The following is a 66,171-nucleotide window of genomic DNA, read 5'->3' as shown; positions in this document are numbered from 1 at the left end:
AGAATTCAGATTCAGAATTCAGATTCAGAATTCAGATTCAGAATTCAGATTCAGAATTCAGATTCAGAATTCAGATTCAGAATTCAGATTAGAATTCAGATTCAGAATTCAGATTCAGAATTCAGATTCAGAATTCAGATTCAGAATTCAGATTCAGAATTCAGATTCAGAATTCAGATTCAGAATTCAGATTCAGAATTCAGATTCAGAATTCAGATTCAGAATTCAGATTCAGAATTCAGATTCAGAATTCAGATTCAGAATTCAGATTCAGAATTCAGATTCAGAATTCAGATTCAGATTCAGAATTCAGATTCAGATTCAGAATTCAGATTCTTTAAGATAAGTTAACCACCGTTAATTAAGTTTTGTAAATTATTTTTCGGCATATCGGTGAAATGTATATTCTTGGAGAAAGAATATCAGAAATGAAATTTTATGAAGATGGATAGAAAAGTGAGAAGAAAATTTGACAGATGTTGAAAAGAGCGAAAGAGCATTTTTGCGAGGAAAACTTATTAACGTACACCATACTTTACCCCGCAACATTTCATTATTTAGGAGAAGTAGTACCGGGATAGAGGTGGCACTACCTTAACCTATACAATGAAATCTGGTTGGTCCGAAGTCTACATGTGGTGAACACGTATACCCACTTCCCGGCAATGTTATTCAAACCGTGTGGAGCACATCTTTCAGATTTCCCCTTTTTTCCCCTCGTTTTGACAGATTTAAGCTTTTTTCCTCAGATTTAAGCTTTCGTCTCCTATGCTGTCAAGGCAAAAAAAGCTTAAATCTGAGGAAAAAAAAGCTTTAAAACGAGATTCACGAACACATATTTAAAAGATGTTGGTCACACGATACATAGATAAATCGTGTAACGTTGCAGGGATCTGACCCCGGACGGGGTATACGTGTTCACCACATGTAGACTTCGGACCAACCAGATTTCATTGTATAGGTTAAGGTAGTGCCACCTCTATCCCGGTACTACTTCTCCTAAATAATGAAATGTTGCGGGGTAAAGTATGGTGTACGTTAATAAGTTTTCCTCGCAAAAATGCTCTTTCGCTCTTTTCAACATCTGTCAAATTTTCTTCTCACTTTTCTATCCATCTTCATAAAATTTCATTTCTGATATTCTTTCTCCAAGAATATACATTTCACCGATATGCCGAAAAATAATTTACAAGAATTCAGATTCAGAATTCAGATTCAGATTCAGAATTCAGATTCAGAATTCAGATTCAGAATTCAGATTCAGAATTCAGATTCAGAATTCAGATTCAGAATTCAGATTCAGAATTCAGATTCAGAATTCAGATTCAGAATTCAGATTCAGAATTCAGATTCAGAATTCAGATTCAGAATTCAGATTCAGAATTCAGATTCAGAATTCAGATTCAGAATTCAGATTCAGAATTCAGATTCAGAATTCAGATTCAGAATTCAGATTCAGAATTCAGATTCAGAATTCAGATTCAGAATTCAGATTCAGAATTCAGATTAGAATTCAGATTCAGAATTCAGATTCAGAATTCAGATTCAGAATTGAGATTCAGAATTCAGATTCAGAATTCAGATTCAGAATTCAGATTCAGAATTCAGATTCAGATTCAGAATTCAGATTCAAAATTCAGATTCAGAATTCAGATTCAGAATTCAGGTTCAGAATTCAGATTCAGAATTCAGGTTGAGAATTCAGATTCAGAATTCAGATTCAGAATTCAGATTCAGAATTCAGATTCAGAATTTAGATTCAGAATTCAGATTCAGAATTCAGATTCAGAATTCAGATTCAGAATTCAGATTCAGAATTCAGATTCAGAATTCAGATTCAGAATTCAGATTCAGAATTCAGATTCAGAATTCAGATTCAGAATTCAGATTCAGAATTCAGATTCAGAATTCAGATTCAGAATTCAGATTCAGAATTCAGATTCAGAATTCAGATTCAGAATTCAGATTCAGAATTCAGATTTAGAATTCAGATTCAGAATTCAGATTCAGAATTCAGATTCAGAATTCAGATTCAGAATTCAGATTCAGAATTCAGATTCAGAATTCAGATTCAGAATTCAGATTCAGAATTCAGCTTCAGAATTCAGAATTCAGAATTCAGAATTCAGGATTCAGAATTCAGATTCAGATTCAGAATTCAGAATTCAGATTCAGAATTCAGATTCAGAATTGAGATTCAGAATACAGATTCAGATTCAAATGGTGTTTTAACGTCAGTTTTCGCGAGGTCCTGACATTCATTTGTATATGACTTATGATATAAATAGATAAACGGAAAAGTTTGTGGTAAGCATGATTTTTTTTTCTAATGAAAATATTCGTGTCATATTCTAAAATCAGGATTTGCGATCAAAGGCTTAAAAAAATCAAAAAAATGTTTTCTTTTTTAATCAAAAGTCTCTCTGTGAAACTTCAGCGAAATACGTTGGAATATTACAGTTTGATCCAGAGGAATTCAAGATGTAAAATTTACATTAATTTTCTGTACCTTTTACGAAAAATATGAATTGATCTTAGTGTTGAAACTCAAACTGGATTTACTTTAAGAGCGTTGCGACTCATTCGAGAAATGCGGGAAAAAGTCGACAATTTATCGGGAAAAAGTCAGAAAATCCTTTTAAAAAATCGGAATTTTTTTTGTTCAGTTGCTCTGTGCTTCATTTCAGTGCCTTTAAATGCCCAAGAATAACTGAAAAATTGTGAAATTTACCTCTCAAGAGTGTTCTGAAAAATTAAACTCAAAACTTCAAGCTCTCAAAAATGATTAAGTGAAAGAATCCAGTCCAATGGTTACCAAGAAATAAGCTGGTAGAAGGAAAAGAATTTTTCGTTAGAATTTAGTGGGGACCTTCCATATGTTATCTATCGTTTAGCTTACATCTTCTTTTTTGTTTAATTTATGGAATCTCTTAATAAAAGTTCGGATCATCAACTATTTTATAAGTTTTTTATAGATCATGGAATTTATGTACCAAATTTGATATGACCTGATTTCTTTGATCATGTTATACAATAGACTGAATCGATTTGGGATCATTTTTGAATTTCTCAAACCCTGGGGTCTAAAAGCTCTGTTTTGGTTCAAAACTCACCAATAATTTTTCGCCAAATTTTCTAGTAATCTTAACATTAGTAAATTTTAACTTTTGGTTTGTATAGGAAAATCTAATATTTTGTACTGGAAAATTAACATCATTTTTGTTTCTTCTGTGGAACCGAGTCACATTGGCACAAAAACCACAGTCTGATTCGGTTCCACAGACGAAACAAGACTGATGTTGTTTTTTTTCAATACAGAATATTCAATTTTCCCATACAAACCTCAAAGCTCAAATTTAATCATGTAAACGTTACTTATCATGGATGAGATTTGAACCAAAACGAAGCATTTTAGACCCCAAGGTTTGAGAAATTAAAAAATGATCCCAAATCGACTCAGTCTTATGTATCAATGTTTTAAAAAATGATTTATTTAGAATTGGTACAAGTTACAGAGTAATATCTGCATATTAAGTCAATTTAAAAAATTGTAATATTCTTTAGTATAAATTGAAAAAAAAAATTAACTTGTTTATATTTATTTTAGCACCAAAATGATGCCTAGCCGACTTTTGATCATAGAACTTTTTCCAATGTGGTAGATTCAGCTTCACAATTTTTTTAAAGGAAATTATTCTGTCGCGGATTACTTGAATCGTTGAATTCTCAAATAATAAAATGATAAATGTTCATAAGCACGGACTTCAATTGTAAAAACTTTTAATAAATGCGTAACATATTTACGTTTAATTTTGAGGCTTATATTCATCAATACTTCAATTTATATTAGAATATAACATGTTGTACCTTTAGTGAACTTTTTCTTAGAATAGTTCTTCTCCGGTATGAAATAGTAAATCAGGAACCATTTTCAGATGAATGATCAAGGAGCAAACAGTAAACATAATTGTTTTTGAATAGTAAAATCGACGAGAGAAACATACGTTACTTTACTTCAGACGTTAATTAAAACGATAAAATAAAACTAGGATTGTTCGATCTTCATGAAGAGATTGACCTCCAAGATCGATTCAGATATGAAAGGTCGCACGATTGAACCAACTTAAAAATCGAAGCTAGAGGATCGATCTCCAATAAATTGATCTTTCCATGTTGAAAAAGGAAGAGCTACTTTTCAAACATTTCGACTAAGGTACTTAATATATATAAAACCGCTGACAAAATTTCACAAAAGCCAGTCTAAATTTAAGTACCGATATTGACAAGGTTAAGCTTGCTTATATTTTCCCCGCGCGTATCCGGTCCGTTCGAATCCGGAATTGATACTTTCAAGTTCCAAAACAAGTCTTAATGACCTTCTATACAGATTCCAGCGGCCTTTTTATTCAGCTACTAAAAATGTAAAATGTGCAAAACAATTCTCTCTCTCTCAATTGCATTCTTGGCATTGGCCCATATCACCTTCTCTTGATTATTTACTATGTTCAGTACATGGTGCCGCCATGCTGCCACGCTCCGGTTCCAAACTCGATAAACTGCGGTTTGCCAATATTGTTCAATTTGCTGTTCCATTTCCTACATTTCCTACATATGTATATCGCATCAGGATGGTCGCTCAAAAGATCGAGGGGTGAATCATCCTTCAGGATGAAAATCTCGAGAAAAAGAAAAAAAAAAAAGCTCAAAAGATCAAATTACTTATTGAAAAAAAAAAAGTTGCCCACCTTCGTGGTCAGAATCGAACACGCTACCACAATACCACGCCTAGATGTTGTTCTAACTGAATCTCATCTGTCATATCTGCAGGCGTCATCCAGACAGCCAGCCAGTCGGGAAGAAAGCACCTCAACTCACTTTTTGTTACTTAGTGGATCCTGTTTTAAGTACTTTTGTGCCCTTTATGTGACTTAAGTCCCTTACAACGTAAATATAAATCACTTTGGCAACTTTCAAGTTCATTAATGAGTCCATATAGTTCACTCATGGGAATTGGGCAAAATAATTCACATACAACGTACATGATAATCGCTTTTGAAACTTTCAAGTTGAATAATGAGTACATAAAGTTCACTCAATGGAATTGGGCAGTTGAATCTTTTTGTCAGCCAATATGTAACTTTGCGTGATCGTGGCCTAGAGGGTAGCATACTTGTCTTCTAAGCCAACGTTCATGAGATCGAATCCCGGTCGTTACATAACCTGGCACACATAGTATGATGAAGGTTGGCGGTTTTAGCATTAGTGAAATGCTAGCCGTGTATATCTTGGAATTGTACGCCTCAATGATGCAGCACATGCATGTGGATGGATCTTTTCAAGGGAACTTAGATTGCACTTGGAGATCCTACCTAGTTATGTGTGTGCTCGTAGTGCTACCGGTAAACAACTGCAACTTCAACCAATAGTGCAGGTGTGTCAAGTAGCATAGCAAAGTAAAAATAATAACGCGGGTAAATACCACAATAGATCAACTTAATGGTCGCAGTGGAAAAAAAATGTAACTTTCAAAACCTTCATTCAAGTAAATATATGTGACTTTGGTTGCTTGGGATTGTATCTAAAAACCTATCAAAATCCGGGCATGTGAGTTAAAAAATTCAACTAAAAGCAAGACAATTTTGGGCAAACGAAGCAATCAAAAAGAAAAAAAAATTAATAAAAAACTTTCACAGTTTGTTCGGTAAAAATTACTGGTTGTCGGGTAAATATATGCAGTTTATCGGCTTAAAACAGTTATCGAACGTACTTGTTAATAAAAACGACGTATTGATAACCGATTAACAGTTTGCTCTGTTATTATAGCGGTATTTAGGTAATAACTATCTAGCACCTTCACAGATTTTTTTAGTAAATCTTTCTTGTCACATGGGCAATTGCCACTTTGCATAATAACTGCCACTCAGTCAAATGCGAAATAACCCAACTAAGTAACGTACTCCATATGTTAGAAAATCGATAAAAACTACCGGCGATTCTCGTTAATAGTATAAGGGTAAAACTCTCATGTTAGTTGAATTGAAAAACCTGGATGCCATTTGTTCTCAATTATACTATACATATAAATTTTAGAATAAATATAATTTATTTCTAACAAATTGCTTATTGTTTGGAAGGTTTCTTGAGATCCAAAGCTACGGGTTTCCATTGGTGTTTTATTGATAAATTCGTGCTAATAAAATGTAGCAAACTTGTTTTAACTAGTTTATCAAACTGTCAGCTGCCAAGGAAAAACATAACAAAACTGTATTCTATAACATTCAGTTTGTGCTTGTATGTTTCATCATGTGTTTACAAACTTTTTGTTCCATGTCCATAATGTTTACAATGTTAATAGTTCTACAAATTGTTGTCTTTGGCATTACATTGGTTCTCATTACGCTAAGTACGCTAGTATTACCGGTCCTGATTATTTTTTTAATCCATCTAAGCGTTTCTGTTGATTTCTTATCTCTATCTATAGGTTTTTTTACAAACCTTAATGGCACATCCTTTGAGATCACAAATCGGTTCCAAAAATTCAAATGAAAGCTCGCCGAGTTCTTTTTCAAACCTGTCCTAACTCGTAATCTTTTCGGTAAAGTTTAACTAGAACCGGATAATGGACATCTTCATCGTAGCCATCGGTTTTAACGAGTTCCAGGTGTTTCTTCCAAATTGACGGATCGTAACAATGCAACAGATCATAGTAGAAACCTCGAGCTACACATTCATTGAGAAAGTGTGACAGAGTTTGACCCCGTCGCGGCGCCGTGACCAATGCGACGCCTTCATTTGCCAAACAAATCCAAATCGTTTCAATCAAATGAGATCGTGACTCGTCGAAAAAGAGACAATCTGCCGAAAGGATAAACTGATATCGGGACCTTTCGGGATGGTTGGCGTTCTGATCGTTACTGATGGTTTCCCACTTGAGGACTGACGTTTTGATTGTACAGTTGAATTTGTTCAGCGCAAGAGACTTTCTGACATTTTCCATGGAAAGTTCGTTTCCATCAGTCACGTGCACGAAAGCAGGGCTACCGTACTTGGCCAGAACCAACCCAGCCAAACAGGTCATTCCTCCTCCCAGCTCCAGCACGTTGCTGTTCTCAAAAATATCCAACCGTGACAGGATATAGTACGCTAACGCTTCCTCCGAAGGCCACACGCAAATGTTTCCAGTATTATTGAACCCTATTAATTCACTGGCAGTCCACGGCCGTTCGCCAATTAGTCTTATTTTCAACCGGTACCTATCCGCAAGTCTGTATACGTAAATATTTTCATCTTTTTCGTCATACGCTCGATCAAATTCGATCAAGTTGAACTTTACAAACTGATCATCCTCGCTAGAGTCATGCCTCAGTGCCTTGGCCAAGAGTTTCCACCGACGGCGTGCATTGATCATCTTGTTCTGGCCCCCATTTGGCGCTCCACCGTCGCTACTAATATGGTAGCTATTTTTATTTTCCCCACCGACGACGTCCTGATCTTCGTCGCTAGCGCCATACCGATCAACGGCTGAAATAGTCAGCAGATCAATCGTCGATCCCGAAGTAATATCGCTGTACTGGGATTCGTTTAAATCACTCCGCCCGTCTGTTGACGTTGACATCACCTGTTGCTTACTCGTCCCAAACGCACGATCCAAAAGTTCCGCTGAGAATATCGCGAACCTGTCGCCTCCTCATACGCGGTCCAACAACATAAAATGTCAGCAACCAGATTCAGTTGATTTACCTGCTTAGGTATACACGATCACCGCGTGAACTTTTCTTCTTATGTTTGGGATTCAATTAAAATCTAAATCATGTACGATGATCCGGGACAACTCGGCAGCCCATCGGATGCTCGTTGATGTACTATGTACCAAACATCCAGATAGCGGATCCCTGCAATGGGAAAAAAGAGAACACAACAAAATATTTCCATCAGTTATTTATATCGGAAACCTTTTAACGGTACATCAGCGGTGGGTTGAATAAGTGCACTACACATCTTGTCTCTAGAGAGAAGCTGGCCCAAATTGAAACACCATTTAGAGGTACTTGAGCGGCAGTAAGCGGACCACCCGAAAGGGAAAACCTTTTTCCACCCCCCTATGACCGGGGCCAGCGAAACCACTCGAAAAATTTCCCGGCCGTCACTCGAAAATGCATTCACGTGCGTGAAATCGAACCCGATTCATCAAACGTAGTAAAGTATCAATCGCTGAAACTCGATAAACTCATCGCAGCAGAAATCACCCTACAAGCTCATCGTATCTTTCGAACTGATATCACAGCAAATAAAAAAAAAGTTATTTATTTTACGCTTGTGTCCATTTTTCCAAGGAAGTTTGATTAATGCTTCACAATTGACTTAGCATATCGGGGCAAATATATTCAAATTGATAGGCTTCGATTTGTTATCAATCACATTGTCGGTCAACTCTTATCGGTTGAAACGGTACGCAACCATTCCTCATCTCAAATTGTTTTTTCAGTCGAAATTAGAATACGATATCAAGAGATGGAAATAGAGGCAGCAAATAACTGAAAACCATATGGAATTTCTTATGTATAAAAAAATGAGAAATAAGCTCCTGTATTTACCTGTTAGATTGAGAATTTCCATTCCAAAACTTAATACTTAGTTTCGAATATTTTGTTACCAGATTTTGGAAGTCCGCATACCGAGTTAAAAACTCTCCACAACAAATAAAGTAATTCAAAATTAAAAATATTCTGTTGAATCCAAAGTAAAACATTATTGTGTAACTCGAGATTTGATTTGATTCTGATAATTTTATGTACTTTTTCTGCATATAAACAAAAAACAGAATTTAAAGTTTATTAATTTGAATTTGAAGTTTTTCAATTCTAAATCTTGAGTTTGAATTTCAAATTGATCCTTTGAGGGTACTTTTCAGTTTACATTTCAAATGTTGATTATCGGTTAAAAAACTTAAGATCTTCAATGAAATGATTTGGTTTAGGTAGGGGAGATGAAGGCATGATGGCCACCATAAGGAAAATGAATATTTAACCATAGAGAACAGCTGTAATATGTGAATTACATCATTGTTTCGTGTTCAGGCACTCAAATAGTCTATTGCCTAATTGGATGAAACTTGAAAAAGTAGATAAAAACGTTTAAAAATGCATTTTAAAATTTTTTGCCGAAAGCTGAAAACCAGTCACTGTAGAGGCATAATGAGAAACCCCCCGAGGCAGTATGAGCGCCATTAATGAAGGCATGATGAGCGTTTTCTGCCGGGGATTCTAGCAGCGAATTCGACTCGATGAAGTCAACTTACTAATAGAGCTGCAGCTTAACTTGTATCGTCTGACGATTTGGCCTATTGGTTAGATGTCGGAGAGGTAATCAGTAGGCTCGAGTTCGATTCCTGGTCAAGGTGATTTTTTTTTCATTTATCATTCATGATCATGATTGCACTAAACGGTGAGGCGTAGATTCATCAAACAAAGCAAAAACAAAATAATCTAGGCATGTTTGTAGAATTCAAAGAATTAACACATGCTCATACATTATGTTTCTGGTGTTTTGTTTGACGGATGATGCTTTGATGCTATTAGCCGTATAATGTAACAATAAAAAAAATCACCTATGAATGGTATGTGAAAAAAAATCCCTCCGAACATATAATATATATCTATATACATATATATATATATATATATATATATATATATATATATATATATATATATATATATATATATATATATATATATATATATATATATATATATATATATATATATATATATATATATATATATATATATATATATAGATATATATATATAGATATATATATATATATATATATATATATATATATATATATATATATATATATATATATATATATATATATATATATTTTTGATTTAATTCTTTCATGTCAGAAACATTTTAAAGTGATAAAAAAAGATCTTCAAGTCGCATTTTGTGAAATTTTTCAAACACACTTCAATTACTCAAAAAATTACCTCGTTACAATTTTTTGAGCTTATAGCATAGTTGTTTTGCTCCATTTAGCAAATTTTTTCTAGAATATTTGATCCTTGTAAGTCATTCCAGTTTCGAGATAACGCTAAGGAATCAAGTCTCCCCAGGGATCAAGTATCCTCATTCTCCCCTTTCTATAGATAAACAAATGGATTTCTATCTCTGGCTCTGTCTGTGTCCTATAGACTCAAAAACTATCGAACCAAAAAAACCCAAAAACTAAATAATCAAGCAAATGGAACCAAATTTAGCATGGGATGGTATAAGAGTACGAGAAATGTCGTCGCTTTGCGTAAGCATATTTTTCTATATGTTGTTGACTTGTATACGCATCGTATACTTCTTTTATTTATCAAGCTTAATAAAAATAAAAAAAAATACTTACATAATTAAACAAGAACCCGCTAATTGTATCGATGGGGAACCTAAATTTCATAACAAAAACATGCTCATACGCCTAGGATCTTAGTTTTGTCATGTTCTTTCACGTGGAAAAGGGATGTTTTGATGAAACATCGATAAGTCACTCAAACGCAACCAATTTGCAAATCATAGATTGTGGGGAATCGTGGGCCACATTTTGTGGGGTATCTTGGGCCACCTATATTTTTATGTTTCTATACACATTCAAAACCTAAAATACGTTTTTCCTATCTGTAAAGTTTTCTTACGCCAAATGAAGAGTTATGAAAAATATTTCGTCCACCTATATAAGGAATTTTGCCGAAACGTTCGCGAGCCAGGTTTTAGGAATTATTCGATCATACACAACTCTCGTTTTTATTTCCTCATCTGAAATTACTTTAAAATAACTAAATGATCTATGAAATTTCTGTTTGGGGTCAACTCATAACTTTCCACGTTATCTAGTCAATTTGGATTTGGTTGCCCACGATTCACCACCAGTTTTTAAAATCCAAAAAAAAATTGTTTTAAAACAGACAGAACTATGGGAAAACAGTAAATTTAAAAATATATATTGTTATAATAAAAAAGTTATGAAGCAAAGAAAAAAGTGGCCAATGACATTCCACACTCCCCTACTACTCCCTCCTTCTAGTGGGGAGATATGAAAGGGACTCGTTTACAATTTTTTGCATAACTTGAGAATTGATCAAGCAAATGGACCAAATTTGGCATGGGAGAGCATATGATACGAGAATTGGTTATATGATTATTTGAAACCCCTCCATTATTTCATTGGGGATATATTCTTTTTTCCAATGACTTTAGAGGTAGGGGGAGGGTCTCGTATACAGCTTTTTTGGCATAAATCGGCCACTTATCAATCAAAAGGGATCATCTTTATTTCAAATGTATGATGGTCCCTTTTGATTGATTAGTGGCCGATTTATGCCAAAAAAGCTGTATATGAGACTTCCCCCGTTTTTCCTCTACAACCACCACTACTTGAAAGAGGTTGGAGTTCTGGATTCGAGATAGAGAACATCATTCTGATTCCAATTTATAAAGTTTCAATTCTGATTTCGAGATTAAATGACAGTGTGTACCCCGAATATTCAATTGAAAATGAACAAATAAGAATTCAATGTTCAAAACTAAGAATTCAACACACAGATTATAAAATTCATGATAAGAAACTCCGAATAAGTGGTTTAGAAATCGGAGTTCGAATGCAGAACTCGTTAGTTACAAACCGTACATCTATTATAAAAAAATGGATTTCTGTCTGTCTGTCTGTCTGTCTGTTCCCTATAGACTCGAGAACTACTGAACCGATTTGCTTGAAACTTCGCAGATGGGGGTATTGGAGGTCGGGCAAGGTTCCTATAATAGTTTGAGACTCCTCCCTTTTCCTGGAAGGGGCGGGGGTCTGTCATATAAAAGTAATAAGCCGTAACACGAGAACTGTTCATGCAAATGGAATCAAATTTGGCATGCGAGTGCATTTCGGTACGGTACGAGGAATGTTTCTATGATGGTTTGGTACCCCTACTTTTCTCCAGTGGGGAGATAGGATGAGGGAAGGGGGGCTCTCTTACAATTTTTTTTGCATAACTCTAAAACTATTCAAGCAAATGGAACCAAATTTGGCACGTAAGAGTTTTTCATTGCGAGAAATGTGTCTATGGTTATTTGAGACACCTCCCTTCTCCCAACAGGGAGAATGGAAAAGGAGAGGGAGGGGGGAAGCTTCCATAAATTTTTTAAATACAACTCGAGAACTTATCGAGCAAGTGGAACCAAATTTGGTATGGGAGGGTATTTGAATACGAGAAATGATTGTATGATGAATTGAGGCCCCTCCTTACTTTTAGCGGGGATATATAAAAGGGAAAGAGGCATCCATACAAATTTAGGATAGCTTGAAAATGATTCGAGCAAATAAAACAAAATTTGGCATAAAAGTATTTGAGTACAAGAAATATTAACATGAATATTAGGTACTCACCTCTCCATCCACTGAACAGTGGTGCAGAACATCAATCTAGCTGTACGAAATTAATAGCGGCCAGGAATGAAGAGATTGACATTTGATGTCTTCAGCAACATTGCTCAGTTTTACATGGAGCGTATTCCCATATCAGATTTTTTGCCGAGGGGTCCACCGATAGCGAGATAAAAATGCTAACTTTTTTGTTCTTCAAATTAGGGCTTTGATGTCTTGGACAAAGTTGTTTATCTGATCAAAATACATAAGTTTGTTGAATATGTCAAAGTCCTATCACATCATCCTCAGGAGTTACAGTCAAAGTAAAAAAAAATCTCTTTAAAAAACAGTTTTTTGAACCTGACACGTTGTGGATTGGATAATGGCATTCCTGGCCGCTATTAATTTCGTACAGCTAGATTGATGTTCTGCACCACTGTGCACTGGAGGGATAGAAAGCGTAAATGGGACTCTTTAACATGTTTTTACATAACTCGGCTGACTAGCTAATCAAGCTAATGGAACCAAATTTGGCATGGGATCATAGGTATTTCAAAACGAGAAATATTTCTATAATTATTTGAAACCATTCCTTTCTTGCAGTAGGAGCATAGGATTGACGATATAGGAAAGGAGGGGGGGGGGGATTCCAATTGATGTTGACAAAGCCAGCAAATGGAATCAAGTATGGCATGGAAAGGTCTTTGAGTACGAGCTCTGTCCATACGATTGTTATAGATCCTTACGTCTTGAAGTGTGAAGAGGGTAGGAAAGGAAGAGGTTCCATATAAATTTTGTCGTAAACCTTAAAACTTATCAACCAAGGTGATTAAATTTGATATAAGAGGGTTTTCGGGTACGAAAAAATGGGTATGGTTATTAGAGACCCCGACTACATTCAAGCAGTGGAGGCAGTTTTTTTTGGCATAAATCGAGATCATGTCAAGATTAGGGACCATATTTTATAAAAGTGATTGTTTGCGTATGAATAATTTCAGACCATCCAGGGCGGAGTCGAGAAGAAAGAGGCAGGTTTTATTCAAATTTTATTTGACATATCTAACTCTTATCAAACAAATGGAGCCAAATGTTGCTGGTGACATTTTTCAGATACTCAAGATATTTCTATGGTATAGTTTGTGAGCGCTTTCCGCATTGGATGGGTGAGGAATTTATCTCAATTAATTAATTAATTAATTTTGTTCTTTCGGCTTATGTTCTTTCGTTCTTTGATAGTTCATGTTTCTCTAATTTCTTTCATCACATATGAAAATGTGATCATTTTCAGGTACAAAGATGTACCAAGCGATTTCATAACATCAGTATTGAAATATCCTTTTCATCTTTACAGAAATATTAAATATTAACCAGTTAGGTTCTCAAGTGACGAAAATATTATAATTTTTGAGCACCACCAAATAAGCTTTTATGACCCGTAAATCATCTTGATCTGAAATGTACGCACTGCAATATGATCCACACATTGTTTCTCAATTTTCAACATCATAAATTTTTTGATTTTTCTCTTTAATCAATTTTTAAACGCTTTTTTACTTTAATTTATTCACTAGAGGCGAACAGAGCACTATCAATGAAGGCATAATGAGCATTTTCTGTCGGGGAATCTAGCAGCGAATTCAACTCGATGAAGTCAACTGAATAATAGAGCTACAGCTTGACTAGGTTTGTCTGTCGATTTGGCCTATTGGTAAGGTGTCGGAGAGGTAATCTGTAGACTCGAGTTTCGATTCCTGTTCGGAGGGATTTTTTTTTTCACATACCATTCATAGTTGATTTTTTTTATTGTTACATTATCCGGCTAATAGCATCAAAGCATCATCCGTCAAACAAAACACCAGAAACATAATATATATATATATATATATATATATATATATATATATATATATATATATATATATATATATATATATATATATATATATATATATATATATATATATATATATATATATATATATATATATATATATATATATATATATATATATATATATATATATATATATATATATATATATATATATATATATATATATATATATATAGATATATATATATATATATATCTATATATATACATATATATATATATATATATATATATATATATATATATATATATATATATATATATATATATATATATATACATATATATATATATATATATATATACAGTTGCGTTCAAAAAAGAATGAAATCGCATGAAGCTGCGCACCCTCTTCTAACTTTGACTAAGCTACCATTTCTCTATCGGTTGATATTTTTTCATGAAAATTTCACACAATCTAGTTCAACTATTCAACTAACACTCTACGAAATTTGAAGTCTTTACAATGACGGAAAACAAAGATAGAGCTATTTCCGTAAAAAAGGGAAATTTGGAGTTGCTTCACTAAACTTGCTGTACCTTCGACAATTTTCATTGAAAAACCTTGGAATTTGGTTCAAAGATGTACCTAATAATGTTTGATCTAATACCTGGCCAAGTTTCGTCAAAATCGATGAACGTGATCAAAAATGGTGCCGGGTAGAAAATCAGGTTCGTTTTTGCCCAGCAGACGATTTCATTCTTTTTTGGACGGATATTTATATGGAAAACAACGTAATCCATGTATTCTTGGTTTTTTTCTTTAACAAAATCAAAATTTACTACAAAGAAGGTTGTAAATTGATAGAAACTTCATTCCTGCTTTGTTTAGAAATAGAAATTTTTCCAACAGAGCTGGTATTGGAAAACAAGAGCGAATTGAATATTCGCTTTAATTGTGTATCAAATTTGTTTATCGTAATAATTAACAGGTCATTTCTGAATCTCTGTTCTTCTTATTTCGAACTCTGTTGAAACATTTTCTTTTTCGAAACAAAGCACGAATGAAGTTTTCATCAATTAACAGCATCATTTGTGATAAATTTTGATTTTGTTAAAGAAAAAACCAAGAATACATGGATTACGTTGTTTTCCATATAAATATCCGTCCAAAAAAGAATGAAATCGTCTGCTGGGCAAAAATGAACCTGATTTTCTACCCGGCACCATTTTTGATCACGTTCATCGATTTTGACGAAGCTTGGCCAGGTATTAGATCAAACATTATTACATCTTTGGACCAAATTTCTAGATTTTTCAATGAAAATTGTCGAAGGTACAGCAAGTTTAGTGAAGCAACTCCAAACTTCCCTTTTTACGGAAATAGCTCTATCTTTGTTTTCCGTTATTGTAAAGACTTCAGATTTCGTAGAGTGTTAGTTGAATAGTTGAACTAGATTGTGTGAAATTTTCATGAAAAAATATCAACCGAGAAAGAAATGGCAGCTTTTCAAATTTGGAAGTGGGGTGCGTAGCTTCACGCGATTTCATTCTTTTTTGAACGCAACTGTATATATATATATATATATATATATATATATATATATATATATATATATATATATATATATATATATATATATATATATATATATATATATATATATATATATATATATATATATATATATATATATATATATATATATATATATATATATATATATATATATATATATATATATATATATATATATATATATATATATATATATATATATATATATATATATATATATATATATTCCAATACATAAATCGTTAGCATGTAATATTAACTTCATAATACCAACAAAACAATGGCAAACTCTCAACATTTTCCAGCTAAAGTATTCTAAAATGTTCATTATGGGTTCAATTGATTCCTAGAGTTCAAAAAGGTTTTTTTTTCTTCTCAATAGATCGTGATCATTGCTGATTACATGATTACGATTATTTATCCAATAACTGATATTTATTCAATAATTGTCTTGCAAGAAGGGCTAAGAAAGTTTATTTTCTCTTAAATTCAGAAAAAGGCGACTTAAAGTATGGGTTTGGAAAAGTTTTGGAATTTTCTTCTTTTGACATTTATCAATTGTGAAATGAGAAGAAACATTACCAAAACAGTCAATTAACGTACTTTTTTGAAATTTTGTTTGATTTTTTTTCCAAGGACTAGGGCCCCCGGAATAAAGGATCAAGTCTCCTTCAATAAAGGGTCAAATCTCCCTTAACTTCAAAAATATCGCAATTTTTTTACTTCCATGAAAATATTTCTAGTTCATCTATGGGTTCATGTATTGTACCAACTTTTTGAGCATATAAACTTGAAATTACACGTTGTCAGAAAATGCAAAAGACGGCGAGTTGCTAAAGTTTTCCAATAAGATATGATAAAAATAAGAAAAGAGGATCAAGTATCCCCATCCTCCCCTACTGTGTACAACACATTGCTTTTTTATTTTGTGTTTGTTTTACCACCCACTAGACTTTTTTCAACAAGACACACATCACACTATCCGGAAACGGTGAATTTTTGTATTTTCCTTGTGGGCAGCTGTCAAAACTATATTTTGGATCTCAAGAGGATGAATTTAGTGAAAATTTTCCCGAAAATTTAATACAAACTTTAACAAAGCGCGTTGGTTTATGATGATTCTTGGAAAACAACATCAGTCCTCCGAATCCAATTAGAGAGAAAACTTTTTTTTTTACTTAATTCAACGTTTAACTATCAAATTTTACCCCTTTTTATGCGACCGAAACGGCGAAAGTGTTCGTTTTCGGTTGTTAGGAACCAACATCACCCATCACTAAATGCTTCAAAAACATCAATTATGTATAATGAAAATTTAAAAATAAAATCAATGCAAATCTATTTAACGAAAGTAAAATTATCGTTTCAAGTCGATTTTGAAATAAATATGTACATTTTAGTAAATGAAAACCCTTTGTACACTAGAAGTGCATTCATATAAAAATTACTAACAGGTGTCGAATTTTATAAAACCAAAATCTCATCACTGTGAAACATATCATCATCGATTGTCCCTGCTACGACGAGGCCCGATCATCAAACAAAATCGACCACAGCCTACGAGTTTCACTGTCTAACGACCCAACTGAAGAAACCAAAATAATAATGTTTCTAAAATCAACATAACTGAAAACTGTAAATTAAGAAAAGGGATGAATGACTTGAAGAAGTTAAAATCCAACCAAATAAAAAAAAAATAAATAAAACCAAAAACAGAAACAATATATGTATGTTATTTCTGGCTATTGTTAAAACAAATATGTGATGTTGTTTTTAAATGAAATGGTAAAATGAAGATGCTAACACGAAATTGTCGACATATTTTAAGTGAAAACATCATATCATTTTCAAAATATTTACACGGTTTGAAGAGTGATTTGTGGGTGTAAATGGCGACTTTTTGTTATTTGAAATCAACTTGTACTTTATGTTTCAATTTTAAATGAGATTTCTTAATTATATATGCATGATAGGTTTTACGATAACCTGCTTTTCTTTTTTAAACCGGTACCAGTTCACTGAACTATGCATTAGGATAAAGCATTGACAGCTGAATGATAGGAAGATAAAAAGTCGTCCCTGTTTTCGCATATCTTTTTGTGGTTCATTTTTGCCTCTTCAAACCACAATTGTTTATAGAGGCTAAAATTAAATGCACCCCCAAACAAATACACTCATAGTGCCGAAAAAAAGCGGCCCGTGATATCACGGAACCGCGCTTTCCCGCTGGCTGTGACGGATTCGAAAATAAATTCATTCATAAATTTCGCTACACACACAAATCCGACAACACGGGGGAGTTCACTCACTACGTTAAAACAACCCATTACTGCCCAAACATCCCACATTGGCGAGCAAAATTTACAATCTTCCTACTTACTTTTCCCCCCAAATCCCGAAACACGCTCGCGAACCAAGAAGTGTAAACATAACAGAGAGAGACATGGTAATTCCTATTAAATAGTGGGCGTCGTAAGGGAAAAGAGGATTGAGGCCGATGATGATCCCCCGGGTTATGGTCGAACGTCGAATTCTGATGGAGAGAGATGTTCGTTTGAAATTTTCACACCTCGTAATCATCACCGACTAAGAATCACCAGCACCTGATACTGGCACCTACAGGCTGCTGTTTTCTTACAGATCCGGATTCCGGCAGAGCACGGCAGGTGGGCGCGACCTCAGAAGGCCAGAATGTGGACCATCATCGCTCCGAGAAAAAGGGTGTCAAGGGTTCCCGGTTCGTTGCCGGCCAGTCTGCCGAGCTGGATGGAATCGAATGGAAATTTAACAAGAAACACGTGTTTTCACTTTCAATCATCTGCTGACACAACCGATCCTTCCCATTGTCATGGAGCTCGTTTATAGGCAGTTGGAAAATGTTACGGCTAGCCATAAATATATCGATTATCGCGGCTGGGAAATCATATGTAGAAAGTCTAGAAAAGCCATCTGCTTTCCACAAATCACGAACTACGTTTTATTATCTGAGACGGAGAACAAAAAAAAACAAAAGACCCATTTGTGAAAGCGTTACACAAACTTATCGTCAATCAGAATCTCCATAGCTGAAGAATGGAAATGTGAATATAACGCAATGAGGGAGGAAAATAAGCTTTAACCAATGGCAGAAGTCGTAATGATTAGTTATCAAAGTGATCCAATTTGCATGAACATTGTCAATTTATAATGAATTTAATATTGGGTTAAACCACGAAATGTTTAAACTAGTGGAGTGCATTTGGTTAGTGTCAAAGTTCTCTTCAAAATAGAAATAAAAATCCCAAAATCATACAGTAGGAGAGAAGGGAGAGACTTGAGCCCATTTTCTTGCTTTCATTTTTTGAAGACCTTGTCTTGATCAAAAGATGAACCACATCTTTTAAAGCAATAACGTCTTGCATTCTTTCCTAAAATATCACATGGGAACCAAACAATTATAAAAAATCAATTGTTGAGTGGTCTATTGCTCACCAAGTTCTTGCAACAGGTAATCCTTATAAATCTTAATTCATTTAGAAATGGGTCACTTTCTTTTAATGATAGCTTATTTCCTAGTTATTGGACTTACAATATTTTGGCAGCTTTTAGTTGCCTGTAAAATGTACTATACGACCTGTTTTTTTTTTTTTCAAATTTAAAAATTAACGCGTTTTTCACATGTTTGCGATGCGAAAGAAAAAGGAAAAAATAATTTTGCACAGTTCCCTTCAAAATCCATCAGTTCTAAATCGATGGCTGATAAAACCGTTGATTATTTGAAAAATGTCTGTGCGTGAGTGGTGGAAAAGTATGCAAACACTGTAAAAAATGTCCACAAAGTTCGAATCATGCGTTGGAGTGAAGCACATGATCGGCAACTACGTTTAAGAGTCATCATTGAAGTCAAGACGAATACCAGAATTTCAAATCTTGAAAAGGGGAGAGGCGGGCTATATGCGCATACTAAGGAGAATACTCATTTTCTGCCATATTCCAATAGATAGGAGTCTTAAAACTATGTGCACATGAGCGGACATCTGTTTTATATACGTTAGAGCAATTTTCATGTTAATGTTTTTCCAAATTTTTCAACCCATAGTCCTTTATTCCAGGATGAGAAACCATTCGGAAATAACGGAAAAACGGGTAAAAATTAGGAATTTCTTAAAAATAGAAATTTTTTAGCTCAGCGCATACATTTCAGGGCTCTGAGTTGTTCCAGTTCATGTTCAAAACTATTTTAAATGTATGTGTTTAAATTAACGAAATAGAAGAAAAATATCTCGAGCATAAACTGTTTTTGTAAATTTTTTTTTTTATGTTGTTCAATATGGAAAAAATAATCATTGAAATCAATTGACATTTAATTACTGCAAAGCTTAAATAAGTTAAGTTTTGGTTAATAAAAGACCTAAAATATGGATAAAGAAATAAGTCATTTTTATTTTTTTACAAATAATTTTATTTAAGTCATTTAACTCTTACTATTTTTGTGTGCCATGTATTCACTTCACTTGTATTGAGTTAGTAAGAAAGAGAGCCGTAATTGTCGCGATGTCTCAACAGCTATAAAAATAAGTGAATACATTTTAAATTCATACGTTTAAATCAGAAAGTTTTTTGACATAATTCACATCTCGAAAACTTTGATGTTCGAAACTCAATCATTTTTTAAGAAAAAGATTGTGCTGAATCGAAACTTGAAAAAATGAGTAGCCACGAATAAAAAACATATCTATTTGAGATGGGGGAACAATTTTGAGAAGTTCGAACAAAAACCGATGAATTCGATTGAACAAATAAAGATAAAATGTTAAAAGAACGGGAAAAGATTGATATGAATTCATAAAATCCTTACTCACTTGTTAATAAACCAATTTTCTTGAAAAGTAAAATTTTACAAATGTCTTACTATCAAGTGTTGTTTTTTTACATAATTTTTCCAATGAGAATTTTTTACGATTCTTGCTTTTGGCTGTTTTGAATTTATTTCACGGTACTTTTATAAAAAAATCGCAATATTCAGTAAGTACTCGTTTCCATTAAAACTAAACTCAAATATAAAAAAATGCGGGAATTTTGGCTGTGTGGTGGCGGCTTATAGAATATTATCATTGGGATACTGGTCCACGTCGTAAAGCCGACTTATCCAGTACTTCCCATATGCGTTAGTCATTCTTCAAATGCGACTATCACATTGGGAGGGGGGAAACCTTGGCTTGGTTCAAAGCCAAGTTTCTTCAGGGAGGATTCACCAATTGTGCTTATTGCTATTAATGCGCATGCACGAGTTGTATTCTCCTAAATTTTGTAAACACCCGCTTCAAGGTGGTTCTGTGCCTGCGGGCCCCAAAGTGGGGGTAGGTTGGTGTATAATCCTATCTTAAGCAGAACGTTGTTAAGGTCTGCACTATAGCCAGGCACTGGTGCAAAGGGCCGTATTTTTCCTGGCAACTCGTGGGATTCAGATTATACACACGATTTTAAAATTTTCATCCTGTATGGGATACCCCGCTTCATGCGTCGATATGAAGGTGCAGAGGTTCTTGTGTGTGATGGAAATATGTGTGGAATTCTTTGATAGAAATGCTTTCTATTAAGGTTGCACAGATAAATCTGCAGCACAAAAGAACCGCTACACTGAACTTATGTCGTTTAATCCTTAATGGAACTGCATCAATCGCCTTGGTCCAAGAACCCTATTGAAATGGAACTTTTTACTTAGGGAATTTGCTCAAACCAAACTTTACTGTGTTCAGTGTAATTGGAATGACTAAGCAGCACTGATTTAGAAATTCTAAATGTAGGAAATAAACCAACTTTTGTTAGGTGTGACAGAGAAGAGGTGATTGACATCACACTTTGTTCTAGAACAATTTCTCAGGAAATTTCAAATTGGCATGTGCCTAACGAAGAATCGATTTCTGACCACAGATTTATCTATTTTGAACACTCAGGTGAGTTTTTAGAAACAATTACATTCAGAAACCCAAGAACAACTAATTGGGACCTATATTTGGAGCATATTGCTATTAAATTTCATGGATATACACCTGAAATTACTACTCCTTCTGAGTTGGATGAAGTGGTTGCAAAAACTACCGAAATTATTTTAAATTCTTATGAAGAAGCGTGTCCCTTACGAACGTTGAAATTCAACAAAAACAGTACACCATGGCAAGAATGCCTTGTCATCAGGCAAGAATGCCTTGTCCAACATCCGCTTAATGCGACACAACATGCTTACCAAACAGGAAAATCAACATTAACTCTTCTGCACAACATAGCACATAATATTGAAAATAGTTTTTCACAGAAAGAATCATGTCTAGGAGCATTTCTAGACATAGAAGGAGCATTTGATAATGTCTCGTTTACATCAATAATGGATGCGGCACTACTTCATGGAATGCCTAGTGTTATAACTAACTGGATTAGCGCAATGCTGAGTAACAGGAATCTTCATTCGTCTTTAAGACAGGCTTCAATAACAAAAGTTAGCACACGTGGTTGCCCACAGGGAGGTGTACTATCACCTCTTTTGTGGAACCTAGTTGCAGACGGCTTGTTGAGAAAACTCAATGACCGTGGAATACCAACCTATGGATTCGCAGATGATTATCTTCTGCTGGTAAGAGATTTGTGCATAAGCACATTATTTGATATAATGCAACAAGCTCTGCGCTCTGTTGAACGATGGTGTTCTCATGCAGAACTTTCAGTTAATCCTCTAAAAACTAATATTGTTTTATTTACTAAAAAACGTATCACCCGCGGGGTGCGCCCTCTGCTGTTTTATGGTTCCGAAATCACCGTGTCTAATCAAGTTAAATATTTGGGTGTCATTCTTGACTCCAAATTAAACTGGTCTGATCACATCGAATTCAGAATCAAAAAAGCATGCATGGCCTTCAGACAATGCCGACGTGCAATCGGAAAAAACTGGGGACTCAAACCCAAACATATTCACTGGATTTACTCCACAATAGTAAGACCAATTCTGGCCTATGGATGTCTAGTGTGGTGGCAGAAAGGAGAAGTTGCAACAGTTCGGACAAAACTAAATCACCTTCAAAGAATGTGTCTCTCAGGGATGTACGGATCGTTCACTACAACTCCTACTGCAGCACTAGAGGCTCTGTTTTCTATCAAACCTCCCCAGCTAACATGAAATCGTAATAGAAATGATAATCCAAATCGATTAGTAACACATTTTCGATAACCGTCGTAAATAAGTTGGTATTGAGTGAATTTCCATCATTCATTTACGACAAGCTTTGCTCAAAAATAGTTGAATCGGATAGCAGTTTAGTCAATTCGTAAATATGTCTCCAAAAAGTTGAGAATATGCTAATTCGACATCAACGATTTGAGTGAACTGATTTACGATAAATGGGCGGTCCTTCAATTGACACTCTCTCCTGTCTCTTCCTTTGACCGGTTCGTAAAAAGAAAATCTCACCTATAGAGCTATAGCGTGTATCATATCAACTGATGAGTTGGCATCGTGGTAGGATATCGGGCAGCGAACTTGGAGGACTGGAGTTCAAGTCTCGGTCGGGGATATTTTTTTTCTTTTATTTTGCTTTTCGTGGGAAAATCGAATCGTTGGAATCTTGTCATTGTAGATATATCGCCTCCACTTTTGTAGCTATATGCTATTTTGGTAAGTTTAATACAATCTTTTCATCTGGTATATTTGTTTGAATAATTCTAATGTTCCTGCGTTATACCTTCATAAATGTTTGCTGGGTCTACACTTGTTCCTAAAACAGGAAGCCTTCTCATGTGCTTTTCGTCTACAGGCAGTTGGTCTCTGGCTGTCAGGAAATATCGAAAGATCATCGAGTCATACAAATGTGTGGCCTGAATTAGTTAGATTAAACAAGTTTAATCTAGCGCCAAACGATTTAACACTCTCGAGTAGTTTTCCCTACATGGGGTTTAAAGTCAAATTTCCTTCTCCTCAAGAATGTTTATCAGGTTTCGTAAAGGACCAAATGTCCTCTCATATTGTGTTCTATACTGACGGTTCATTATCAAACGGCCGTGCAGGTGCAGGAATTTACTGTCACGAGTTGAACATAAAATATGCTCAACCTCTAGGAAAATATTGTACAGTCTTTCAGGCTGAGCTATATGCTATTATGTATGGAGTGCAAATTGCACTTCAAAAGAAGATTATGTTCAGAACAATTTATTTCTGTTCAGATAGCCAAGCAGCTATCAAATCACTCAGTGCTTCCAGTTCTAGATCAAAACTGGTAATCGCATGCCGGAAAGCAATCGAAGAACTTGTTGAAGGCAATGGATTAAACCTTCTATGGGTACCCGGACATAAGGGAATTTTTGGAAACGAATGCGCCGACGAACTCGCTAGAGCTGGATCGGGAAAGGAATTTTACGGACCAGAGCCGGCTGTCCCAATATCGTCATGTTGGTTCAGAAATCAAATTCAAACTTGGTCCTCTAACCAGCATAAACGATACTGGGAAGAGTTGGACACTTGTCGCCAAACTAAATTATTTTTAGAAAACCATCTCCAATCATATCGAGTTACTTGTTAACTTTAAGTAAATCTCATTGCAGCATCCTGACCAGAGCACTCTCCGGTCATTGTAAACTCAACTATCACATGCACAACATTCAGCGTGCTGAATCTCCAGTATGTGGTAGTTGTGAATCAGATGTGGAAGATCCCTTCCATCTTATATGTAACTGTCCCTCATTTGCCAGACTACGTTTTCGTACTCTGGGATCTTACGTTTTAAGCGAATCTGAGTTTAAGAAATCAAACTTAAAAAACATTCTATCATTCCTTACCGAATGTAGAAAAGAGCTTTAATGCTAGTTATCCCTAGTGTAAAGGCTTTATGCCATCTTAAATAGATTGAATTTATTTCTTCCTTTTATAGGTTTTTCAGGTTTCTCAGGTAAATGATGAAATCTTGGATAAAAAAAGGCTAGGCACAATTTTCCCGTATGTTTGGATATCGTGCCGCTATTAAGCATAGCTATGAGTTGTTACATCAAACCTAACCAACAACATTTTTTGTAAGCTGTAGAGCCTGTACCAAGACAATGAGACAGGTGATTTCTGATGGACAAAACTTATGAAAAACCCTATTTCAAACAAATTCCAAATAAAATAAGAGTTTCTTTTATAAATTCTGTAAATAAAATAAAAGTTTTAACCTACAAAACGATTAAACTTTTGATTTAATAATACCTTAATTTTTTTTTGTCGGGCCCCTACCACTGCGACCAGTTGTTAGATCTTTTGTGGTTTATCCCCTATTTACTGTAGCTTATCAAGATAGATCACTCTGATTGATTACAGTAGTGTCACTTTCTTGTTGATCAGCATTTTCCCAATTTGGAAGAAATTTAATTTGGTTTGAAACTTATTTAAAAATGGAGAAAAGTAAACAAATAGAATACCTCTATAACTTTTCTTGCAGAACTCAAAATTATTTGAAGTCTTAGAGAAAAAATGATTTTAAACTTTTATTTTAAAATTTAATATTTTTGTTTCAAAGTTTAAAAAAAATGCAAAAATTTCTTAAATGATTTTAAAATATTTTCAAAAAAAATTTTTTGATGAAAACATTGCATATTTGGATCCAGGGCACCCTTTATTAGTCTAAATAAGCTTTTAAATTCTTTGCACCTCGGAAGCATGTAAATTTTGTGGCCGTGTGTAATTTATCAAATTGTTTTCAAATGTGATATTGAGCATATAGAAGAACCAGAAACACAAAATAAATTGAGGCTGAAATTGGTTTCTTGAAGAATATTTCATAGAGTAGAGGGTACTAGGTTTCAGATTTTGTTTTGTTAATTCTGGTGGCCATCGTGAGTGGTAAAAACCTGATACATGGCTTCCAAACTATTGATCTTTAAAATAAGTATCGTCAACTGGGGTACATGCAACACTGAGTCGATTTGGGGTCATTTTTGAATTTCTCAAACCCTGGAGTCTAAAAAGCTTTGTCTTGGTCCAAAACTCATCCATGATTTTTTGCAGAATTTTTAAGTAACGTTAACATGAGTAAATTTGAACTTTTAGGTTTGTATGGGAAAATTGAATATTTTGTACTGAAAAATCAACATAATTTTTGTTTCTTCTGTGGAACCCAGCCAGCTTATGGTTTTTGTGCCAATTTATAAATTTTTAAACATTTTTCTCAAGACCGATAGCTACCTTTTTATGTCATACTGTGTTGTTAGTGTGTATTATGAAACAAGTATGCAATCATTACCGGTGCAGTTTACTCAAAAATCCTTCTTTGAATGACCAGGAACACTCAGCGATTCTTACAAATGGATGCAATATTACATCGCATCGAGAATCCTACGAGGCCTTCAAGTGCCTTAACCGTTAAACTACCGACGGCGTGCTTCCAGAAGTTCACATTCCACAAATAAGATTTACTCCTAATGAGGCGATAAAATCAACTGATTCGGAAAATCGTATGCCACTTTTCTGCCACCATATCAAATCAAAAGAATCGGTTCATGTTTCCCTCGAATGACCAACACCACCCCTCCAGAATCAGCAGCAACCAAGGGAAAAATAGTAATACAATCGCTTTCCACTAACCGACCGGTGAGTAAGATAGGAATCGCTAATTTCAATGTTTTTTTTACTCTCTACCACTTCCGAACTCTGTCTAGCTGCACTTGTTATTGCGTTCCGATGTAAACTAACTGACCGGCAAATCCCGACTGACGTTCTGAATCAGCTAAAGACGGACGTGCCGGACGGTTTTGCCAAAACTCTTTCGATTGGATGGATACTTTTTCCGTCTACTTCCCACCAGACAGCGTTGAGCTTTCCTATGTTGCTGTGTCATCGAAGTTCAACCTTTTTTTTTTTTCTACTGTTGTCCAAAAAAAAACGCTGGGCGACAGTTTTCTCGTATTATTAGAAAATTGAACAGGGCCTATAAATTTCCTTACTTTTTTAGAATAACCGTTGAATAAAAACCATCAAAATGGGGCTCACGTTTAGCATGGCATTTCATTTCAACTAGCAAAAGCTTTTATATGTCGAATCGTGTCTGATATTTATGGATCATGTCTTTGTCGGGTTAAAAAAATAATCAGAGCCTCTGAAGGTTTAAGAAGGAAATGTTGTTTTATAAAAGTACATGTGGGTATGTAGGAACCGTTAGAAGAACCTTATAAGAATCACATTGAAGACTGGTAGAAAAACTCTCTAGAACTCTTCCTTAATTTTTCTTTTTAATTTTGCTTTAATGAATATCTAAGAGATGAAATATACAGCTACAATAGCTGACCGGAAAAACTTCGTTCTGCCACAAATTCAATGGATAATTTTATTGATGTTTTACTTTGAAATACCTTAAATTCTATGCATAACAGCGCAAAATTTCAATAAACAGTTGCTTTCTGGATCTTTTCCACATAAGAAGATTTTTAAAAAAAATTGTCGATTTCGTAGACAGTGGATTTTCAGATATTCTATCAGCATTTTTTATAAAAGACTTAAGTTTTTATAAAGAAAGAAAGCTTAAAGCTGGTTATGAGCTAATAACTTTTTTGTCTAAAAAGATACGAAGTTATGATATTCGACAAAGTTGTTCAGCGGAAAATTTCCTTGAAGGAATTTATAAATTGGCACAAAAACCATTAGCAGGCTCGGTTCCACAGAAGAAACACAAATGATGTTGATTTTTCAGTACAAAATATTCAATTTTCCCATACAAACCTTAAAGTTCAAATTTACTCATGTAAACGTTACTTAAAAATTCTGCAAAAAATCATGGATGAGTTTTGGACCAAAACGAAGCTTTTAAGACCCCAGGGTTTGGGAAATTCAAAAATGACCCCAAATCGACTCAGTCTAATGCGTAACTCAGTTTATCAAAACATTTCGAACAAGCCGTTGCCAAGGCAAACTCCACGTACGGTATGGTAAGTAGGATTTGTCCCGAACCGGACAATCTTTGTACCATCGTTTCGATTTATGTTGGTCTCAACTAAACTGCAATCGAATACGCCAGTATTGTGTGGCAGCCATACTGCAATGTACATAAAAACAGAGTAGAACGAGTTCAAAATAGATTTCGGAGATATTTATTTATTTATTTATTTATTTAATCCAAGAAATATGTAGAGTAAGGTAATTCAATTCCTTTTAAATTACTACATTTAGTTCTGCTAGGTTTGCTTAGAAGCTTCGATTATACTATACTAACTAAATTCTCTTGGTGCTTTCTGATACTATTACTTACTGGTCCCCCCCATTGAAAAAGCTATGACACTCTTTGCGGAATAATTTTAAAGATCTACTGGTTTTAATACTGTTCGGAAGGTCATTCCAAACAGCTATGCCCCTGACAAAAATGGTTTTTCCGTAGCTTTCAGAGAAGTGACGTGGAATTAAAAAATTAGACAAACGATTGCTTCTTAGCCGAATAAATTTGTTCACTAAATAAGATGGATTCCTTGAGTTAATTATTTTATAAATGAAAATAGAAGATCTTATTTTATAAAAATTTTCAAAGGATGTTCCTAAAATTTGCGATTGATGGTGACTAACTCTATGGTAACGAGATAGATTGAAGACGTAGCGGATGCAGCTATGCAATGCAACTTTAACCCGATTCATGATAATCAAAGACGCGCCTACTAAAAATTCGGCACCGAACATTAAATGCGGCAGAATGAGAGCTTTCACAAGTTTTAGCTTTATTTTCACGGGTAAAAAATATGAAGTGATTTTAAGCATACGCAACGTTTTGTAAATTTTTGAACATTGAGAATTAACGAATGAGGTCCATTGCAGGTTGTTTTGAATAATTACGCCAAGATTAGTTAGGCTTTCTACGTATTGAATAACGTCATTACCAACGCTTAGCAGTGGTAAATTTGAAATATTGTACGATGCGGGGAAAAACATAGCCTTAGTTTTATCGCTGTTGATGGGCAATCGATTCGTTTGAGACCAAATATAAACATTTTCTAAGTCGGTATTCATGACATCTATTATATTTCCTGGTAAATTACGAGCAGCACAAAAATAAATTTGGACATCATCGGCAAACATATGAATATTACTACTTCTACAAGATGCAGGCAAATCATTTATAAATAAAGAGAAAAGTATTGGTCCCAGAATTGAGCCTTGAGGAACCCCTGATATAACCGGAGCAGTGCATGAGCGAGATTCATTACACGAAACAAATTGTATTCGATTCTTCAAATAGGAATCTAAAAGCGAAACCGAACTTCTTGAAAACAGAAATTGGTGCGACAGTTTTTTAAGAAGTTTTACATGCGAAACTCTATCAAATGCTTTCGAAAAATCTATGGTCAACAACACTGACAGTTGCTTTTTGTCAACGGCACTGTGAATATCATCGAGAACTTTGGCTAAAACTGTAGTTGTACTGTGTTTAGATCTAAATCCTGATTGAAAATCACTGAGAAGATTCATGGTGTTTAAAAATGATTGAATTTGCAATTTTATTATACGCTCGAAAACCTTAGAAAGAACGCATAGGATGCTTATTGGACGAAGGTTAGAGAGGTCTTTGCTATTAGATTTCTTCTTTATAGGTAGGATTTTCGTTATTTTCCAAGATGTTGGAAATTTACTAGACCTTATGATGGTATTAAAAAGCTTACATAAAGGATATAACAAAGATGGTAGAAGAAACTTCAAAAACTTAAGTGGAATTCCATCTGGACCAACGGCATTCGATTTTATTGAATTAATTGCTACTATTATATCATTGGTGTCAATTAAGGTGAAACAAAAACCACTATCGTTTAAAGGCAGAAGGGGTAAATTTTCATCGTCAGAAGTGAAATTAGAGGCAAAGTATTCATTGATCTGGTCGCTGGAATGGTTGAAGACTTCGTTATTCGTGGATTTAGAATTTTGGATCAGTTTTAATTTTCTCCATAGTTCTTGGTTTGAATTGGCTTGTGACAGACGATTAGAAACGGTATCTATTTTGGCACGTTTTATTTTGTTCGTCACCAAATTTCGTAATCTTTTATATCGAGCAAAGTCGTCTTGCAGTTTAGATCTAACCCAACAACGATAAGCAACATCTCGAATTCTTATAGTGTTTTGAATATCTTGATTAAACCAAGGATTACGCCTCGGAGAAACTTTTTTTAAAGGGACGAATGCATCAAAAAGTTCAAGAATACGCGTGTTTAAAATGTGAAGAACAAGGTCAGGATCATCTATCTGGTCGCAAAAAGTCCAATCATAGGAATTAAATGTAGAATTTAAAAGATTTACGTTTATATTTGCGTAATCTCGATAAAAAGAAGAACTAGTTTGGGGTATTCGACTAACATTCAACGATCCATAAATTATGTCATGTTTAGAAAACCCAGGAGCAGACACTTGATCGTGTTTCATTATAAGGTCATTTTTATTTGTAATCAACAGATCTATTAAAGAACTTCCATTTGAGTGGAAGTGAGTTGGATTAGTATTAATGCAAGAAAATCCTAGGTTATCCAAAGTGTCTTTAAAATTATTTGTTGACTCGCAAATGTTTAACAAATTAGTATTGAAGTCTCCCACTAGAATAATGCTTTCGTACATCAAAGAGATATCGGTAAAAAGATCATAAAGTTTATCAGAGCAAACATTTCTAGGAGGGTTGTAAAAAACAGCTAAAAGAAAAGTACAACTGCCAACAGCAACCTCTGTGCACAAGTATTCGGTTTTGTCCTGATGGTCTGAAATGATTCTCGAGGAAGCAACAGGGGTACATTTGATATCATTTCTGAAGTAGATTGAGATACCTCCCCCTCGGGCATAAGATCTATCATTACGCAAAAGTTGGTAGCCATCAATCGCGATATTATTATCAGTAATTGTACTATTTAGCCACGTTTCGGTTAAACATATCAAATCAACTTTACTTCCCACAAAACAAGCTGTTAATTCATTGAACTTAGACATTTGTCGGGCACAAAGGCTTTGAATGTTAATGTGGCAAAAGTTAAGTTTATCAGACGGTAGAGAACAGTTTATAACGGTTCGCGGAATGTAAATGTCATTTTGGTTGTCAGGAGCATTGTTTATATTAAAAGGCATCAAAAATAAAGAAAGTACTTACAAGAGAGCATAGCTTTTTCCTCCCCAAATTGACCAGTAAGCTAGGATTATGTTCAGAAACTATCACTTGGTTATCCATTTTTCACAAAAATTAAATTTTAATAACCGGTGTGTAAACAAAAAGCATAAGTCCATGTCGGCTAGCAGCAGCAGCAGTAACCCATCGATGGTTCCCAGCAGCAACCCATCGTGCGACGTAATCAGCATCCCACCCACGCAGCAGCTCAGCAACATAACTTTTAGGAAGGAGATGGAATCATGGATAGCTTAAGGATCGGAATCAGGGGATACATGGGAAGGATAAAGAAAAGCTTAAAAGGAAGGGTTTAGATTTTTGTTGTTTTGACTTTCAGGAGAGGACGGATTCAAGGGAAGTAAGGATAGGATTCAAGGGATAATGTTGGAAGGAATAAGATATAAACAGGGAAAGGTTCAGCAATCAACTTGATCAATCGATGTTATCAGTTTTGGTGTTTTTTCAACTGATGTTTTCACGAACACGAGCCCATCTTTCGTAAACACTGATTGAATCGATCCAGACCGTTTGAGTTTCAGTAGCTCTCCCTTGAGTTTACGTGTCGATTCGGACAAATTCTCGTTGATGTATATTCTTCGGTTTACGTTGATGTCGATATGAGTGAGCGCCAAGGAACGTTTTTTGAGATACCGACCGAAGAACTCGTTCCGAACACTCTTGAAAGCGAACTCTACCAGTATTGGTGGTGAACTGGATTCCTGAATTGGGGAGCGAGATAGACGTTTAGCAGATACCAGGGGGAGTTCACTATCGGCAAACCCGAGAGCAAGTGAGACTTTCCTTATGGTATCACCAAGTTTCTCGTTAGGTTGAAATGGTATACCGGTGATGATGAGATCGTTTGATTTGGCGAGATGAAGCATTTTTTCCTGGGTAAGCTTAAGCTCTTCTTGAACGGAGCGGATTGACTTCGAGCATTTTTGTTTGTATTCGCTCAACTCGTCCCTCAGTGTCGTAATTTCGGATTGTATCTCAGTTTTCGTCTCCGAGATTTTCAACAACACTTGACTAATGGCAGCATCTATCATTCTCTGGATTCGGTCCAACAAGTTGCTTGTATCGGTAAATTCTTCCGAGGTATCGAGATCCTGCTTCGATCGCTTCGGTTTACCCATGGTTAGGTTGTAGTTGTTGTATCACGACTTGTTGAAATGACAACAATGGCTTCCACCAGTCTTTCTTACTGGAGATGACGAATTTCCAAAATTAATTTCACCACGAACCACGAAAATACAGATCAAAACTCCGATTCCGTTTACTAGAGCGTACGAAGAAGTAACTGTTTATGTACAGAAAAACATTTGTTTGGTAAACTGACACGGATTAAAGGCAGAAAAAACCGGCCGTTATAATAACTACTGGTTTCTCATTCCAGACACTGAGAGAATATGCTGGTAAGATTGGATTCACGAGAAAATCTTAGAAAATCAATCGACTTGTTGTTTTTGAAGGATTCAACCAGTTGAAAATATTGTTAACCCCTTTTGTTGCCAAAAATTTCACCTAACAAAGGACGTAGCAGCTTACGTAGCTTAAGACCGTTCCAGCTAACAAACCGAATCCAGAACTACGCTCGGAATGAACCTATTTATATGATGAGAACGCTCTACAACGCAAAGTGAAATGTCCGGAGAACAAATAAAAAATAGATTAAAGTTAGCTTATTCTTAAATATTCCGTTAAGACAAGTTAAAATTAAAGGCTGAAGCCTAGGATTCAATGAATAAATGAATGAATCTTTGATAATTTTTACCATTTACCATTTTTACAGTACTGGGGATTTTTTTTTATTATCGGACGGGTTTGCGCCGGGGGTCTTCAGATTTTCCCCAAAATTGAAAATTTGGTTCATTTTTGCGACTTAAAAACACATGTTTTTTTCAGATTTCTAACATTTTTATTTTTTGAGTTAGCTTCGGTTAGATTTTTTTGTAAATAAAAAATAACCATTTTTCAAAGCTACATAACTCTGTTGTTTCTCAACGGAAATTATAAAATAGCACATCAAAATGCATTGAAATTTTATCAGCTTTCCAAATAGAATAGTTGAAAAAAAAATAATGACCTTCAACATGAAAAGTTGTAAATAAACTTTAAATGGCGTCTAAAAGTACCGTCTGCACCACCGAATATTTTGCAAAAAATACCATTGTATAGCTCGATTCATGATGCAACTTTCATCTGAAGACACCAAAGTGGACCATTAACACCTTGAAGAGTTATGAAAGAAATAATGACAATAAATCTCTTGTTTTGCATCGAAAACAAACACTGGTCGAACAACTGCACTCACAAATGGAGATAGCAAGCACTTCTAACAACATGGAAACAAAAGAACTTACCAAAGCAGGTAAAAAAACTACTACACCCGTGCTTTGTGGAGTGTTTGCAGCAAAACTAACTTTAAATTTTAACCAAAATTCTGAGTATCGTATTGTTTATGTGATATTACTAATAATGGGAATTTTGCTTTTACAACCTGGTCATATACTATATAACTTATTAATTTTTCGATCAAAGATCATTGTGAAGCATAATCAATGCCAATCGTAGAAGGTTCAGTCCCTGTGTTTGGGATCACAAAAATGTGATTAAAAAAATGAAATATAGACGTGCTTTACATAGTTTTCATATCGAGAGCTAAGCACAGGACACCAAAATCCACAGGAGATCAAAAAAGTATGAGAAAATGGCACAAATGTTGTAGAAATAATCAAAGAGCTCAGTATGGCCAGCCCAGGCTGTAAAATGATGAAAATATGATACTTTAACCGTATTCGTTTTCTACATTTGCCCAGTTTTGAGGTTTACCATACTTGAACGAACATAATTCGTCGTCAGTGTTTTGCTACCTCGATCGCTCACACACGAATCTTCAGTGTTCCACCGTCCATTTTAAATCAAATCTGGGGAATTACGGATGCAAAACTTAGCGCATAAACTTCTAAAAATGACAGTAAAATGTGCATAACTTGTTGTGACCTGGTGCAAAACTGGGTATAAACGAATACGTTATTAGATTTTTGGATATAACATGAAGTCAGTTGAGCTGCAACAATCTACCGCCCCTTCTTTCATAACAGTCCCATATACAAAAATAAGCAAGCGAGACAATCAGCTTTTTCTGTTTTGGAATATATTGTTAAATTGTGATCACCACTTTCAGCATAAACGAAAATCGTTTCTAGGTTGTCATAATAAATCGTTAGGCCTGAAATTTTCGAAATTGGGTTATTGGTAAGGTCGAGAGCACCATTTTTATTCATTATGGGACTGTTAATCGACCATATTTGAAACCTTTTTCGAATCTTCTCGCATAACAGTCCCATACAAAATATATTTTTCTCACCAAGCTTCTTTCTAAGACTAAAATTTGATCATTTTTTAACTTCTAATTGCAATTGTCAGAAAAAGAAACATACTTTTGCAAAAAAATATCATGAATTCCACATTGTAAGTTGAATCTTTTTACGATTTTTGATTGCATCCGATAGTTTTTCGCTCAGGAAGTCATTCCTAAGAAAGTCAGACCTGCCTTCGAAAACTAATATGCATCATTCGACATCAAGTGAGTTAAAAAAATGTTTAAATGATTCAAAGCAATAAACCAAAGAATATTTCGCCGAAAGAAACATTGAAAAGTAATCAAATCCGTGGTATTCCACATATGGGACTGTTATTCAGGTATATTTCATATAGGACAGCCACGAATTGATATTTTTTTTCGAAATTTCTAGAACAAAACCTTTTTTATTAGTCTTTTATGTTGAAGCCTTATGTTGACCTTAAATGATGAAAATTCATATGGGACTGTTATACGAGTAGGGGCAGTCTGAAAAGGACGAAAAAATAGTGTTTTTTACCAGCTAAGTTCTTTTGTTTCCATGTTGTTAGAACTGCTTGCTATCTCCATATGTGAGTTCAGTTGTTCGACCATTGTTTGTTTTCGATGCAAAAAAAGAGATTTATTGTCATTATTTCTTTCATAACTCTTCAAGGTGTTAATGGCCCACTTTGATGTCTTCAGATGAAAGTTGCATCATGAATCGAGCTATACAATGGTATTTTTTGCAAAATATTCGGTGGTGCAGACGGTACTTTTAGACGCCATTTAAAGTTTATTTACAACTTTTCATGTTGAAGGTCATTATTTAATTTTTTTTCAACTATTCTCTATGGAAAGCTGATAAAATTTTAATGCATTTTGATGTGCTATTTTATAATTTCCGTTGAGAAACAACAGAGTTATGTAGCTTTGAAAAATGGTTATTTTTTATTTACAAAAAAATCTAACCGAAGCTAACTCAAAAAATAAAAATGTTAGAAATCTGAAAAAAACATGTGTTTTTAAGTAGCAAAAATGAACCAAATTTTCAATTTTGGGGAAAATCTGAAGACCCCCGGTGCAAACCCGTCCGATAATCAAAAAAAATCCCCTACTGTTAAAATTCTTACTTCGGGATGTGGATTCTTTTGGCTGCATGTAGTCAGGATTATTGTCACTGATTTCAAACTCAAATGTGTAATTAGTGATTTGTTATTTTAGTGTTTTAGCCTGTAGTAAAACACGGAATTCGTATGTAATGGTTTGAGTCAAGGAAAAATTCATGTGTAACGGTTTGACTCAATGGAAATGTGGAATAAGCAGCGTCCATCACAAGAAAAAAATCACGTGCAGCAGCGAACATCCTTCCAGCTATGTTCATATTTGTTAACATTTTTCATGACATTTTTACACTCGCTTATTCAACTTATCATTTAACATTCGGCAATTTTGAAAAAAAAATCATAATATGTAGGTATTCAATTCTGAATCTTATTTTTTTCTATGTTCAATAATTTAAATCAGAATTTAACAAAAGGTTTTCATTTCATGCTCAAAATGAATGAAAGTTTCAGTTTGTAAATTCAATAAAAAAATTATAATTAATCTTTTCAACTTTTTGTTGTTTTGTGAATTACCAAAACTGTCAGCAGACAGTAGCGTCAACAAAATATCAAATCGGGCACAGCAGCAAACATCATTCCAACTTTGACACGCTCGCGCTGTCTAACTCCGTTGTCTAATATTTTTCATGGCGTTTTCACACAAGCTAGTTTAACTTATCTCTTAAGATTCAGCTAATTTGAACTAGGAAGAAAGACACAGCATTTCCCGTAAAAAAGATAATTTTAAATTGCTCCACAAAATAAGCTTAAATTTGTCAAATTTCATGTTTTGATCTCGCAATTTGTTGAGATAGTTTGAAAAATCATTGTCTAATAGCTGTGGGCAATTTCCAATAAAAAGGTCGACATTCTTGATGGCATGATGCATTTTTAATGAAAAATTTCTGGCTACTGAACAATATTATACCAACAATACATTAACAAATATGACAAAGTTGGAACTAATTGATTGGATCGATTTTAAAATTACCCTTTTTACGAGAAAGCTGTATCAACTTTTCCAGTTCCAGTTCCAGTTGCTGTATATTACAGATAATATAATATAATATTAGAGATTTTGTGAAAATGTCATGATGGCATCATGTCAAATTTGGGAAAATATTTTCTGCTGCGCTCGATTTCATTCTATTATAGGCGCTACAGTTCCGCTATCTCAAAAAAAAACAAACAGTAATGTAGGAAAATGAAGCTAATATAATCCTACTAAAGAATTATTAAACACACAATGAAGAATTGCACCTTTTGCCTTTTTCCACGAAGCGCACTCGTTTCATCCACCAGCTGTATATTTCACAAAGTCTAAAAATTTCAAAGTTCATCTCGCCACATGCTATTAAAATATTATAATCAGTAATTATAGCAGCGTTTAAAAATGTTAAATCAATGGAGCCTTTTAATCACAATAAAAAAACATCACAAAGTAGAAAATCATTTGTTATCAACTAGACACGAATGTCACAAGGATGCTTAAGTGTCGCTAATAAACCTTGGAATTTTTTTTTATCGTCTTGAACATAAGATTTTTTTAGTCAAATTCTAATTTAAATTTTTAAACATAAAAGTTCAGTAAATAAATGCTCTTCCAACTTAAAATTTGCTTGAAACTACATTCCAAAAAATAGTTCTTATTTTGACTTTTTTTTTTTATTCCGATTGTTCGAAATTTTCGAACTGAAAATACTTGGAATTGAATTCTAAAAATGTGTTCGTTGGTTGTTAGGTTCAGATCCTTAAATCTGAACTTAGATCCCGAATCTGACTTTTTCTGTATTCTGACTCTTTCAATTAATATCTTAATTAGAAAACTAAATCCGAGTTAGAAAAAACGAATTTTTACTTCAACTTTTATTTTGGTTAAAAAACGAGAATTCTGAATCCAGATTCATATTGTAGATTTTTGGCTAAATTATGAATTAAATTATGGAACTTTAAGCTAGTTTTCATTTTTCAGTCATAATCTTGGTCTGAAATTAAAATGTTGATGCAAAATTAAAAAAAAAAAAGAATTCAATCTTATAAATTTAATCTGAAATCATACGAAAATATTAAATGTAGAGATGTACCGAATATTAGGCGCCGGAAAACCATTGAGCCGAACATTCAGCTCACCGAATAGTTGAGCTAAATATTCGGCTGAATAGACCGAATTTTTTTTTTAAAGATCTAGGTATACAATAACCAATTTTTTTTAATGATGTTGAATAATATTTATAATATCCAAAAGTGATATTGAAAAAGCTACACAATCATCAAAACCTTTAAACATCTTAGTTGTATCCGTACAGGATGCTTTAGATCGTACAGGAGAATGCTGACAAGTATTGCTTTATACTTTGATTATCGTTTATTCCATATTTTCTTGATATATCCAGGCTTCCCAATAAATCCAATAAGGCATTCGAGATAAGTCAAATCTGGCCGAAACTGTTTAAAACTCCTCGGGTTTTGCCCGGGTTCATTAAGATTATTTGTTTAATCAAATAAAAAGCTCAAATTTCTTTTTGAAATTTTCCAGATTTTGTGTTCCAAAACGATTTTTGGATATATTTTAAAGGAACATAATTTTTGTTTAATCCTTAGATTTGATTTTTGCAGTGCTGCTAAAAACTTTAAATTTCAAGTAATTCTCTTTCTTTTTTCTTGTATTTTTTTAAGAATAATGTATTGAATTTGTTAAGACTAACTGTTACTAATTTTTCATAAATCGTCCTAAATTGCCTGTCTGTGTGGATACGTGTAGTAGAAAGTATGGAATGTTTAAGCTTAAAGATCATTGTTGTTTTAATCTTATTTGATATCAAATAAGCAATTTCGAATTGCTTGGCAGCCGCTTCTGGAGGCACTCTTTCATGTACACCTGACCGTTCATCGTATCCTGGGTCACGAAAGGTGCACTCCGCTTCCCGCACGTGCAGATGGCTTGCCAAAACAGGAATTTATTTGCAAATTCTGACATTTTTTGAGTGCGGATATGCTCCGGAACGCTGAACTTATCCTTGGCCGTGAAAAACAGGTTGCCGAGGATCTGTTTGAAGTCGGCCTTCACATATGTTTCGTCGTCCATGATGCACCATTCAACTTTCGTCAGCATGTTGAGGTACAACTTCCTGGCACGAGTTTTGGCTAACTTGTTCTGCTTCTCGTCGCTATTAGGGGCTTTCTGTACCTTGAACGTTCGAAGCCCAGCCTTAGTTTTGGCCTTTTGGACAAAACTTCGGCTTAGGTGCAACGTCTTAGCCACATCCCGAACGGAGGCGTTCGGGTTTCGGCTGAAGGCCCCAACTAGGCGATTGTGATTTCTGGTGTTGTACGGAATACTTTTTCCTTCACTTCTGGGCTTCCGATCGGTGGTCAATCGTTCCTCGAACCGCTTAATCACTCACGACACCGTGGAATTCGCGATTCCCAAGGTTTTAGCGATGGAGCGATGCGAGAGATTCTTGTTCTCGTGATGAATGTGTAAAATTTTATCACGCGCGAGCTGTTCTTTCGACTCCATTTCCGCGAGTTTTGATCACAGAACTTTAAAACTTGCAGTACACGCTCATATTTTTTTAACCAGAAATGACTGTTTTTCATACATTTTATGGTATTTATGGTAGAACCCCTAAAGTTGTTATTTTTCAATCGTAATGAATCGTTTAATTTTAACCATTTTATGAGTTCATGACGAAAATTTCAATTATGGTTGAAATTCAACAATGAAATGATTGGATAATCAGTCGCCATTTTTGCAATCGCAGAAGTCTTTGTTCTTTTCCTGGTTCCGCGTTGGACTTGCAATTCCGCTGAATTTCTTTATAATAAAAACTGTAAGTTATTATTAAATTATTAAATTATTATAAATTGAACCGCCAGCGACGTTGCTCTTTCAATTCCATTTTCAGACGAGAGTTGTGAAAAAAATTTGGATTATGTGAAGTTGGAAGCAGCAGCAGTTCAGCCGCAGACAGCATTTCGTCGGTTGACTCAGCGGAATTTTAACATTCTTTGTTACCAGTTGCCGTTGAATTTTTGGGTAAGTTCTTGTCATTTTTGAAAATCCCTATCAGCTGTTGCTAGAATAATAGCCTTGAAAAATTAATTCTAGGATGCTCCGGAACTCCCCCGTGCTGCTGCACCAAGAGGTACATTTCGGTTCGGACATCTTAGATGTCTCTTGACGCTGAATTGTGATGCAAAAATCGTCGGGTGCGTCGCGTCCGCGTTTTAGTACTTATCGACAGCGTTGACCGCTGACGTGACGCGACGACCGACGCTGTATTGTGTTTCTGCCTTTACTGTTTCAACAGTCTTATGCGATTCTAATTTTATGAAAATTACCTAAAAAATGTTCCAATTTGGTCATATCTAGATTATCTTTTAGTGTTCAAACTTACTTTTGCTCTAAAATAAATGATGATTTTTCCAATAGAAATCAAACTTACTAGTATACCAACTAAGAATACCTTTTTAAAAGGTAATTACCAACGACACTGCCCGCTCAGCTATGGATTTTTGTTGGATTCGAAAATTGGTTACAACATTCCTGACAATGAGCAGTGTATTCATCTCCAAGCAGATGTAAGAAATCAAACATCAATTGACAAGAACAATTCTCCTCTTAACTAACTAAGTGCATCATCCATTCCATATGTACCACATGGTCGACGATTTTGACACTGCTGATGAACTGGTGCCAAGCTTTGACTGTATGGCAAGCCCTATTATTTGCAAAACGAGCGAATTTTATTAAATTTATTGTACACTGGCTGGTCGCTTTTGGCACATCATAAACTCTCGGCTGCTGGTCGACAACCGATGGCATACCATAATGAGCCGTTTGCCATTTTAGTACTTGGCAGCTTCATACATTTGGAACTGGTAGGTACTACTAGATGTGCGGAGATGGGTTGACGCGACGAATTGGAAAACATTAGAAATAATTTATTAATTGACTTGTAATAACTCAAACAATTCGCTGATTTATAACATAGCACACTGCATCCGAATATGTAAATTTGGGAATAACAAAAACTTGGTCGGTTTAATTGACAATTTGAACATTACGCAACTTCAGTTTTACCAAACGAATTGCACAGGGCATTTTTTATGACTTTTTTTGTCTTAATTTGAGATGTTTTAAGCCTCAAGCCGGCTCGACAATGTTGATGAAAATTAAAATAACCAAATTTATACTATCCATACCTTATAAAAATTTAAAATCGATCTTCTATAGACTCGGACTCTCTGGAGCCACTAAATAACTAGTGATGGTGAACTTGAAGTGTGATACCTTTTACTAGAAATTGCTCAAGTGTTTGACCAATTTTATCACTTTTACAGTGCGTGCAGACCATTGCCTTCAGCTCCTGTGAACATGGTCCATCAAGGAGAGATCGTTTCACGCAGTAAACAGTCACTAAATAGATTTGTTTGAGCGATTTTTGGGCGAGAAGTATCTACTTTGTGTACATCTTGCCGTTAAAGCGTATACTGTTCTACTGTTTTGTTTACGTCATTTGACAGATGAAGGTTGCTGGCACAATGTATATTTTATAGTGGCTCCAGAGAATTGAACTTTGGAAAAAATGTTTGTTAATATTTTCCACTCTTAAACTGTTCCTATCAATATTAACTTAGCAGATTATCATTACCATTATTATTTCAAGAGTCTAGAGACTAAAAACTTTCGAGCTTTAAAGAATGAGCCTGAAAGAAACGCAAATGTGCTCTATGTTCCCATTCGTCTTAACAACTATGGAGCGAACAGCGGCTTTATCGGCATATTTAAAACATTCAATCGCTTTTCTGAGCATTTCGACTTTGATGTTTCCAGGAATGTGTTCCAGAGAAAATTTTATTGTTTCAAGAACTGTATAGAAATGTGTAGGTTTTATCTTAGATTTTTATCCTTAATTGTTATTAATATTACCATAAATACCATACCATAAATCTTGAGCAATTTTTGGTATACAACCCAGATGAAAATAATATCTATCATCTATCAGCAACCGAGACTGGTGGCGTCAGTCATTCAGCACGCACCAAAGGAATTGAGACAGTCTTAGATGCCACCTAGAGAGCACACGATCGGTCTCTTCCGAAGTTTTCCAAAATTAAACCATCCGTCCACTGCGTTTGTTTATATTCCTGGACCGAAATATCTCCAAGGCCAATAACATGTATCAAAATTGTCCAAATGGCGAAATATAAATTATATTCTGGAACTAAATGATTCCGCCCACCCAGCCGTGTCGTGGTCGAGTTTGATAAGTTCCTCTAAATTCACCCGAAGAATCGTCCAGCCAGGCGTATGCGTATCACGCTCGGCGGGGAACAACAGCTGGTCAGAATTTTGATCCTCCTGTTCTCCTTCTCCATATCCTTCTTTGCGCAAAAATTGCTAGCGGCGAGGCCGTGAGGCCAGAGTGGACTAGCGAGAGATTGTTTCGAATAAATTTTCAATTCTCTCACAATGTCTTAATCTGTGCGGCAATTAAAATAACACGCTGACATTAAATTCATACACTCTGCGGACGCAAAGCTGTCACCTAGACCAGGGACCGGTTGGGCGACGGGAGAAAAAAACGAAGCATTTGATGTATAATGCCAAGCGGCAAATCAACAACAGAGACGAAATGAAAATAGAAACGACATTAAGTGGACCCGCGTTGAGGGGAAAATATTCTCGAATCGGATTTAGAATGGATGCCAAGGTTGGAGTTGGTAGAAAGTATTCGACCGTTTTGGCTACCATTGGCCATCATTGATAAGGAGCCGGAATTTCCCCTTTGAAATATCACCATCTAACGGACGCAACAGCATTCGTTTTCGTACAAGGTTTTGTAAGTAAACAAAATGCGCCCATAAGCGTAAACAGTTTTCCGAACGAAATACAGCCCAAACCGGTAGAAGTAACAAATAATGTTGCAAAACGGCCATGAAAACGAGATGAAAGGGGATATCTTCTTTCCTTATGGATATAGTATTGTAAAGTGTTGTTCTATTTATTGGTAACATTAAACTTGCTGATGATTGAATTTTATTTGAGCATAAAAATAACATTTTATTTCATGAATGAAATTTTGTTCAAAATAGTTGGTACAAACCCACTTTATTAATATTATAAGTAAAAACATCTATTATTTGCCTCGAATTTCTTCAAAGAAAAAGGAAATAATAAAATTCGGAATTGTGAAAAATACGATGAATAGGAAAAGAATTTTACTACCCCAATATAACTTACTGTAACTCTAAACTGGTTTCGATTAAAAAAAAAATTATTCTCAAAACAGCTGAATATCAGAATATGGCTCATAAAAAACTGGTAAAACTCTTTCAATAAATTTTTAACGGTCACTATATAAGGAAACTTGTGACCACAAATAGTATCCGAGTGCTCTTTTATGTCATTAAAAAAAAATCAAAGTCGTCCGGTTTCCACAGTGACGTGGTTTGGAGTTTTTTTTAAGGAGGCAGAACTCATTAACTTTGTCATTTAAAAAGTAGCTTACATGAAATCAGGAATTGAAAAAATTGTATACCCACTAGACTACACTGCTCCAAATGACCCGACTTTAAAAAAAAGTTATGCGCTGCAGTCTAAAATTGGTCTTAGGCCTAGTACAAGGTCCCCTGCCAAATTTAGGCCAGGTTGGACTACGGGAAGGGGTCGCTCAACGAGCCTGAAGTTTGTATGGGATTTTGAGACATTTGGTTCGGGAGGAACATTAAAAACAAGTTTTTCATCAATAGCTTTGGTCTCTTTGAATCGTTTTCTTTTGAACACTTTTCTTAAAGTTAAAAATATGACAAATATTTCATCAAAAGACAGCATTTCAATAAAAGTTAAGATAAAAAAGTTATTAAGCTGAAAATCACTGGATGCCTCATTGACATCACTGTCAATGAGGCATCCAAATGTTCGATCGCCCCACAGTGGTCCAATTCTCAAAAAACCTGGCAAAAATTCTGTTTTCAACAAATTGTTCAACTATCATAATTTCACTAACAATAACATATTATTTTCATATTTTCTTCGAAATTTCTTTTATTTTTGTTGTTACTGTAAGAATTTAAAAAAATTTAAAAGCTCAGAAAGTAAATTTTTGCATTAACATTTTCCAACAGATTGCTGCAAAAACTCCCGCATCCTAGAATGGTTCATTGAATCTAAAATTATCTCAAAATTGCAATACATATGAATTTAAATCAAAACTGATTGACATGACAACGCTCTGACGCTGATTACTTTTTTTAATTTTTCATTTATTAACGTGTCAATATAGAATTTTTATGACAGATGAGAATTATTTATCGATTTCTGTTCATAATTTCGAAATTAAAGTATGTAGGCTTTTTTTTCTTAAAGGATCATTTATTTTATCAATGGTTGTTTCAACACAAAACACTTATTTTACATTTCAAACGCTAAAATCAAACTTTGTACTTCATATTTCCTTAACTTTTTAATTTAACTTTCAGTTTTTATTTTCGAGTTTTTTTTCATATTGCATATCTTCAAAATAATACCATAAAGTTTTCAACGATTTTTCGAGTTTCAATTGGTTCTCATGAATTTTGACCAGCAAAAAAGGTTCTATGATTTGCTCAATAATCAGAAGAATATTTGAGAAACCGTTATTCAAGTGCCTAAATGATAGGTGCAAGTGCCTAAATGATAGTTTCGAGAAAACGCGCTTCAAAGTTGTGAATGTGCTCGATTTTTTATATATTTTTCGAATTCAAGCAGTTTTAATTCAAACAAAAAAGTGTTAAAAAAATGATAAAAAATCTGAGTACATTGAAACATGAAAAATTGTTAGGTATACTTAACTCAAAATTGATGATTTTGGCACTTGCACCCCTCTGATCCTGAGGGCTTGAATTTAGTTCGTGATCCGGGAAGTAATTGGCTCAGAAGACAAATTTGAATAAAAAAGAGGCTCAACTCTTTGAAATTGTTGCAATATTTTGTATTCCAGAAATGTGAGAATCTATCCACCGTAAAATTGAAGTGAAGTTACAGTATCGTTCATAATTGTACAGAAATTGGAAGCACGCGAACTGTCACTTCGATTTTGAACTTCCATTACTTTTTACTCTGATGATATTTTTTTATCAAATTTTTTTGCGAAAGATGGATCAACTATCAAACTATTATATCACAAAATTTGAGCCTTCTAATGTATGTGTGGCCTGAGATATAGTTAATCTACGAAAATCGGACTTTTTGGATTTTAACTGCAATATTTCAAATATCATGGAACGCTTTTTATTGAAATTATGAAGAGTGATTGTTAAAACATAAAGTTAGCATGTCTGAAGTTTTTAGAAAATTCTATCGGTAGGATCAAAAGTTACGCGAGCTACAATTTTGTATTTCTTTGTGTTTCTCAGTCCAATTTCCAATTAGGTTGGTCCTCAGGTGTATCTCGTCCGGATATTCAGAACTGTAAGCCAACATGTTTTTAAGAATTTCAAAATGAGTTTCTATGACACCATATCTAGCTGAAACAAAATATCACGTAGTGGTGTTCCTAAGCCTTTCCCAGGGGTATAAGAATTTTATCAAGAATATAAACTCTAACCTAGATTCTTTGATAAAATTTATATAATTTTTTTTTTTTAAGTTTGGTAACTTTGCTCAATATCTTAAACGGAATTTCATGATAAAAAATGTCTTTATCACCGTTCGTAGGTAAAAAAATTAGGACTTCGAGGACAAGTATTAACTGTGGAATAACTTCTTAGAAATACGAAAAAAAAAAAACAGAAATTTTTGTAAATGAACAACGTTTCAACGTCCAACGGTAAAAAGACAGACCAAAAAATTGACTTTGATTTAGTGATGAACCTAATTTGATAAACGATGCTGAAGGTTTTTTTAATGTGTAATTTATTCATTTTTTTTATTGTTTGTATTCATAGAAAATTTACTTTCTTATGTTCTCATGATCAGAAAATTATTAACAAGCATCATTTTAAAGCATGGATCACTACAAATCTGGACGCATTAAAACGGGTCTATCTCGGAGCTATGTAAACGAAATAAAAATGTTTTGTACTTGAAATGTAGGGTTTTTATTGCACTTTAAAGGAAAAATAAGAAAAAAAAATATTCCGATGTTGTTTTGATGAATTTTCGAACTTTTCGTTGAGTATCACTCATTATAGTTTGAACACCCTATTCGCTGACCTCAGCGGCCATTTTGTTCCACAATCTCTTCATCTCTGTTGCTTCCCGAGTCGTCCTACCATTCTTCTTCATCTTCTGCTTGACAATTGCCCAAAATTTTTCGATAGAGCGGAATAGAAGACAGTTGGGTGGGTTGATGTCCTTTTCGACAAAATCCACCCGTTGGCCCAATACCACTGTAGAACCTCCTAGCTGTAGTGGCAGCTTGCCAAATCTGGCGAAAACTTAACTAGTGCTTTGTGAGATCTAATGTACGAAAAAAAAGTTTTTTCAGGCATTCCTCCTTGTAAATTTCGGAGTCCATGGTCTTGTTTTTCACAAAAAACCGGAATTTTTCGTCCGCAGATGCAAATACCTTGCCATATCAAACACTTTCTTGCAAACTTATCAGCAAAAACGAATTTGAAGTTGCCGGGGACATCACCATGACCAGTGCAGTGCACCACTGCAGTGGCTTTACATAATTTTTGGCCAGAAAGCTGCCCAAAATCCATCTTCACGTACGTTTCGTCATCCATGAGGATGCATCCGTCGAACTTCGTTGGAATCTTCTTGTATAACTTGCGGGCACGTCCTTTGGCTACTAAATTCTGCTTCAATGTTCGGTTTGGTTGCTTACTGGTCCGATAGGATCGTATTCCTTCGCGTAGACGAATTCTGCTGACGGTGCACCGGTCGGCGTTGAATTTCTTGGCAATGTCATAGTCCGACTACCCTGTGTTTTTCTTGATCGTTCTCAACACCTTCAAATGCAGTTTCCGATCCTTAATTCCACTATGACGCTTGGTATGAACCTGCCGATCTATAGTACGCATCTCATAGACCCGTTTGAGAACGCTACACACGGTTGATTTGACCATTTTTAACGATTTCGCGATTTTTGAACCCGTGACGTGGTTGTTCAAAATTTATTTTCATCTCGCGGCTTCCATCACGTGTAACTTTTTCGAAACAAAACGAATCGTAATGAAATTTTCAGCACTGGTAGAAGAAACATTCCTCTACAAAGTGCTGCCAAAACATTCTAGATCCGACTACTAGGAGCACTATGGTAAAATAAATAGTGCGTCCAGATTTGTAGTGATCCATGCTTTATGTACGGCCCGCCGTAGAAAAATGGAATTCAAATTGACCCGTTTTGGTTCAAAAAGTTGCTCACTCTTGCTTTAACTTATTCTCATAACAGTTAAACCAAACCTTAACCAAAAAATATTAAAATTGTGACTTTTTACACATAACAACTCTAATAATTTTTAAAAAAACATGTGGAAACTAAATTAAAAATCGAAAATCGAACATGTTGTTTTATAAACCCTCCAATAAAAACTGAAGAAAAGAAATTGAAATAAAAGTGATCAATAATCAACTTTTTTTCATTTTGCTGAACAATTTTTCGTCGTGTTTATTTCTAATCTGGTTTGAAATTTATTTTTTTCAATGAGGTTTTAATTTCTTTTCAAATGTGGTGTTATATTTTATGAATTATATTCCTGTGCACTGATTCTCTTGTTTGAAGCTTATAATTTTTGTATTATTCGAAATTTCAATTCGGCTTCTATTTCCGGAGTTTTTGAAATATTGATTCCCAATTTGCAAAGCAAATTTTCAAGCAAATGTCCTGTTCAGAATAAAGATCATCAATTTGAATAATTAATTAATGGCTTACCGGAAAGGGCATTAAATTAAAATATTAATTCCGATTGATTTGGAATCGTATCAGTAAAACTTATTATTTTACACCATGTGTGTGTTATACATGAGTAAAAAAAATGTTATAGAAAGAAGTTTGATTTTTTGGTATGCATTTTTTGTTTTTTTTTTTTCGAAAGCAGCAGAGAAAAGTTAAAAAAAAACTCTATTTTTTTTTTTTTGCAGAAGCCAAAATTATGTGTGGTCTCCAATAAAATTGATAATTGATCAGAAATCATTAATTTAAAATACTTAGTACTATAGTAATATGCTTTAGTGCACGGATAAAGAAAGCGCGGCCCGCGGGCCGTCTGTGGACCACTTCACACTCATGTGCGGTCCGCGAAGTTTTTCTGAAATTGATATAAATTTCTCGACTTTTTTACTAAAATATATCGTTTAGGGGAGTTATTAAGCAGTAAAGATAACGTTATGTTATAAGATTTAAGATTAATTATGAAGCTTTTGGAAACAGCTATACATTTTCTCTTTATTAACTACAAAACATCAAAAAATTACATGGCATCGCGAATTAGTCGCGAAGTCCATAGAAAACCAAAAAGAATGATATGTCGAAAACTTCATCAAATGTGCACTTCACTTGATTGTGTTTGCATTTGTTCCACAATCATTCCGATTTTTACCTTTTTTAATATGCTGCAATTATTGAGTTCTTTTGAATTCAAAATCCTTGAAATCGGACCAGAAAAGTTTGAAAAAAATTGTTAGGCTAAAATCATTCCCAAATTTTACTTACACATATTTTTGCCAGGCATATATGGTCGATTTTTAGAAAAAAAAAAAATGGCAAAAATCGGGCATATGATTTTAAATTTCCTCGTCCAAAAACCGCACAATATCCCGAAAAATTTTAGCTTAATTAAAGTACTATTCGAACAAAATCAGAGATAATTTAATTGAGTCACTTCAAATTTAAATTCTTCTTCCAAACTCATCAATTCTTCAAGAAATTTACCAATGCTAAAAAAAAATAATTCTAAAAATTCATTTTTGCACCCATATCTCCATTATTATCAATCCTTATTTAATTTTTATCATTGCTGAATTTCTAAAATAATGTAACTAAATGTGAGCGCAGGTTGGTCTGGTAGCACTGGTTTTGGATAAACGCAAGCCGTTCTGAGTGAAAATAAAAATTGAAATTGTGCGTGTCCTGTTAACGTAAAATTAGCAAATTTCTAGGAATCGTTAGATTTAGTGTCCGGGATTACGTTCATCAAAATCCGGGATTAAGTTCATCAAAATAGTTTCAAAAATTATGAAAAATTTGTGATTTGTGTTTTCGTTTTTTTTGTTTTACGGATGACGCGGTGGAGATATTTTGTTAAAGCGTTTGGAAAATCAGACAAAAAACGAATAGAGATGGCGCTGAATTCGTTAAATAGGAGGTTCTTGTCATTGCTAGCGTTAGCATTGCGTTTCGAAGTTCAAACGGTGAAGGTCTTCATCAGCGACAACTACAAGCTAAGTACATTTTCATAATGTTTTATCACTAATTCTGCATAACTTTTTTCTGTCCAAGAGAATAAATTTTCAAATCTAGTTCATCTTTCAATGAAAGCAATAAATATTCTAGATTTTTTTTATTTTACCTAACAATCTTTTAAAACAACTTAACATGCTATCATTGTTTGACTTTTTATAAATATTTACTATCGTATTTATGTACACTGTTATTTCAGTAATTTTTTCGAAATGAAAAACAAACAGGTATTGAAAACGGCAAATTTCGAAATTTATTACAGCAGAATTAGACACTATCAAATTGCTTTCTGTTTCGTAGTCGAATGATTAGGTGAGTGCGATCGTGTTTATGAAGACGTTACGTGTTTTTGGAGTAGCTTATTGTTCTAGAAATAAAATATCGCAATATTTATGGTTTCTAGTATCTGATGACATTTTTTTTTAAAGAATTGTTACAAAAATTGAAATGCAGATGGTGCTAAAGAGCTAAGACATGCGAGTTTGAAATAAGCGCTTCTTACTAAATGAATGTTTAATGATCAGTATTTTTGAAAACTGTTCAAATTTACCAAATTTTTTGTTGAAAACTCTATACAAAGCAATTTTATTTCTGAAACGATCTAAATTTATGTCAAAAAGGATGCTTCACTTTTGTGCGTTCAAATTGACATAAATTTACATCATCGACGATATAACATTATGTCGAATATGTCATAAAATTATTATCTAAGAATTTATAGCTTCAAGCGTTTCTGTTTTTTTTTTTTTTTTTGTAAATTATTTATTTGAAACGGCTCATACCTTTAGGCTTTAAGGAGCCAAACTCGTTTTGTTTGATTACAATTGTGTACTTAGATCTAGTTCACTTTTTTTTTTTTTTTGAAGAAAAAGAAAGATAGAAAGGGAAATATGAAAATAAAGAGAATTATAGTCGAAGATCGATAGCTTTTAGGAAAAGGTATATCTCGAACATATAGTCCAAGTCCATCATACCTAATACATCCCTCACTGGAACGTCGGGTGGTTTTCCTCGGGCCCGAAGGGAATCTATAAAGTTCGCTCTGGCGAATAGGTGGTCCTCACACGACCAAACAATATGCTCGATGTCATGGTAACCTAGACCACATCCGCATAAATTGCTGCCAGCAATATTTAAACGATAGAGTACCGCATTCATGGAATAATGATTGGACATGAGACGGGAAAATATACGAATAAAATCCCGAGTCAGGTTCAATCTATTAAACCGGGGTTTAAGGCTTACCTTTGGGATAATCGAGTGGAACCACCGACCCAACTCATCCTCGTCCCATCTACGCTGCCAGTTGACAAGAGAGTTTCTTCGAGCCAAGAAGTAAAATTCGTTGAAAACGATTTCACGCTGGTAAATGTTGCCTTCCATCGCACCCACTTTTGCAAGGGAATCTGCCCTCTCATTGCCTGCTATTGAGCAATGTGAGGGGACCCAGATAAAGGTGATAGAAAAGCAACGTCTTGATAAAGTGGTCAATATATCTCGTATCATTTCGAGGAAGTACGGCGTGAATTTTCCTGGTTTTATAGAGCGGATTGCTTCAACAGAGCTGAGACTATCAGTTATAATATAGTAGTGTTCAATAGGTCGTGTGGCGATACTATTCAAAGCCCAGTGAATAGCTGCTAACTCTGCAACATATACAGAGCATGGTGACTGGAGACTGTGAGATGCGCTGGATATTTCGTTGAACACTCCAAATCCTGTTGTTTCCTCTATAAGTGATCCATCGGTAAAGTACATTTTATCAGCATCGACGTGTCTATATTTAGCTTCGAAAATTCTTGGAATCAGAAGAGGACGATGCGGATCCGGGATTCCACGAATTTCCTGCTGCATAGACAAATCAAACTGGACAGAAGAATGATCGTAGTCTGGGCTACAAACACGAGTTGGAGAATACGAAGAAGGGTTTACCTGCATTGACATGAGGATATGGTATATAGACATAAATCTGGTTTGAACATTTTGCTCAAGTAACCTTTCGAAATTTACAATCACCAATGGGTTCATGACCTCACACCTGATGAGGAACCGAAGTGATAGTAAATTGAATCGATCTTTCAAAGGGAGTATTCCTGCCAAAACTTCAAGACTCATGTTGTGTGTTGAGGGCATACAGCCCAAAGCGATACGGAGACAACGGTATTGGATACGCTCTAGTTTGATGAGGTGAGTTTTGGCAGCTGACTGGAAACAGAAGCTACCATATTCCATAACGGATAGAATAGTTGTTCGATACAATTTGATAAGATCTTCTGGATGGGCTCCCCACCAGGTGCCAGTAATTGATCGGAGAAAATTGATTCTTTGTTGGCATTTTCCTTTCAGATACTCAATGTGGGCTCTCCAGGTACACTTGGAATCAAACCAAACCCCAAGATACTTGAAACTCCTCGATTGAGTGATCGTTCTGCCTAGGAATTGAAGCTTAGGTTGAGCAGGTCTACGTTTCTTAGAGAAAACAACCATTTCCGTTTTCTGAGGGGAAAACTCAATCCCAAGCCCCAAAGCCCAGGAAGACAATCTGTCTAAAGTATCTTGTAAAGGCCTGTGCAGATGAGACTCAGTAGATCCTGTGACAGACACTACTCCGTCATCTGCAAGTTGTCTTAGAGTGCAGCCTTCAGAGAGACAGCTGTCGATGTCACTCACATAAAAGTTGTACAAAAGTGGACTCAAACATGAACCCTGTGGGAGGCCCATGTAAGATGTTCTTCTAACTGCAAAATCTCCGTGAGCAAAGTTCAAATGTTTCTCACAAAGTAAGCTGTATAAGATGTTGTTCAATAGAGGAGGCAGACCCCGGGAGTGCAACTTGTCTGACAAAACCTCTATTGAGACTGCATCAAAAGCTCCCTTTATGTCTAGAAACACTGAAGCCATTTGCTCACGTTTTGCGTACGCCATTTGTATCTCTGAAGACAGCAAAGCAAGGCAATCGTTTGTCCCTTTGCCCCTTCGAAACCCAAATTGAGTATCTGAAAGGAGACCATTTGTTTCTACCCATTTGTCCAAACGAAACAATATCATTTTCTCCATCAATTTGCGTATACAAGACAACATCGCTATTGGACGGTAAGAGTTGGGATCAGACGCTGGTTTTCCGGGCTTTTGGATAGCAATGACTCTCACTTGTCTCCAATCTTGGGGAACAATGTTATGCTCCAAGAATTGGTTAAATAAATTTAACAAGCGAAATTTTGCAGCATCCGGAAGGTTTTTCAACAAGTTAAATTTGATTTCATCAATTCCCGGAGCTGAATTGTTGCAAGAGAGGAGGGCAAGTGAGAATTCGACCATCGAAAAGCTTGAGTCTAGACCACTATCAGACCTATCAGGAGGCACGTTCCGGATTATTTTTTGCACAGGTGTAGAATCTGGACAGACTTTCCGTGCGAATTTAAATATCCACCTATGTGAATATTCCTCACTTTCATTTGTAGATGATCGATTACGCATGCTTCGTGCCACTTTCCACAAAGTACTTAAGGATGTTTCACGCGATAACCCACTAACAAAATTCCTCCAATACGCCTTTTTCTTCCCCTTGGTTAATTTTTTAAACTGATTTTCAAGGGAAACGTAAGCTTCAAAATGGACAAGAGTTCCATGTTTTCGAAATTCTTTAAATGCTGTTGATTTGTCCTTATAAAGCTTAGAACACTGAGGGTCCCACCATGGATTAGGAGGCCTTCGATGAATAGATGATTCTGGGATGGGTTTTGTTTGAGCGTCAACTGCACTATCGTGTATCAGACAAGAAAGAAAGTGGTACTCCTCCAAAGGAGGTAAAACGTGCATAGAGTCGATGGCGGTTTTAATTGTGTCCGAGTACTTTTTCCAGTCGATGTGTCTTGTAAGGTCATATGTCATATTTATTGTGTTCGAAGAGCTGACCCCATTGGTGATAGTAATTTCGATAGGTAAGTGATCACTACCATTCGGATCATGGACTACCTTCCACTGGCAATCAAATGATAGTGAATTTGAGCAGAGTGAGAGGTCAATTGCACTTTGTCTTGCAGGAGGTTTAGGTACCCGTGTTTTTTCACCCGTGTTCAATACTGTTAAATTGAAACTGTCGCAAATGTCATAGATAAGAGTAGAACGACTATCGTCAATTTGTTCTCCCCAGACAGTTCCATGTGAATTGAAGTCACCCAGGATCAACCTTGGCTCAGGGAGCACTGAGCACAGGTCCTCTAGGTGATTTCGATCCACTGCAACTCTCTGAGGCCAGTACAAACTGACAACACATAAGTCCTTACCTCTTATTGTTGTATGACATGCAACAGCTTCAATTCCGCCTGATAAAGGAAGGTGAATTCTATAAAAAGAGTGGCACTTATTGATCCCCAAAAGCACCCCTCCATAAGAATCGTCACGATCCAGACGGATAATATTAAAATTGTGGAATGAGATGTTAGATTGAGAAGATAGCCAAGTTTCGGACAATGCAAAGATATCACAGTTTGTTTTATGAAGTAAATAATTCAATGAATCCAATTTTGGAATAAGACTACGACAATTCCACTGTAGTACAGTGATATCTCCGACCTCTCGGCGTAAATTAGCCATCGAGAGATACAAACACTGAAAGGAGGGGCCAAGTTTGCATCAATTGCTTTAAAAATGTCTTTAATACAGGAAGCATTGCAAATACAATGTCTTTCACGGGTTCTGATACATTAAAACACGAAAAAAATCCGTTCAAAATGTCAGTCAACTTAAAGAGCCCAGACTGAGTCGTTGATTCTGGCATCACGTTTGGGGTTTGGGTTTGCGAAGCTCCCGCAGCTGTTGGTTTATTCTGCAGTGGTGCATTTCCGCGGAAACCTGGAGGAACTTGTTTTTCCTTTTCAGCAGCAGTCGACTTTTTCTCGTTTCTATTGGAAGAGACAACCGTAGCTATTTTAGCTGGTATTTTCGGAGAAGGCGCCTTTGTTCGCTTCCGAGAGCCTCCTGCAACGAAGACTGGCTGAACTTCATCAGCCGTATCTGTGTCTTCATTGTCAACTGACAGCACAGAAAAAATGTTACTGGTCTGAGGTTGGACCGGTGGAGAGGCGCTCTTTAATATGGCGGCATAAGAACGCTTGGAGCGTTCTTTTAAAGAGCGCCTCTGTTTATCCCAGCTTGCCTGAAATGCCTCGCAGGAGGAGATATCATGGGGTGAGCCCCCGCAATAGACGCATTTTTGCTCAACTGCTGAGCATGCTCCTTCCCCATGATTCTCCCCACAATGCAAGCATCGCTTCTTGTTGCAGCAATGCGAAGCAGTATGCCCCAACTTGATGCAATTCTTGCATTGCATTGGGCGAGGCACATAAAGGCGTACTGGAAGCCTTAAAATTCCGTCAATCAAGACGTAATGAGGGAGGGCTGTTCCTGCAAATGTAACCCGAATCGAGGCTGAAGGCGAATACTTGGTAACGCCATCAACGACGGAGGCAGTCATGAGTTGGCGACAATCCAAGATTCCGACCGAAGTCGAATCAAGGCTCTTGAACTTACCTACGCCGTGAGACTTAACGTATTCAGCCTCCAAACTCGATTCGGTGATCACACCCTCGATCTCTACGTCTCGAGATGGAATATAGAGCTGATACTCTAAATTAAAAAAATTACTGGCAAGAATTCCGTTTGCGGCCTTCCGGTCGGCCACAACAACGCGCAATTTGTTCGGACGTACTTTGGAAACACTGGTAACGGAGGGCCACCTAGCCAGATCTTTCGTGATCTGCACTAAATTTAATGGTTTTCCGTTAGTTTTGGGCCGGATGAAAACCACCCCCGGCCCAGAAGAGGATGAATTATCAGGATAAACTCGGAGTCGGGTTGTTTTTCCCGCAGCTGCAGATGGAGTAGCAATATCAACTGGCGGAGAAGGATGAGCATTCGAAGAACCAGCTACAGCTGAATCCTCCAGATGCTCCTCATCCTCATAGATGATTTGCTCACCATCCACCTCTGGCGGGTCCGACCCCCCGCCTTCGCTCATATTTCATGAAAATAAAAGCGAAGCTCAATTTGATCGAAATATATAATAGAGAAAAAATAGAATTAGAAATAGAGAAAAGTAAGAAAAGTATAACAAACTTGATTTTTGTTTTGATTGGCTCCTTCAGTGGTGATCCCAACCACGTGGTCCTTCTTCGAAGATGGCTGCCACGTCAAGTCTCGGCTCGAGCAAGAACGACCAGATTGATGATGATGATGAGTCAAACAATGGCGGCGGCCCTCGTGGTGACCAGTTGAGGGCAGTCAGCTAGCCAGAAAAAAAACCTTTTTTTGTCGACCAACACTATAATAGCACCACTTTGGCGAGCTGAGGTCTGCCTTTGGCAGAAAAACGTATAGCGCGGTACAAAACACCGTATTAAACGCCCGAACGGAACGAAACACCCGGATATATTGGACGAAATCTCGAAACGCGACTGTTCACTATGAGCGATACGAGACGAAAAAAAAGAAGCGTTTCTGTTTCTTCTACTGTAATTTTAAGTCAAAAGTGATGCTTCAATTTTGTGCATCCAATTTGACATAAATTTACACCAAAAAATTAATAGTGTGTAGTTTTACCGTTCAATACAAATTACAGCGTAAAAATTACAGGTTCAATAATTATTTTCAAGTTTTCAATCCCACTTCATCAATTTCCTGTTCTGTTTATAAGTATAGACGATATCAATCACGTTATTTAAGTTAGATTTATTATAAGTTTGAGCTAGGCTTCTTATTATATGTTGATAGATGATATGAACTAACATCCTATTTTGCTTTTCCTTTTTTCTCTTGTCTTTTTGTATTTCTTTTCATGTTGCCTTCTGATGATGGCGAATTCGCGTCAAGTTTGGAAAACTCGAACAACCCTCAAGCCATCTCTTCACAACATTGTACCCCGAAGATGGATTTCGCATGATGTGGTTGTCATCCCAAGGATTTAATCAACACCTGAAAATGGACGAATTGCTTAACAAGAAGAAGCTTGCGCCAGACATCGCAATGTCTTGTAGCAGAAGAGGTAACAAAAAATAAATTAGAAGAAAAAAACGGAAAAATAAAAAACAAATGAAATAAAAGTCTCTAGCTTTTTGTAAACAAACCAAAAAACCTAAATGAATGGCAACCATGCTAATCGGTCCAGAAACGGCTCAAAAAACCGTTCGGTTTCGGTCCGAAATCGATTCTTTTTTTTTCGGGTGGACGCTTGGCAATCGGCCCGGAAACGGTTCGAAAAATCATTCGGTTTCGGTCGGAAATCGGGCCGTTTTTTCGGATGGACGCTATGGCAATCGGCCCAGAAACGGTTCGAAAAACCGTTCGGTTTCGGCCCGAAATCGGTCCTTTATTTCGGAGGGACGATGGCAATCGGCCCAGAAACGGTTCGAAAACCGTTCAGATTTGGTTGGAAAACGGTCCGCTTGTTTTGACATTTGATCTGCTCGAACTGGTTGAAAAAACTTATCGTCGCCCGAAAAAGTGTTTCATTTTCGCACGATTTTCTACTAAATTCGGCCCGATTTCTTATACGATTTCGGACCGATCGAGCAGATGTACGGACAAAAATCGAGCCGATTTCGGGCGATTTTTCCTGTCTGGGCGTTACAGGAGCTATGTTTCCGATACGAAGTATAAATTTAGGCGTTTTTAAATGTCAGAAGAATTTTGGAACTCATTGAAGATTAAAAAAAAAACGTTAAATTCTCTCCTGTATAAAGAACATGTTCTATTTTTATTAACTTAAATAATTAAAAGCTAAAATTGCAAAACAGCTATAGTTTACAGCCGGCACTGTTAACCAAAATTGCTTGACAAATATTTTTTCAAATTCTAGGAGTTGAAACCCAAATCTACAAACATGTACAACTAAAAAAATTGTAGTTTGCATGCTTGACTATAAAATCTAATATTTGAACTACACAAATAACAATTAAATGATTATATTCCTTTGAAGTCTTAACAAGAAGAAGAATAGCCATGCTCTCTTGGTAAATAAAAAAAGTAATAGAAATAGTTATTTTTAATGCTTCCTGTTTTTCTGTTCTTGTTTTTCAAGAGCAAGGTTATTTTCGCAAAAAAAAAAATGGATTACACAAATTGTATTAAGACTTATTCACATCATTTTTGTTGTTTTAAACAAACCTGGAGATTTATTTGGAGATGTAGAATACAATAAGTTTCGGTTGATTATTAACGATATTTTAAAAATCGTATAAACGAGGAACAGGATAGTGCCACATAAACGAACTTGAAAGTGGACCTTGGGAAGTTTAGAATCAATCTTGAATCAAATAATGTATCGCGTGAAGTAGCAAATTAAAACAGATTTCGAAAAACAAATTAGTTGATTCACAGATAATCAAGAGACAAATTATTTTTTACAATCGAAATTTACACTCAAATCCAAAAAGAATATTTAAAAGTTTTACTGGAATCTTTTTATTCAAATAAGATGATTTTCAAAGTTGCAAGACGAGAATCGATGGTTAGCTAGATTTCGAGAACTTTTTCTTTTTTTAAACCTTTGCAGCTGTAGTAAACTTTTGTATTTCATCAGGAAATAGTAAAGCGTAGCCTAATGTAGAGTTGAGTACTTAATGAAATCGTTACACTAGTCAAAAGTGTCTCCTAGTCATATCCTTTCTCCCAATCCGCCAACCTATAACTTTTTTGCTAGGATGCAGAGGTAACCTCGGTCCTAATGCGCAATATTGTTCTTTTATCCCTTTCTCTTTTTTTCCAAATCTATCTATTGACTACTAGGACGTGGCCGGCGCCGTTATTGATGTCAAAAGAGAGAGCATCAGTTTTGAGCATTGTGAATGTGCAGCCAATCCCAGGTTCCATTTTTTTGACCTCTGAACAAAATTGATGGCCTCGGACAATCACGGAGTAGCAACCATTGGTGATGTGGAACTTGTTCTACTGAACCACGCCTGCGGTCGTGGAATTTGAAATGCAAACACTTAAAATTATTTAAAAAATAAAGAAGCTTTAAAATTGGCATTTCAGGTTAAACGATTAATGGTGGATGTGAGTAGTCAATCAAGCTAAGCTCAAGCTAATAATGTAACTAAATGTGAGCGCAATTCGTGCAGGTTTCCATAAAATTCGTACATTCGGACTCGACTGGATCTGTCTCGAATTATTTCTTGAATATCTGAGAATAAACCGGACATTCTGAAATGCTTTAAAGCTACAGATGAGCACGAGCATCCAATTTGATTCAAAGTCCAATGGCAAAGTGATTGTTTTTAAACCTCATGCAAAAATAATGTGTTATGGTTAATATGGACAGAAGAGAAGTTTTTTTGATGATTCATTTTTTTATAAAATTTGCAAAAACTGAAATATTGACAAAAAAAAATGAAACCAATAACAAGTGAAATATTTTTGATTCGAAAAAGTATGCCAAAGATTGATATATTGAGTCATTTTAGGAATGGATATTAGAAATTCTAATTATCAATGTCACAAAAAATCCTTTTCCTGCAGTGGCATTTCAATTAAATTAAGAAAACACTTTAAAAAAGTTTAAAAAAAAAATCAAGAATTAGCAATCAAAACTGTAAATTAGATTTTTCGACAAAATTTGCTTCAAAATCCTTAAAATTATGGAAACTTCAAACTTTTCTCAACATCCCAATGCAATGATCTTATTCCAAACTTAAAATTTAAATTTTTAGAAAAAAAAACTTCTCAAAAATATGCACAGCAAAGAAAAATTTAAACCAATAAATTTCGATAGCGATTCAATGTTGAACGCAAAGAAGGCAGCGATTTCCGAATAAAAAACATTCTGATCAATAGTTATCGTTAGAGACTTTCAAATGGAAGTACCACCGATGTTTGTAAGTCGTGAAAGGCCTTCTAAAATTGGGGTTTTTTGTTGAAGAAAAAATGCAAATGATGTCTTTTTTTAGAAGGAAATTTACTTAGATTAATTGATTTCGGCTGGTGGTGTGGCTTAAATTAAAAGCCTTTTTAAGTGTATTTTTAATAAAAAAAAATTTAAACTATATAAGGTTGAAACGTTTTTAAAAATATTTTTATTGTAATGATAGCTATCCATGAACTAAAAGTTATCAATCAATGGCCAATTTGTTAAAGAAGGGCTTAATATCGATTAACCACCTTACTTATGGTTAAAGTTATTAAAGAAAAAAGAATCAGTGTTACTTAAAGTGCGCCCGCCGAAAAAATTTGAAACTCAAATTGGCCCGTTTTTTCTAAAGGTTGCTCACTCCTGCTTTAGTGTTGCTTTTTCCCACCCGTCAAATTGACGGTTTCCCATATAGATAGATATAGCTAAAAAAGTCCGTAAACCTAGTGTTGAACCAAATGGTTTTTAAACATCAATAAATACCTAGGAAGGGGAATAAGGGCAAAAGGAGCACCTTAAGCTTACGCCTGGTTTTATAAAAGAAGTTAAGTTAAAACTTATGGATGGCTAGAGCGGGATGTGAGACACTTAAAAATTATGATAAGTAGAAAAACGACCTGGTTAAACTGCTGAAAGCACACTAAACGCTACAAATCCGACGGCTTTCCCACGTACGAGGTAAGATGATCTTTAAGTTGAAGTTTTTGTTTCGAAGTTGCTTCAAAAATTATTTTTTCACAACATTGAAACTAAATGATATTTTCCGAAAAAAAACCATGCATTCACCAAATAAAAACCCAAGTGATTTATACAGTTCATAGAAAATATGAACTCTCAAATAAGTTAGACTTTGAAAAAAGACTCAACAGCACACAGTTTAACTAAAACTGATAGTGCTCATCTTGCATCGTGTGTCCATCATGCCATTATTTCCCCCATATCTTTGGAAAAATTTTTAAATTTGTGTTGTTCAATTTTTCTCTAAACTTCGTTGTAAAAACAACTAACATTACGTTATGTTTTTCCATGAAAAAAAAATCGTTTTCGTTAGAAATTTCATTCAAAAACAACAAAAATTCTACATCGAGCTCAAACAAGATCGAAGTTATCTCTTCTGAGCATTCAACCTTTCCAACGGTCTGTTTCTCTTACGTTTATAATTATTGTTTTGTGTGCAGTTTTGCGTTTCAAAAAATACATGTCAAGTAAAATTCCACCGAAGCCGATCTGACATAAGGGATTAAACCAAACAAGCCTACATATTCCTTTCATAAGAAAACACAACAGCTTTGACGTCAAATAATAGCGAACGGCTACGATATAAAAAGGCCACTTTCCCGCCAAATCCTGTCCGCAAACTCACCGTTTGTGATACAACAGCTATTTAATAGGTAGAATCACTTATTCATGGTGCACTCTTTCTTTTTTCGCCTTTTCGTTTCTTTATAGACAGATCATTTACAGCATCTTTTCTGTTGATCCTGCCCTGAACACATGTTGTTATTACGGGACCACGAAAATAAACAGATCGCACTGATGTCTATTTTGGCATCCAACACACATTCGGCAGCAGAACACCACTCTTCCTTTTTTTGCTCTCTGGTTCTGCACGTAGTACAACACACATCAAAAACTACCGCTAGCCTACCCAAAAAAATCCGTAACCCGATGTAGCCAATGCTGGTCCTTCCCTAAATCAGCCGGGATCTTCTGGTCTGGTTCTCCTCATCAACCTGGCCCAACTTCAATGCCAATCATCCTCACTCAGTTCACCGTACCTACTCGAATCCGTAGTCTACCGAATTGAAACCTTGATCTGGTTCGCAAATAACAAATACTGCACAGTTTGATACGATTGATGCTGGGATGCATTCGAAAACATCAATTAACACCTGGCTGTGTTCAAAGAGTTTCAAACATCGGAGTTTCAGCTATGTAGCTTTTACTGATTCTGATTTTCCCTAGAGAAATTTCACTTGAAGTCGCACTTTTCGCGAGGCTTCGCTCTAAGCAGCAGGATTATGTCGCGCCATTGACCGATGATGTCGCGAATAATGGAATATTAATTCTTCTAGCACTCATTAATAACCTACACGTCGATTCGAGTTCGGCAATTACAGAACAAACGAGCACGCTTGTTTCAAATAAACGACGGCACCGAGCAAGGAATTTCACTTTTAATGTTCGGTGATTTGTTTCAAACTGAAATAAGTACCATGTGATGAAAAGACCCAGCGGTAGACCGTAGAACGTTTCGACGTTGCGCGCCCTCTATCTGCCGGGCCATCTTTCCCCCGAAGGGGCCGGGAAAGGGAAAAAAGGTGAATCTGAGCGAAACAGCAGGGAAAATAATACCGCGAACCAACCGAAGAGAGCCCGGTTAATTTGCCCAAAATGAAAATTTGTTTTACTTGCGGGATTGTAAGATTGGGGTGCGAGAACCCGCTCATACTTGAGTGCGAACGCTGCGCTCTATCTGCTAATCCACCCTATAGAACCGATTCTCTCGCGCAGACAAGGATATAGGCAGGCAGGCATCCATCTCTCTACAAGCCGGCGATAATCGGAGGGAAATCAGTTGGATTTTCATCTGTTAGGCATAGATACATTTTTTATTGGCTTTTCCCTTTTTCAGCAACGGCAGAGGCCTCTCTCATTTTTTTCCTTTTAACAAACCTCGATGAGAACAATAAACTATAGATTAAAAAGTATCTTGAGTAAATCGATTTTTTCAAGAATAGTGCACCGGAAAACAAATATGTTTGCTTGTAGTATTGAAGAACTAATCATAATCAAATTTATATATTTAGCAAAAACTAAGCGCCCACGTGTCGGTAATTTTGTCAGCTTCTCGTATGTAACTATGACATTCCGCAAATTGACTGTACTTTGTAAACAATCAACATGGAAGCCGAAAGATGGAAAAAATTGGGCACAGTTATTTGGAAAATCCATTGTAGTCTGTATCTAGGCTAACTAAACAGCTAAAATTGCCCAGAAATACCGTATGGCGCGTTAAAAAAACGGTATAAGGAAACATTGACGACGATTCGGAAACCTCTAGCCAATCATCGGAGTGGAACTGTCGACCGAAAACTGCGTGGCAAGATTTTGAAGGCGATTAAGAGGAATTCCAATCTGTCGGACCGTGATTTGGCCAGAAAATTCGGTGCTGTCCATAGTACCGTGGGGAGAATTTGACTCCGAGAAGGAATCAAGTCGTATCGAGCTAGAAAACAGCCAAATCGGACTATAAAACAGAATCGTGTAGCCAAAATCCGTGCTCGAAAGCTATGCGACCAGGTGCTGACCAAGTTCGACGGATGTCTTCTGATGGACGATGAAACCTTTGCCAAGGCCAACTTTGGGCAAATCACAGAAAAAAAATTCACTTTACAAATGGTCGCAATTCGACCAGACCGAACTGAACGTCAATTTGAAAAAAATTGAGTTATCTATTGCAACGGATGCGAAACATGATAAACTACCTATCCAATGAAAATCAGAACATTTTTACTGTTTTTAATGATTTTATTAGAAAAATTCAATGTTGCAGACAGTGGAAATGGCAAAAATGCGTTGCGCCAAAGTGAACTGAGAGCCAGCTTTGAGGTGAAGATGAAAAGCATGTTTTGGTCATGAAACTGATTTTGTGCGAAATAAGCTTATGTGTGTTGATTTTTTTCTTTTCAAAACAGTTCTCCGGTTTGTCAGGAACTAATATCTAATAAATTAAATGGTAAGAAACGTTCCCGTAGCTAAAAACTTCATGTGGCGGATTGTTAACATTTATTAAAATTTCGTTTAGCCAGACTGAACCGAATCCCTTGAATTTTGTTTTCCAATTTACTTAAGGGAATGTTGGGATTTTTGACATTTAACGATAAAAGATGCTTTATTTTATTGCTTACTGTCGTTCAAAACGCAACCGGTAAGTTAAAATCACAGATATTCCGCTTTTCAAAAGTGCGAAATTTGTATGGCTCGGTTCACTCTGGCTCAACGACAAAAAACATTTTTCAAGCATCAGCCATACTCGTTGGGTGCTGCTCGTAAAGCGCCTATTGGTAGGCTCCTACGTTTAGAACAAATTGCCCAGTCAAATGATAGTGCATGACAATTTTTTAAACATTTTTGTTCGACCAGAGTGAACTGGGTTCAAACCTAATGCTATTAAAGTTCAGTTTTCTGCTTGATGTATAATCAGAAATCGACCAGTATAACCTCGATGGCTTTATAAGAGTCTAAATGTGATGGTAAAACGATTAAATAAGATATCTGATGAAATGGTATCAATTGGTAGGGCTGTGAACTTCGAACTCGATTTTCTCGAAATCAAGTTTATGGCGTTCAGTTCGGTCTGGTCGAATCGCGACCAAATAAGACAATGACGTCGGAACTATACCAAAAAGAATTACCATATACCAAAACGAATTTTTCCGATCATTCGATCCCACGACCGTCCTATAATGTTTTGGCCAGATTTGGCAAGCTCTCATGACAAATCTGGCCAAAACATTATAGGACGGTCGTGGGATCTAATGATCGGCAAAATTCGTTTTGGTATATGGTAATTCTTTTTGGTATAGTACGTTCAAGAATGGTATGCAGAGAAAGGGGTCCCGTTTATTCCGAAAAACCTTAACCCACATAAATGCCCCTAGTTCCGTCCTATTGAGTAATACTGGGCAATCATAAAGAGGAGTCTCAAGGCAAAGGGAAAAGCTGTCACAGGCATCAATCAGATGAAGACTTGGTGAAATAAGATTGCATAAACGATCGACGAAGAAGGTGTGCGCCGCCTAATGAGCCGTGTTTCAGGAAAAATTCGAAAATTCCTTCGAACCCGATATTTTCGCTTTCATCAAAAAGTGAACTAGATATAAGCACACAATTTTAATCAAACAAAACGAGTTTGGCTCCTTAAAGCCTAAGGTATAAGCCGTTCCAAATAAAGAGTTTCTTATTTAATTTTTGGCATTTCGGCGAGTTGTGAAAATTCAAGGTAGAATATTTAGAAAGAACATGAAAGTATTATAGGTGGAAAGATCAAAGCTAGAGCGCTTTGGGTAGAAGAAATTGAATAGTTGGTGAAAATGTGAGCAGGGCTTTTGTTGTGTGAACAGCTTTTGAACTACTTGCGTGATTCTTTGCCGCGCGCCGTTTCAATGTTGATAGGAAGCGATGAAGAAACCCATCGCATTCCTACCCACATTGAAACACGGACGGGTCGAACACATGTGAGATTGTGTCCGACCGGGCAAAAAATCACCCAAGCAGCGCTCACATGTGCTGTTCTATTGCTAAGCCAATTCTATCGATGCGTGCTACTTTTTCAGGTACATCGGATGGTTGCTACTTTTTGTTTTCGCATATTATCCATCCGATGCCTTACTTTTTTGCCAAATGCATCGTGGTGAATTGTGTTGTAATTTTTGTTATCCCATTTCCCCCCTTCTTTAGCCAAGTGATTCTGTTATCTTATTTTAATCGCCGCCGGGATATATTCTTATTTAATTTTTGGCATTTCGGCGAGTTGTGAAAATTCAAGGTAGAATATTTAGAAAGAACATGAAAGTATTATAGGTGGAAAGATCAAAGCTAGAGCGCTTTGGGTAGAAGAAATTGAATAGTTGGTGAAAATGTGAGCAGGGCTTTTGTTGTGTGAACAGCTTTTGAACTACTTGCGTGATTCTTTGCCGCGCGCCGTTTCAATGTTGATAGGAAGCGATGAAGAAACCCATCGCATTCCTACCCACATTGAAACACGGACGGGTCGAACACATGTGAGACATGTGTTCGACCCGTCCGTGTTTCAATGTGGGTAGGAATGCGATGGGTTTCTTCATCGCTTCCTATCAACATTGAAACGGCGCGCGGCAAAGAATCACGCAAGTAGTTCAAAAGCTGTTCACACAACAAAAGCCCTGCTCACATTTTCACCAACTATTCAATTTCTTCTACCCAAAGCGCTCTAGCTTTGATCTTTCCACCTATAATACTTTCATGTTCTTTCTAAATATTCTACCTTGAATTTTCACAACTCGCCGAAATGCCAAAAATTAAATAAGAATATATCCCGGCGGCGATTAAAATAAGATAACAGAATCACTTGGCTAAAGAAGGGGGGAAATGGGATAACAAAAATTACAACACAATTCACCACGATGCATTTGGCAAAAAAGTAAGGCATCGGATGGATAATATGCGAAAACAAAAAGTAGCAACCATCCGATGTACCTGAAAAAGTAGCACGCATCGATAGAATTGGCTTAGCAATAGAACAGCACATGTGAGCGCTGCTTGGGTGATTTTTTGCCCGGTCGGACACAATCTCACATGTGTTCGACCCGTCCGTGTTTCAATGTGGGTAGGAATGCGATGGGTTTCTTCATCGCTTCCTATCAACATTGAAACGGCGCGCGGCAAAGAATCACGCAAGTAGTTCAAAAGCTGTTCACACAACAAAAGCCCTGCTCACATTTTCACCAACTATTCAATTTCTTCTACCCAAAGCGCTCTAGCTTTGATCTTTCCACCTATAATACTTTCATGTTCTTTCTAAATATTCTACCTTGAATTTTCACAACTCGCCGAAATGCCAAAAATTAAATAAGAATATATCCCGGCGGCGATTAAAATAAGATAACACAAATAAAGAGTTTACAAAAAAAAAGTGCTCGTCAAAGAAATGGAACCAAATTTTACAGGGGGTGATTCTATTATTATTATTTTTTTCTAAACCCTTTTCTCCTTCCATTAGACAGTGGTTTTAAACTCGAAAAACGCGATCATATCTAGACTTTTTTAAGGTTTAGAAGTCAAAACAGTTTGATGATATGTTCTACATGTTTCATTATTATGAAATACGCATGTTTTGCTATTTCTTTTATTCTGATCAATTCACCTAGAAGTGAGATAATTTTTCAATTTTTTTGGATTTATCATCAATCACAACATGTCGTTCATAAATGTTGTAGATAATGCAATTTAAAAAAAAAAAACTTTGAACAAGACACCAAAGCTCTATCTTTTAAAACGAATGTTTTAAAGGCCTTAGTTTAACTAAAGGGGATTTTTTTTTATTATCTGACGGGTTTGCGCCGGGGGTCTTCAGATTTTCCCCACAATTGAAAATTTGGTTCATTTTTGTGACTTAAAAACACATGTATTTTTTCAGATTTCTAACATTTTTATTTTTTGAGTTAGCTTCGGTTAGATTTTTTTGTAAATTAAAAATAACCATTTTTCAAAGCTACATAACTCTGTTGTTTCTCAACGGAAATTATAAAATAGCACATCAAAATGCATTGAAATTTTATCAGCTTTCCAAATAGAACAGTTGAAAAAAATTAAATAATGACCTTCAACATGAAAAGTTGTAAATAAACTTTAAATGGCGTCTAAAAGTACCGTCTGCACCACCGAATATTTTGCAAAAAATACCATTGTATAGCTCGATTCATGATGCAACTTTCATCTGAAGACACCA

The 66,171-nt window shown here is 35.5% G+C and overlaps 1 protein-coding gene across 3 annotated transcripts; it reads right to left on the bottom strand.

Moving 5' to 3' along the window:
- Window positions 1-5,869: 5,869 nt before the first annotated feature.
- On the bottom strand, window positions 5,870-60,865 carry LOC129747144 (calmodulin-lysine N-methyltransferase). Of its 3 annotated transcripts, none has more exons than XM_055741185.1 (2): window positions 60,043-60,865; window positions 5,870-7,892 (listed from the first exon to the last, which is right to left on the bottom strand). In XM_055741185.1, exon 2 carries the CDS (start codon window positions 7,613-7,615, stop codon window positions 6,566-6,568), a length of 1,050 nt encoding a protein of 349 aa, XP_055597160.1. In that variant the 5' UTR covers window positions 7,616-7,892; window positions 60,043-60,865; the 3' UTR covers window positions 5,870-6,565. The 3 variants fall into 3 exon arrangements, with proteins under 3 accessions (XP_055597160.1, XP_055597161.1, XP_055597162.1); XM_055741186.1 differs by lacking the exon at window positions 60,043-60,865 and adding an exon at window positions 26,064-26,488; XM_055741187.1 differs by lacking the exon at window positions 60,043-60,865 and adding an exon at window positions 26,006-26,047 and having other exon boundaries at window positions 5,870-7,778.
- Between the last annotated feature and the right edge of the window lie 5,306 nt (window positions 60,866-66,171).

The sequence above is a fragment of the Uranotaenia lowii genome, chromosome 2, assembly GCF_029784155.1.
Source record: "Uranotaenia lowii strain MFRU-FL chromosome 2, ASM2978415v1, whole genome shotgun sequence".
Classification (NCBI taxonomy): Eukaryota; Metazoa; Arthropoda; class Insecta; order Diptera; family Culicidae; genus Uranotaenia; species Uranotaenia lowii.
The sequence above is the reverse complement of the archived record's forward strand: the minus strand, read 5'-3'. Positions and strand labels throughout refer to the sequence as shown.

Bases quoted from the DNA above. Each gene is read 5' to 3' on its own strand.
- LOC129747144 (XM_055741185.1), bottom strand. From the start codon at position 7,615: ATGTCAACGTCAACAGACGGGCGGAGTGATTTAAACGAATCCCAGTAC.